The sequence below is a fragment of the Anopheles cruzii genome, chromosome 2 (assembly GCF_943734635.1).
Source record: "Anopheles cruzii chromosome 2, idAnoCruzAS_RS32_06, whole genome shotgun sequence".
Lineage (NCBI taxonomy): Eukaryota > Metazoa > Arthropoda > Insecta > Diptera > Culicidae > Anopheles > Anopheles cruzii.
The window spans coordinates 37936685-37997632 of NC_069144.1; the positions used below are offsets into that span (position 1 = coordinate 37936685).

A 60948-nucleotide genomic window follows, 5' to 3' on the forward strand; every position below is an offset into this window, starting at 1 on the left:
TTCGACGCTATTTCCACAAATGAAGGGTAATATGTACGATACTACAATAATAATAATATAATATGTACGATACTACACACACACATCTTTAAAATGAGAGGTGTGCAGGATTTTTTGATGCACTATGAAAAACAATGCGTCAGGTTGAAGTTGACCAATTTTTGACAGGCCCACCCTTTAGATCAGCCGAAAACCAATCAAATGTATTCAGTTAGAAGTGTATCTGTTCAAAATTCGTTCGCGTGAAAGCACTTTTCTTCGAAAGACTCTCAAAATGCAACATTCCGTCGGCGGAACCGTCTCGATTGTGAGGCGACGGCTTTTTTATGGCCAAGTTATCTCGCCGGGGATAACCTTTTACTGCGATACCAGTAACCCTCGTTTACTACACTCAACGCATCAAGCGCTCTATGAAATGTCACCTTCCGTTGTCCTTCGTCCGTTGAGAGAATTCCGATTTCTTAAGTTTTCAGTTCTACGTTGCGGTCCGACCGGTTCTGTTCTTTGTTTTTGTTTTGCCAAACCTTCCAGCAAAGTCCGACTCACAAGTGGTTGTTTCTCCGGGTGTTGGGGTTGCCCGAGGCACGTTGACGGAAGACTTCCGACCCGTGCCATTGTTTCAGCTGCTGACATCGCCGCACCGCACTAACCTGTGTTGCTTACCCGCGCGTTACCCGTTGTTGTTGTGTTGTGTTGCTTTATTGTTCCTGTTCTAGTTCTTGTTGCCGTTGTTGTTGTTGTTGTTGTTTTTACTATTGGTTTCCTTTTTTTATTCCTTCCTCCCGGCCCCAAAAACACCATCACCACCACAACCACCACCACCGCTTCATTCTGTGTCCGTCTGTGGCGCAGTGATCGGAGCTTAGTGACGACGCAATCAACACGCTTCGGAAGAGAGAGCGCGCCCTCAGACGCTGTGTGGAGCGACATCAAAGTTTCGTGCCCCGGCGGTAGTACCAGAGCGCCCTTCCCAGCGGAACCGGAAACGAGAGGACGAAACGGTGCACTCTTGGCAGCGTTGAAACAAAGCCCACGGGGGAACCCACACGGACGACGACAGCGCAAAGAGAGAGGACGACTTCCGATGGCAACTGTTCTGTGAGGGCGAGAAAAGGAACCGTAAACCCAAGGAGCCGTTTGTTGGTGGTGACTGTGTTACTTTTTACTGTTGTTATTGTTGTTTGCTTCCTCCGCAAAACTGTCCTCCACCATCGGCGGAAGCAGCCACCCACTGAGGAAGCTGCCAGTGTGTGTGTGTGTGCGCGCCCGTTTGTGTGCCTGTTGTAGGTTGTAAGCGCAAAAGTTTACCATTTTAGAGGAGAGAGCACGAAAGACTCCGACACACCGACCCACGCATTGCAGGCTCCCACGTCCATGACCCCCACTGGATAGACACAGGACCTTGCCTCTCGTCAGCCTCGCGCCGCCACCCTACGAATGACCTAACCGTAACCGCCGCGTGCGCAACAACAACGATCTGGTGTAGCAAAGTTCCCCAGGACTTTTCTACCCCGGGACACGCCAACGGAAGGATACCGGTCGGTTTCCCCCCGACACACTTTTTGCACACCGCGAAGGAAGCCCAAAGGGCCTACAGCCTCACCACGGATCCGTATCCGGCAGCACTGCACAAAATGTCCATCCCGAATCCGGCTGGACAGCTTGACGGGGCCCTGGCGGCGGCGGCCCCCAAGTACGGGACGCTGATACCGAACCGCGTCTTCGTCGGTGGCATCAGGTAAGTGCCCTGCCCGCGCCCTCTTCTCCCCGTACCCCCGACACCCCGACACCCCGTACCTTCGGTTCGTTCGGGCGCGGCCGCCGTTCCGTGCTTTTAATCCGTTGCGCGCGTTGCGTTCAAGTTCCAGTTGGCAGCTTTCCACACCACACCACACCACCACCATCCCACCGCCGCCGCCAAATTTGGTTGTTGTTTTGTTGTTGGTTGTGTCACACACGTTGGTTTTACACGTTGGTTCAAGTTGGTTTCAAGTTGGCGGAATCGCGTCTGCGTGGGCTCCCAAGCGGCCCCTCGACGCGCACGTCCGCGTTTTTGTTGTGTTTGTAAATTTGCGTTTCCGTTCCATTGTTTCTGTTTTCGTCCCATACGACACACTTTTCTTTCGATGCCTTTTTAACACCAACGATCGGTTTCGTGAGAGAGGATCGGTTTCTTTGTTTCTGTGGGTTCTAACCGTTCTGTGTAGAAGAAAAAATCAGCATTTACTGTATTATAAATACCGCCCCCCACAACACCCGTGTAATGGTTGGTAGCCTGCGTGGTCTGTACAATATTGGACAAAGTAAAAGAGTAGACTCCAGAGTTAGTAAACTACACCCATTCGAACTGATCATCTGACAAAATGAAACAGAAACAACGCCGAAAACAAGTAAAAAAGAAAATGTGTAGTGCAGCACGCCACAAACTATCGCTGCGCCCCAAAAAAGGAGAGTCAACGGTAGGACAGGGCACCCGGGAACGAATACGAACGAATCAAAAGCTGTGAAACGGCGGCAGCACACGCGAATGGAATTCGCCATCCCAAACTGTCACATTCGCCACCCCAAACATTTCCTTATTCGTGCCCGTTCACCGGGCCGCGTTTCTCCGTTGTAGCGGTGACACAACGGAAGCGGAACTGTGCCGCCTCTTTTCGTCGTACGGCAACGTGAAATCGACGAAGATCATCGTCGACCGGGCGGGCGTCAGCAAAGGCTACGGGTTCGTGACGTTCGAGACGGAGCACGAGGCACAGAAGCTACAGAATGACGTAAGTACGCCCTGGAAGTCGTGGAATACGACCGTGTGCTCATGTTTTCTTCGTCTATTTGTCTCGTCCTTCCCCCCTAAAGTGCGATTGCATCGTGCTGCGGGATCGTAAGCTCAACATAGCGCCGGCCATCAAGAAGCAGACGATCTGCGCCACGAACGGGGCCGTCTACTACGCGGCGACACCGCCCACTCCCGCGATCAACAACATCCCGATCGAGCAGTTCGCGGCCGTCTACCCGCCCGGTGTGCCAACCATGTACCCGCCAACGTTGCCGTACCAACCGTTCTACCAGTACTACAGTGTGCCAATGGTGAGTTCCTACGCCAACGTGCGCACGCTCCGCGATCCTTCCGAGGGCGCCCCGAGTCGAACGATGTTTTCTATTTGGTTTTCCTCTTCATTACTTCATTCCAAAATCCGTCTACAACTTTGCGCGCGCGCGTCTCCGTTCAACATGCTGGTTCCGAATGCTTTCCCGCCACAGAACGTGCCCACCATCTGGCCTCAAAACTATCAAGGTGAGTAGCCCGGATCATGACGCGAGGGAAAGGGCACTAACTAGCGGTTTTCGCGAAAACGGAGTTTAACAGTCTGTTGGTATGAAGATTTTGCTACTAAAAGCTTGGGTCAATACGCTAACCCCTAAGGCTGATCGATTTGATCAACGAAGAGATCAACATTTTCATGACCTTGTTAGGTATCTGAAGTAATACGTTGGTAGCTATTAGCTAAGAGGCTGCTAACCTTCCTTGCTTCCTAGTGCGTATTGAATCGATTAAGAAGCGATGACAAAAAATAGATTACAACTAGCAATAAGAAGCTCACTTCGAATTATTTTTATCTTTCTTACAAATGTGATGTATTAGGTCTAAAACTTGAAAATGGAAATTGAATTGAAACGAAAAATTCTACTTCATTCAAAGTATGTGCCATTGCTAGATGCACATTTCTTCTATCTTTCTGCTAAATCGTGGATTCGCAGATGAAATAATTTTTAATTTTTTGAAACAAACCAATTAATCATCCAATTCTGACCTCCTCATAGGAAACGAAGGGCTGCTCAGTAAATGCGTTTCCCATCGATGAAAAAGAATGATATTCAGAAAGTGACAAGTCTGATGAACACAGCGGGAGTGATAGCAGCTCCCATCTAAGTGATTTGATTGTATCCTGAACCAGTTTTGCTTTACAGGCGCCAGGTGAAGTGTCATTGAGCCACACCTGGCGCCTCCATGGCGGTACAGAAGACACGACATTCTGGTCATTTTTCGATCAATGCATGGACAAATTGATCATTGGTTGTAGGGTGGCGATCTGAATTAACGGTTTCACCACGTTCTAGGAGCTTATGATGCGTCACACCTTTCTGTCCCATCAGAAAGTCCTTTTCTTGGAGTCCTCCGACGCCATTTGCTTGTTAAGTCAAAATCGCTATTTTTTAGTTTTTAAACCAGTCAAAGCACTGCAATCTTCCAAAAACAAGCTCCGACAATCATTTTATGTGATTTTGTAGCAGTTTTTTAATCAACAGGTAGCATAAAAATAAAAATTCCCGCAAAACGTCATTTTCAGGCACAAAAGTTGACATGGTCTATGGCTTTCAATTATGCAATGGTATTCGGATGGCTGACATAAACCTTACTCTTCAAATAGGCCCACAGAAAAAAGTCAGAAGAAATTCGGCATTAATAAGCACGCACAGTTTTCACAGTTGAACAATTATTTTCAACGTGCAGTGCTACAATTTCAGCCCACTGTTTTACCTTAAAATGATCCATGACTAAAACGGCATAGATTAACGTTTCCGAATTTGACTGATTTGTCAAAACCGACTAAAAAATGGCGGAGGTATTTAACATTTCAATAGTATGGGTCGTGATGGAACACTCTGTATGTTTTTGAGGAAAAATCCACCCAGCCTACTTGTGCACCTGGCGTGCACGGTTTACCGCTTTTCGGTGGAAATCAAACTTACAATGCTCACTGCGTTTTGTGGCGTTGGGGTGTTTGTCGCTAACATTGTCTTTTACAGGAAACTTTCACTATCTTCGCTTCTATTGGCTTCGTTAATCTAACGTCACTTTTCATTTCCCCAGGAATCTACCCGTGCTAAGCCAGCGGAGAGACCGGAGAGAGATGGTGCTGCAGCATACAGAGCGACGTGTTCCAATCATAATAGATGAAGAGAAAGAGAGAAGAAAAACAGTTCGAACGAGGGATGGAGTGAACATGTAAGAACAGAGTAGGTGATGCAGCAGAGTAGATGCTTCTGGCGCCACATCGCGCGATATGAACCAGTTCCGGGACAGACGGAACTCAAAAAAAAAAAAAAAAACTTATTTATTATCATGAGTAATATTTATACAAACCGGATGTATAGTAGAGAGAAAACGTAAAGGAAAAACGAGATAACAATCTGTGTACAAGATTACGAAAGCGGCGTGTGTGGAAAAGAAAAAAAAGTCGAAACGACACAGCAGCGCGAGCGTTCGGCGCGATTCAAAAGCACACATAAATGGCAAGTCTATTTTCAGTTCTTGCCCAGCGGCGTCTTGTTTTGGAAGCAACAAACTTCGGCCTCATCCAATGGCCACTACCAACGGAACGAAACGAAAAGTGAGTTGCATGCCCCAGCGTACTAGTCGGCAGGAAGCAGGACTAGCCCACGCGCTTTCGACGATCTCCGGGGCACGTTAATGCTAATGGCCGACAATGGCTGAGCCAGCGTCTTCTAACGCGAGACGGGACGTCGGTGCGGTGCTGCGCTCCACGCAAAAACATAAAAACCGACGATGATGTGAAGAAAAATGTCTTTCGTTCTTTCACCTAATCATTTTTTTTAGCCTTGGCCAACGAAAGGGAAGCGAATCCTTTCGCTGCTACGATCGGAGGCAAATGAACTGCATTGGTTTGTGACGTTATAATCACGCGCCGACCAACCGTGAGTAAGCGCAAATACAGACACCATCGGGGGGGACACAGCGGGATGCTGGAAATCTCGCCCCTTGGACGAGAGGGTGGTTTTTTTTTCGGGGAGCTTCCTGAGAACAGCTCCCCACCGCCTTTTGGTTGCCGTTTGCCGCGAAACACACAAAAAATAGTGGGGAAGACTCATCAAGCAAGAAGCGTCGGAACACGCGGGGGGGGGGAGTACGTTGTAGGTTACAGTGTAAAAGATGATGTTTCATTAACGGTGCAGATGGTAAAATGTAACAAAAGTATACACCATAAACACAGAACTGCGCGCGCGCACACACAAGCACATCATCATTTGCATTGCACACACTACACTAACAATAGTGGAAAGTCATGATAGCAACAATGGAAGAACGCAATAAGTGGGATGAGTTCTCCCCGTTCGGTGAGGAGCAGAATGTTGTAGCGCTTCGACAAAGGTGTAGAGGCCCAAGACGCGTGGGCTATATCTCCGCACATGATGAGCGAAACTGTGCTACGCGTTCGCTATGCTACAGGCCAGCACACTGCAAAAGCGCAAAACATTGTCGGCGCGCACAGTGGCGTTCGTTCCGAAAGTGGAACAAAAAGTGTTCGAACAAAAAGAGAAATGTTTAATGAAACTCCTCCATCACACCGCCGCGCGCGTGTGTGTGTGTTGGTGTGGGATGCTGTGTGATCCTTTGTGCTAATGATGAATGTCGCCAGCGCACATGGCAGGCCCATAAAAAGGGGGGCCCGACTAGAAACTCTTTACGTTCCCTTGGAACGAATGGATAATTCAAAAAGGCGAAAGTTTTGCTCGTTGCCGTTTTGAGTAGGAGCGAAAGAGCGAAAAGAGCGCAAGTGACGCAAGTTATTATTCTAAATTACCGGCGAAACCAAATGTAAACCGTACGCAATTGAAGGCAGTCAAATTTCAACTTTTTCAGCATCGAAAGCAATGGCCCACGAGGAGGCGGCGACATTGTAGTGGAGCCCGAGCTAATAGAGCGGCGGACTTATAGAGTTGGTAGAGTAGCGTGACAGCGCACGGCGCACAGCCATTGATCGGCGTGCTGTTGTGTTGCGGTACTACATTAAGATTTACAAGAGTGAGAGTAGCACGTGATCGTGAACGAAAAAAACAAAAGCAAATAATGTTATCTATTGGTTTTACCCATTATTCCGGGTGGTGATACCCCCGAGCAATATTAGCAAAGCAGAGTAGGAAAATAATCAAATCACAAGATATTATAGGCATCGGATAGTAGCGGCAGGCGGTATACACACTATTTTGGCGGTTCCAACTCAAAGTTCTTAGCGGATCACAAACAAAAAGAAATGAACTCGTTTTAATTAGCGTGCGAGAGATGATGATGATGATGCCTACGCCGCATTAGAGACACAGTGTCGGTTTTCATGGCGCAATTTTGAGCGATTCACCGTTCGTAGACGTGTTCGTTCTAGGGCAACGCGCAATTTGCAAATTTCTTTCCACTTCCTCTACTTCTTCTACTTCTTCGTCACTATAAGAGCAATAGATAAAATACACCACACAGTAGTAGTGATAGCGAACGGCAGCATGCTGTTGTAATGCCACACAAGTGCATCATAAATGCAAAATGGAAAGCACAGAACAATGTACTACAAAGTAGATGAACCACTAAACACCTAAATTACAGAGACGCCACCCGTTCACACGACTCTTTAAAGACACGACAACGAATGCATGAAAGATGTGCCACGATCGAAGCCTCCTAGCACGTCTCATTAATTGCCTTTCGCAGCGCGCAGCGATCGCATCAGAAGAGTATCGGTCTTAGTAGGCTGCCTGTCTAACGATAACGCTTCTGTTTTCTTTATTTGCATTTCTGTTCGTTCACCTAATTCACGCACCTTTGAATGTGTAGCTTTTGCGCCATGCGTTGGAAAGGAACCGCCTTCCGTTGCTGGGCGAAGACATGCTGGGTTGGGTGTTGAGTTGACTGATTTGTCTGCAATTAAACGTGGAGCGCGTTTTAAAATAAACTAAACTCTTGCCATTGTTTACACATCCAATCGCAATAACGTCACCCAGTCCGTGTGTGTAATGTAGAAGTCAGAGCGCTCGTGTGTGTGTTTCTGCAACCGAAAAAGAACTTGTGTATCGCGACAAAGCGAAGCTTTTGTCGCGGTTTAGTAGGCCTGTGCTTCTGTTTCGTTCACACAACACCGACATCGAAAGCTGTCTAATCTGTTTTGTTGCGAGCGGTTCGTTTCCAGTAACGGGCTTTGATTTGGTGCTTTTTTTGATGTGACATTACTCCGTAGCACCACAGTGTCTATGGGAGAGAAAGCAGTTGATAGCTGAACTAGAACTTAGAAGCCTCGGCGTAGAGCACGTCTATAGGAAGAGTGCAAGAAGCGTAGCTATGCGTGAAACCGAGCATCGATCATGCCTTTGACTGGGAGAAGGAACTCAGTATTTTAGTTTCACGAAACACATAGAAAACCGTAAATGCAAAATGTAATGGTGCGCCACGCGACTCTGCTCTGCGAAGCAACGCCTCTTCTTTGGTAAATGAGCAAAACCACGTACCGTTTGGGTAGACAAAGGTGCGTAGTGTATCACACCGCCTAATGTGAATTAATTCTCGCTGCCATGCCATACCGATAGGCACACCCTATCATCATCAGTTCACCTTCGCTTGTTTCTGTCCGCTCAATTTCCTCAAGGCAACCCCTCCCAAACATAGGCAACCTAAAGTTGTTACGAAAGGAACGTTTGAAGTATTTCTAGTGACCACCTCCATGCTATAAGGTATCGGTGCAAAATGTTGTTTGTTGGCATGTTTATTATTGACCCCATTCTCCAAAGACATCGTTGTTGATTTGTTTACCTTTCTTCCTTGCCGACATTTGTTCAGTACGTGAGTAGTGCGCGGTCTGTGGATCGTCTAGAGACGCTACTTGTCGCATACCCCCGTTTTTGTTGTCTGTCAATCGTGTTAAGTTTTTCAGATAGTTTTGTTTTTTCGTTTGTTATCTTGTTTTTATGCATCCAACCCGGCAATGCAGCGGCTTGCGTTGGATTACAACCCTACGTTTAGGGAGAAAAGTGAAACTCCAACCAGAGGCAGCAGAAGAGATTCCTCACACAAACCAAGCGTCTCTCTTTTTTCGATGTACTTATGAAGGTTATCAAATGTTGTTCAAGAAAATAAATATGTGTATAGAAGATGGAAGAGGCGAACATTAAATGGCACGAAGCAACGGAAACCAATGAAAGCGTGACGAACTGAAGAGACAGAGGCAGATCACACCAGAAGAAGCTGAAGAAGTATGTTATTATGGTTTGGGCGGTGTAATGGCCAAACCGTACATAAATAACTCTTTATTATTTTAAGAGAAACCGTAAACAAACGAATAAAACCCTAATAAAATAAGCTAAATAATAAAGAAGGAAAAAAACACAATAATAAAATAGCAAATAAAATACTGTAGTAAATCATTAAAAGTAAACTAAGCCGAAGCTGTAGAGCTGTAGCGTAGAAAGAAGGCCATTGAAACAAAAAGTAAAACACGAGAGACTATCAAACGATAGCGGCGAACGATGGAAGAATATGCACAGATTCTTGGGTCAAACTTATACGTGGTCAACGAGAAACGCATCTGTCGTTACACGTTTCGCGACTGATTGAAGTTCGCTGGCCCGCGCACGCCAAGCTCCTCTCCTACACAAGCGTCTGTAAATCTAACCATCATCACAAACCACAGTCTCGAACACACATCACCAATAATTTTAAAACGTTAAGGAAGAGCAGCCAACATCCTAGCAGAGAGAGCATACGCTAGGGGCACATGATCGGTATTTCGAACATCGAACGAAAGAGAGGGAAAACCTGCTTCAAACCCAGCTCCATCAACCACCGTCGTCGGTGTGGTCGGAAAGCAATCCTCCGGATGGCACCGACATTGATATGCAGTGTCGACCGCATCCATTTACACTTTTGACAACATAACACAACGTCATCATACATAAATGTTCATACACGTGGGTTCAAGAATGAGAAGAGAAGAACAGAGAGAGAGGCAAACGGGAGATAGAAAGCGAATGCGAGAGGAAAAGAGAGAGAGAGAGGACGAGAAAAAGGAAGGGAGGGAGCGAGAGAAATTAAAGGTTTCAAAACATGCAAGAAGCAAATAATGTTTTGATATGAAATTTATTGTTATTGTTGAATATGAAGATGAGCGAACGGAGCAGCGAAATGTGGGTACGCGCGTAGGAGGTTTAACGAAATTTTGAACCTTGGTTATGGACAACATCGGACGGCGAAACGAATGCTAGATAAAAGAATATCTACACTCTTGAAGGTTGTTGAAAATACGTTGCTAACGACGCCTATACATCGTTTCAGTTGCCGTTCTATGGGCCAAACTACTTGCGTAAGCTCCTTCGCATTTTCAGTGATTACTAGATCCAACGATTCGCGTGGAAGAGAAAGCAAAAGCAAATCTAACTAGAAACCAGTGAGGTAAGAAAACGAACGAAAGTTGTGTGATATTTTTGCCAAAATAAGAAGCACCATTTGCTTCGGTGAACGAATGATCAATGTTTGCACCATACGAGCGCGAACTGTGCGTTTTTTCATGTTTCGCTTCCGCTGTGAAAACTGCTTGTGCTCTGATTTCCTTTTTTCGCCTCCTGTGTTTCTGCGCCCTCTGCTCAGAAAAGTCTCGTCAGTTGATACGCTCCGTTCGATGTACCACGTATGGCTGGTATGGCGGCCGTTTTTGTCCTCTGTATTTAATGTCTTAAAAACCCCAGATAGGAGCCGACATGTTTTTATTTACATTGCAGAAGAGAACACAAAATGTTGAAACTCCAAACGAACATGTCATTCGGGTGGACGCTGAGTGAGAATCGAGCGATCATTTTTAATCGATCATTAGCATTTTAGCACCTCATGGGAAATAGTAATAAAAAGTGCATCGGAGGTAGTAATGTAACTATAATTTACTAGCTTTGAATGGTCGAATGGAATTTATAGAAGTGGCAAGCACTGTTGACGATATCAGGCGGGCAACAGTTGGGCTAGCAATTAATTCACCTCCTTCACGCCAACATCTTCTCAACTGTGTAAGGATTTGCCTGTAATGGCGTATGTTCTAAACATTGATTGCAAACTTTGATTCAATCGCGGTATCTTTCGATTCTGCTGCAAACCTTTCAAGAAATTTGGTCGGCTTTTTAATAGAGTGCAGAAAATTAGCAGTACGGTTAGAAAAGCTCTAAACTTTGCTTATGTCAAAAATGATAAACCTTTACAAAAACTCAAACCAATCACCAATGCCTACTACAGATCGCGCAAAGTCGAAAGCATAAACGTCATTTTTGGGTGGGACGATAAGTCGTTCCTATTTGTCTAGTGTTTCGTTGCCGACCGATAGCGAGCTGCGCTCTTGCCACGGGGCCCTTAGACACGCAGTCCAACGCGGCAGCCCTCGTGTCGCATTTGAAACGGTTTTTTTGTAACTAAGGTACGCGATGTGTTTGTCTATGGCGAAAGGTGGATTACTTCAAGGATTGATAAAGATCACAGCACTAGTTGCTACTGACGCAGAAGCTTCTTCTCTTTCTCCTATCGTATCGCTCTTTAACGGAATGGGACATGTGTGAATAGGTGTCGGAAGGTGAACGAGAACTCGCTGTGTGTATTTAGAGAAAGCACGTACCATCTCATTCACAACCTGCCACGACAGGCAAAACGAAAGGATATTGATAAGCAGTTGTAGTTCGTTGCGGCCACTGGAATGATAAGCAGCGCGCGCGTGGATTGGTGGCACCCGCACCCGAGTGGAGTGGAATGTCTCTGGGTTTGCCGGCAAAAAAAATCATTGTAGAGAGAGGTTATTGAGAATAGCGAGAGAAGGTTTTAAAATTGATTATATAATGTGCTCTATTATGAATGAAAATAAAATAAGATACATAAGCAAACAAAAAACATTAATAATATTATCTCTATTGAGATATAAAAATATATTATTTATTTAAAACAAGAAAAAAACGGTGAGAACTAGCAATGAAAGTAAACAATGAACGAGAATGTGCAGCATGTAACAAAATAGAAGAAATTCTAGCCAGAAGCAAAATAAAAGAATGAACTAAAGTCTAATTTATTTATATGATATATTATATACAGATAAAAAGTAAGCAATAACACAAAGCATACGCGAAAGGCGGCCGGTGAGAGTAAAAATCATAACAAACGGAAAACCATAAGAAAACATGCAGCAAGCAACAGATGCATTGCGAAAAAACGGTAGCATAATCATTATATACCAACACTTATATATTATATATATATACAAGTAAACGAAACTAGCCAATAAGCATCAAGAAAAGATGGATACAAAAATACAGACCCCCACAGACACACACACACACGTACATTTAGTCGTCATATGCAAAAGAAAACCCTACAATACAGTCACTAAGGTCATGCACGACACCCGTCAGGTCAGAGAGAGAGAGAGAGAAAGTGGACACACGGCGGTCGAAAATATACAGTAAATACTACACATCATACCCCCGAGAACACACGTGAACGAACACTAACTATACTAGATGGTACACACTAAGTAACGTAAGCCAGAACAAAAGTAAAACAGTGCATAAAACTCAACCTTACTAGAAACATCTGCAAAAGAAACGAAGACACGAGACGCACGACGGCCCGGGCCCAGTGTGGGAAAGGAGGATATTTTTGAAACTATATCTATATACAATACCAGAATGTGGCATGAATTGATCATGGCGACGCGGTGGATTGGCATGTGCATACAAGAGGACAGACAGTGCAGCTCCGGAGAGGGGTTTACGAGGGGAGAGGAGATACGATGAGCAACATCATCCGCCATTGACGAAGATGTGTGAAAATTAGTTTATTAGCTGAATTGAAGCAGATTGAACGGATTGGGGATGGGTTGAATTGTGTGGAACAGAGTTGGCAGAGTGGCTCGGAAAAGTGTAAACTTACTACTCTCCTCACTTCAGAAACATCGTCGCACCAACGCACCGATCCCACGCTTGCCAGTGGGGATGTGAATCTTTCAAAACTAATGTGTGCTACGTACGGTAAAGATATGGTATCGACAAACTCAAACAAAATAAAGATCAAAGGTGTTTAGGGGATGGTTATATATGATCATTAGCTGGAGAAAATATATTCAAACTGTCGGTGATATTTTAGATTATAAAAGCATGGGTAAAAATATGTTGAGCGATACGTGGTGAGCGAAAACGGAAGAGAACCGAATATTAAAACGAGTACTAGTAGTAAAACGAAAAACAAAACCAGAAAAGAAAGCGAACACTTGATATTATGAAAAATGGAATATACTTATACAGACAGACACAGAAACAGCACATGCAACAAACATAAACAAACAAACTGACATTTGTTACTAAAAAAGAATGAGACTCGAACCAAATGGAAACGGAAATTTTTTCGATAAGAGCAACGGAACCGACCGGCTTCCGGGGATGCTGCAAAAACAGAACGGGTTCAGAACGCGCACGCTAGCCCTCGGAAACTGTCCGCCAGGATTAGTTTAAACCAGCGGGTTTGGGGCTTTGGTTCGCTGCATGGCCATTGTTATGCATTCAGTTGTTTTGTTTTTTTATTAGCGTTCCACAATTGGTCCATTTTAATGTTCAAGTTGCCGCGATTGCAATTGTGTTTGGCTACTGCTTATTCGATGTATTTTTTCCGTCACTGCTTTCGTTCGCGTTCCTTTTTATGCCGAAGCACCCGAACTCACTTTAGTTGAATTGTAACTCTTCCCTACGCTCTCGGTCGGCGTTCCGGACGCTCTTTTATTTCCGGTTTCCCCCTTTCGATGCCTGCTTAGTGCAGAGACAGTGTGTCAGTAAAATAATCTTAGCAATGTGGACAATAAGATCGCAAAACAGCGAAAATTATGCGAACGCGGAAAGCGGTGTAAAAATTAGACAAAACAAAACCTTCCCCGTTTCTAACTAACTTGCGGGCGGGCTTTCCGTTGGTTTCGTTCCGCCCGGCGAAGGACGAACTATCGTTTCTGGCGTGGGGCGTGCGTTGGCCAAAAACCGTTTCGCCGGAAACTGACGGACACGTGGAATAGTAATATACATTCATACGAGTATATACAGCAGCGAGTAGCATTATACTTTAGAAGGTAAAAACACACTAAACACACACACAGAGACAGACGAACACAAACGTGCAAAACACTTATACAGGTTTATCAGGATCGGAGGACAGGTGGGGTGTATGTTTTTAAAAGGAAAGTTCGAAGCGACGACCACGGGATGGATGGTCCACAATTCGGTGATGCTGATTTCGATCGGATTTCCTTTTTGTTTATCATCTTTACGTAATCCTGTAGCAACGAAAGGGAGCATAGTGCTGAAGGGCTGAATGCAATGGCGTGCGTGGTGGACAGAAAGAACGCGGGTTTTGCGGGATTTTGCGTAAAGGATACATATATATATATAAATATAAATATATTTTTCAAGTGACCTCTTGCCAAATCGTGAACCCATCACGAGCAACCGAAAGTTATCTTAGGGTATATAGCAGTTGTTAGAAGATGTTGACGGATGCGTTGATAATGATGACTGGACAAGACGCGGAAAGAGCGGAGGGGAGTGCAAAGGAGGGAAGTAGTAAAATTTTACTGACAATTTCAACGCAAAGTGTAATTTAGTAGTAAAATTTTCTGTACTGTGTGCGCGCCTGTGGAGAAAAATTTGCCCGTTGATTTCTAGTGAATAATATTATTTATTTCTTACTACTTTCCTATCCATTAGTTACAACCCAGTACACGCGAGCTTACGATCAAGACGAGAACACGTTGTAGACTCTATCGAACTTGTACGCAAAATGGACGATCAAATGAAATAATGAATGCTACTATACAAGGATACTTACCTCTTGAGTTTGTTTTGTTTCATTTCTATTCCCCCTTCATTTCATACAACCGAATATCACAGCAAAGCATCATCAGGCAGCCAGAGAGAGGGTACGGTTTTGTGTTTAATATTTTATTGGTCCCCATTTTCTACCGTAGGGGCCCCTTGTCGTTAGTTTCCAGTTTTCGCCGCGGTTTGTTGGGGCCGTACTTTGCCCTGCCGTAATGGTTTTATAACTGAAACTCTTTTAAAGGTACGCTAAAGCCTTCCATCGAGCGAACACTCTAAGTCAATCGAAAAGCAATCCAAACTTCCTTGTCTCAATTATTATCAATTATTAGTCTGTAGTTCCCCCTCGATTAATGTCCTCCGAAATTGCCGTGGAGTGGGTGTGTTGGGTGCGAGATTCAGAAACTGAACTATTCCAAATCGGCGGGGTCGAAAAAGAAGCGGTACGTGACAAAAGCCGTGTTGTGCGTCGCCGGGCAATAGGATTGAATGTGGTGTGTACAGTGTCCAAAAAAAAGCAAAACCGAAAGAGAAGAATGAAAACTCGGACGATTGTTTGGAATATTTAAACACTTAAGTACATATGGTTGTGTCAAAATATTATAATATATAATGATAATGCCTCCGCAGCCGTAGCAAACCCAGTGATCGGAGGCAGAGAAAGAAGTAACAAATAAACGAAAACGGAGAAAAAAATGTGTAGAAATATAACAAAAACAGACTTCTCTCTATACCTAGCAATAAGAAAGGAGGCAGATTCGAGAGGCGTGCGAAGACATGGAACACACCGCCATAGGACACAAAATATGCGCACGATGGTTAAACCGTCGCCATCATGATCACGACTCACACTCACTCACTCACTCTCACTCACGATTGTATAGGTAATAATGAACGGGGTCTTTTAAAACCAAAAAAGTAAAAGAAAACTAAATATATCAAACAAATAAATCCGTACACTAATGCTCCATCCCACAGTCGAGTCCCATCACATCATAAAACATCCAAACACACACACATAAACACACTCAAAGGCAAAAATCAAAAGAAGAAAAGATCGCCGCAAGCCGTGTGGCCCATATTTTGGGTTTTCCTAACTTTCCCTTTTTCCTCGAATTTGAGTACCATTTCGTTTAGGAAGCAATTTATGTAATCCGTTCACCAATGGGAATCGCGGTTCCCGGTAGTTTCATTGCCGAAGCAGCTTCCGAAGCAATAGTTTAAAATTTTACGTACACTATTCCCGTAGCTTAAAAATTGTAGTTTAGTGTAGCACGGCAGCGGGGAGGCCGGGGTCTTTGGTTTGCTTTCAAAAGAATAAGCCTTTTGGACACCGCGACGGCCACGGTCTACTGATCTGTGAGCAGAATTTCGCCGAATGAATAGCGCCGGAAATAGAGAAACAAAAATCCATAGCAAGCCGACATGCACTTCTCATCTCCGCACATCGCACTCGAACCCGTTTTGCCGAGGGGGAGGTCTTCTTATTCGAGGCCACGCGCGGCGATCTAGGGGCAGCAAGCGGCCTGGCCTTTTCTTCGTTTTACCGTGTCTTCGTAGAGCATATAATAATGTGAATGGTAAGCAAAAAAAAAATGGGACGAACGAAGCAGTTATTATTATGACTATTACTAATAAAGTAAAACAGAAAAAGAATAATGTGATAGATTTAAAATATATATATATATATACATACCTATTGAAATGTACACTATAAGTATAACACGTATGGAAAAAACGAAGCACTAAAAAATGGGTGAAATACAAACAAAAACCTAAAACTGGTATATATACACAAACAAAAAAAACTATATATTATTAAACCATGGAATATAAGAATGTGTAGTGAATGTGAGGCGGCCGGCGGAAGCACCCCGAGATACCGGCGAAGGAACAGATCGGAGGAAGCAAAATACTTCAAACTAGCTATTTGTCAAATCGACAAAAAAATTTTACCTTTCTAATATGAAACATATGCGAACACACAGAGAACAGCAACACGCGCAACACTCTTAACAGATATAAACTAAATGCTCTTTATACTTAATAAATATATCGATAGATACACACACAAGCAGCAGCACGCACAGACACAGACACGCAAACGCTGGATAAAGCCCGGCTGACACTTTCTCTCAAGCAGCATGACCGAGTGCGCGCCATTGAATCATCCGTCTTCCGACGGGGAAGTTCGGTCGCGGCCAAGCGAAAAGCCTCTCGGCACCAAAGGCCACACGATACACATTATCCTCCGGTGCAAGGATAGGTTAGAAACCTTAGACGCTCATCGTACACCAGCAGAGGACCCTAGTCCCAAGTGCGGAGAGGGATTAAACACACAGAAAATTCAACAAAGACAACGCATACTACGTGATATTGTGTTCCCCGTGAGAGCAACGGAGAGAGAGAGCAGCATGCTGGAGTAGTTCCTTTTTTGCAGTAAATTCTTAGATTGCTCCGCCGGGGACGAAAGTTTGCGGTCAGAAGCCTCGTTTCGGAAATGAGTCAGTCAATTTTACCACGTCAGTTGCGCTGAGACGTAAATATGGAAGTACCTTTTACGGTCTGGTTACGAACATCTTTCACGCGCCTCTCTTTACATACAAACAAACCTGCTTCGGACTGCTTTCGGGAAGGGTTGCGTTTTGAGATGGCGGTATCAACCGACCGAGAACTCCCGCCGCCTGGCACAGGTTCCCGAAGCGACGCGCGCGTGATATCATCAATTATTAGCGAAAGAAACCGAGTACTGCGAAACGCAATTATAGCACAACCGGCGGCAACGAATGTGTTGGGTTGGGCAGACCGATTTTAACACGAGCAATTGATCCGATGCAATTATTATTCGCTGGCCCACCAGCTATTTGCCTCGTTCTCTAACTCTAACGACGCCTGCATTTAAATAAAACTAACGTAAACGCAAAAACACTTAACAGAAAACAGAAGTTGGATTAGCGCAAATGGAAACCTCTTTTCTTACACTCACTACTCTTACACTATCTGAGGCATACTACTACTCGAATCAATAAATTAGTAACACTTCTATTCTAGCAGGAAAGCATGGCGGAAACGTTTAGGTGGCTATTCTTAGCGATTTTTTGATGAAACAATAGTGGCAAAGGTATCACACAGGTCACCGACTGTGTCATAAAATCAATAAGCTAAACTGAAGATTCTGAGTAGATCCAATTCTAGTTTTGCTTTTTTTGATAATTGAAAAGAAATAACCATAAAAAACGCTCCAGATGTTGAGCCTTTCTTTGCATCACAATGATTGGCTTTTCGGTTCCCGCTGTGGGCCGCTTTCAAACCCGGCTTTCTGCTTTGAAATGGTAACCGATGTTTCGATGAACCATTCCCCGAAGGAGAAATAAACAATAGTATACATGGCAGCTGCTGCCTGACACCTTATCTCAACACTTACACACACGTACATAGCAAAATAGCAAAATCTCTTCTCAATCTGCACTGTCGGGCTATTTTAATCTAAACTTTTTAAAAGAAAGCTAAACATATAGCAATACGCGTAAAGAGAGAGAGACAGACAGACAACTAAAGAGTATAATGCAACAAGCAACAAAATCACACACAAACAGAATACACAACAAACCGTAAAATGAGAGCAGTACGAAGAGAGGAAAACCTTACTAATTACCAGACACAAAAAATCAAAACAGTGGCAAACTTTTAATGTTGGGCGTGTGACTGTGAAGCCACAAAGCAAAACAATGGATCAGCGCAGTACAGGAGACATTTTCACTTTTAACTCCCCATTGTTTCCGGTTCAGTTCTGCGGTACACGGTGCCGGTTGTCGACACAGCTCAACAGTAAACACTTTCAACTAAACGGCCCAAATCCAATCTATGTTTGCGTTGCACATGCCATAATTTCAATCCCAATCGCCGTGGCAGCACAAAACCAGAGACACACAGCCAATGGTAACTGCAAGCAATAAATGACATCAAATCGGCCCTTCCTGCTGCCAGGTGGATGGACACCAGCATCTATCTTTTAATCCACCATTCCTACCTTTCCCTGGTGGGTGGGAACTAACAAGCAAAAAAAGTTCGAAGGACATGCTGGGGAGAAGAAAGAAAAAAGTACACATACACACACACAAAAACACAGACACACATAAAAAGGCTGTAATTTTAAGAAAACTAAACAAAATAAAATAATGAGAAGCGAAACACAGCAGTGAAGCAAAAGAGCGAGGCTGAAAACGAATGGAAGAAAAATACAATAAATGAAAACATATACATACTTAAATGTAGGGTAAGGAGTAATCAGTAAAAGGCAACTAAAAGAAAAACAAAACTCAATAAGAAATATATTGAATAGGAAAACCTGATCAATATACATATATATATATATATAGAGAGAGAGAGAGCGAGAGCGAGGGTACACTCTCTCATGTACGTGCGTAACGAAATGATCAGTGACGAGTGCGGTAAGCAAGGTAATGGCAAGAAATGTAAACTAAACACTGGGTGCTCTCAAACCGGCACCGAATACTCTACCCCTGAGTAACTCACCTTAAGTCTTAACAAAGAAAAAGAAGAAGCAAAAAAACAATGCTAAACACTGTGAAAAGCGATTGACAAGCGTTACGCAAAGCCAAATCTCTTCGTACGACGACGACTTCAGAACTTCCGAGATCGAAAGCATACATAACATGTGTACGGTAGCCTGAGAGGGACGCGACAGGGACGGGGCGGGTTGTGGGATGTGTGCAAGTGAGCGAAAAATCGAGAACAAAAAAAAACAGCGAAAATTATGTCAAATGTATTTAAATGTAAGAGAAAACTGGAAAGAAAGTCAAAATAAAGTCTATACATGAAACAAAAAACTAAACCCAACAACCAGAACACTCCACGCGATCAGGTAATGGGTGCTAAAGTGCGGATTGCGTTTGGGCATCGGCTTGGTTCGTCAATGTAGTGATTCGTTCCACAGGATTTCATGGCCTGAAATATCACGTTCGTTCACGATTACCTTCTTGAACTTTATTTCGACCAGGCGTCTCCATTCTTTCGACCAGGCGTCCACTCCAATACATGCTAGGCGTCTCCATTGGGTTTCCTTTCTGTTTCGTTCATAAAATCAACCAAGCTAAGGGACCGTGATGGCACTTTTGTGGGCAGTTTACATACTTAAAAAAACCACTGCTCAATGGCTACTTTTTACTGATTTTACTTAGTTCGTTGTGCGTTTGAATTACGGTACCATGGGAAACACTTGCGACTGTATTGTCTGCTCCCACGGCACACACACGAAACCCAGTGCCCAAAAGCTCCACAGTCGCTGGGCAGCGGCGCGACAGAAAGCTTTAGACCGGAAACACACTACGAAACCCTCTAAATTGATAAGTTCCTCGTGCTTCGTAGTCGCGCTCTATAGGAAAAAACGGTAAAAAGGATCATCCAACCCGACGGGACGGAATGGCAAATGTTTTATGGGCCTCAAAGTACCAAAAATAAATTCACCATTACGAAAGACTTTGAATGCCGTTGGCTGTGGATGTGAAGAGCTCATTTTAGCATTCGCTTTGCGCGATGCGGTTCCGTAGCCTCCGTCGTGGTTAGCTTTTTCCATGAATCGAACCCCATTCATGAGGTTCGGCTGTCTCATTGATAGCAGCCGGAGCGACCGAATGGCCGAGATCTGACCCAAAGCGCCCTGGAAGTCGGAGTGTCGACTTTATAGTTCGTGCGTGCGAAAAGTCGAAAGGGCCTCTGGTGCTCTGGAAGGTGTTCACGTTCTGGCAGTTGGCCGCCTGTTCGGTTTCGGCCGCCAGACGCATGCGCTGGAAGCACGCCACGGGAAGAGCCTACTCTGGAGCAGTGGGCCACTCGGCCAAACGGCCATCGAACGGCAAGCCGACTGGTTGTGTGTCACGGTGCAAGCTGCGTGTCTCCTCACAGTGCGCTCTGTGCTTTTTTTCTTCGCTACATCTCTCCCTGTACACACTTCCCCCCAAAGGAAACCCACGAGTAAAGGGGTGGCCCAGTAAAGGTGTCAGTGGTCAGCTACGCGCGTGTGTGTCCTCGAGTGTGAGTAGGAAAAGGGGTTCTTCAGGGGTTTTTGCTCCGTTCTCGTCGGTTGCGTGTCAAGCCAAGCCTAACAGCAGGCGATGGCGAAAACGAACGGTGGAACACGTCTAGCAGGCCATGGAAAAGTGTGATGTGTGAAGATCGACGGCCTTGGTGATACCCGCGGAAGAGAAAATCTATAGTGTCCTGCGACGAAAAAGGAACGACAAGGAACTGAGGTTGTGCAAAGATTTTCTCAGCACTCGCTGCCCCATCAGAAGTCATCGTGTTTCGGAGGAGATTTTTATTCTGGAGCTGGAAAACCTTTAATCATTTCCCGATACACACACACACACACCCACGTATGGTGGCAACCGTCAGGCAGTTCAGGGCAGCTTTTCATCACATTTGTTCACGTGGCTTGTGGGCAAACCAAGTTTTCTTTTCTGCTACGCTCCGTTCCCAGAGCGAAAGTGTGTGTGTGCGTGGCTCTGTGTACGTGTGTGAAAGAGCAAGAAACTCAACGCTTCCCTCTCTTTATCACACCACTGTCACCACAGTGCGAAAGGGACGAATAGTTTAACCTGTGGCACTCTTCTAGCGCCAAAAGGTTTCTTTAGAGGATTCGAAAAAGTATTCTCTCGCTTTCTCTTTTACATGCCCCCCAGTGTATCGGTGTCCTTCTTGCACGCACACACACACACACAGATACACAAATGCGCTCGCACACAGGATACAAGTCGCGGTACATTTATCTGCATTGTCTGCGCCCACCTGCGAATTTGATATCATCCGATAACAGCACGGTTGATGATGATGCGTGTGCGGCATTCACCAAGATGAAACGCCTTTTCGAAGGACACCTCGTTACGCGTTCGTCGTCGCAAAGCACAGTAGCAAGCAAAAGAAAAGCCGAAGCTGCAGTGCATTGCTCACTTGGATTCAGTTTTGCGTAACACTTCTTTCGCCAATCTCATTCTAGTGTGAGAATCGCGAAAAGGAGTTCTCGCTCATCTCGGGGCGCCCGTGGCCCGTCTCATTCTGCTTCCCGCGAGAGCCGTAGAATTATCCTTCCACGTAGATGGCAGATCGATTGGCAGAATAATTTAACAGTTGATGTTAACAATGAAAACGTTGACAAAACCGAGGAAAGGAAAATTATCTTTGAACCCGACCGAAGATGTGACCTTTAGTCGCCAGTTTAGTAGGACCGCCCGGGGGGGCGCTGAGCTTAACCCCGCTCTCGTGAGCCACCCATCACTGTTTGTCTCCTTCTTTCCCTCACATTTCACGCTTTTTTTGCTCTCTCTCGCTCCATACTTTTATCTTCTTGTATGAAATTTTACTCGTATTCTTCTCTCTTTTATTCTCAATCTCGATAACTTTTCTACTTGGTAAGTCCTGAACAGGCTGAGTACTTCTCCGCGAGCCGTTGTCTCTCGCCTTCTTTTTCTTCATCTCTCTCTCTCTCAGTCAGGATGCCGTTGTTTTCGACTTTTTCTTTCTTTCCCTTGTTTCCTTTCGCCTGGCCACACTGACGCATTCTCGTCCTGCTGTTTGGTAGCGCAAACATCGAGTGAACGAAATTTGTTCTCATTTTTGACCTCTGCCTCTGAATGCATTATTTGTAGCTCCTCGCGCGCACAGTGGAACAGTGATCGTGGGCAGCGTGATCAACCGAAAGCCGCACAGAGCCAGCCATATGCCAGCAGCTTGCCTCGTCTGTGAAGTACAGTGAAGTTTAATTTCTACCCATCCGTCGGTGTTGCGTCGTCCGGAAGGACCCGCAATAAGTGTTCCCGTTACCGAGTGAATAGGTTAAGAAAGTACCGCACCTACCGCAGCGTGGTGCAGCGTGGTGCAGAGTCGTGAATAGGCGAGGAATCGAGTTTTGAAAGCGTGAGGCCGAGTGGTTTGAAGCCGAGGCAGGTGGTGTAACCCGAAGCCCAAAGTTGCCCCAAGGATCACCGACGACGACGTTTGCCGTCGATTGCTCGTGGGATAAGTGGAGGAATCAGCAACCAACGCAAACGCCAACGCAAAAGGCCGACACGAGAGCGAAGAATTTGTCGCAACCCTCGAGGTGGAGCTCAGTGTGCGGATGTTTGTGTGCTAGTGTGCTCCTGCAACACCAAAACTCCCCACCAGTGGAAGCTTGGAAGGGAAAACTGCTTCAGTAAGCCTGAGTAACACCAGCCAACAGCTGAAAGAGAGCCGCGTTCCGTTGTCGTCGTCGTCGTCGAACTAGCGAGTAAACGAAAATGTAAGTATAGCCGGCCGCCACGGGCCCTTAAAGCCTTACGATTCGTAGCAACACGAATCGATCGTCATCTTTGCGTCATCTGTGTGATCAAACGTACCATCCCAAAAGGGGGTCCGGGGGTCCAGTGGGTTTCCGAGTCCGAGCATATCCTTTTTTTGTTGGTGAATCTGTATCGCAGTCCTGTCCTATCTGTGTGTGTGTGTGTGCTTTAGCAACAACTAGACGTGTTGGTGTGGTTACTTTGTTCTAAAAATACGACAACCCGCAAGATAACGCTTATCTTTGAATGGCCCCTAATGTATCGGATTTTCCATCAGCACCACCCAGGGGGAGGGGCGAGGGAAGTGAGAAAATGAGCTCCTTCGATGCCCACTCAGCACGCTAGTGTGCGTGAGCGCAACACTCACTGTATCCTGTGCAAGTTGTACGCAAGGCTCGCTGCAAGCTGTTCGCCTTCACATCGATTTCACTCGGTGGTGGTGTGTGTGTGGCGGGTGAAAGCTCGCTTCTGCAATGCAAGGGAAAATTTTCCATTGCCTACTTCTATCTCGCTCAGATCGAAACGCGTGTGTGAGAAACATTAGTCACACGACGGACGGACGGACGATTGTGAATCGATAAAAGACTAGCGGATGGGATGCAAATGGAGTTTCCTTGTTGCCCGGTGTGTTTAATGACGAACTGAAAACTCCGCGCTCGGTGGCTCGGTACGAAGAGAAAAGAACGGTGCAACGAAATTGCAACGATGCACTGGAGCAGAATTGGAGGCGATATGCGGTGGAAGTTACTATCTCCTGCGCACACGCACGCACGCACACACACAAGCAGCCAGCGCCTTGTAACGTGGAGACGACGGCATCGATATGCGTTTTGCAGCACACACACACACACTTTGCCTACTTTGTGGTGCAACGACGATGCACCATTTCTGTGACGACGACTGCACCGCGCGTCAGTATGAGCAAGAAGGCTCATACAGAAATCGTTCGTCTTTTTGGGTGTTTTGAATGCCGATTTTATCGTGGCGCATTCCCCAAACGTCATCCTGCTCGATGTGGGCACAATGTTCTATTTTCGACTAATCACATTTATGTTTATTGTGCCTGGCCGCCGCTCTTATGAGTCGGGATCGGTGGCGATTGTTCTGGAACGCCACGGCGCGTGCATCTAAAAAAAGACGACCCCAAAATAGCTGCCCCCTAAACCTAAGTCTGATATCGATGCGAAGGCCTACGTGCTTCATTTACGACCTCAAAACGCTCAATCAGCGTTGTGTGGCGCCGTGTCGCAACTGGGAAGGGCTCAGATTTCGATGCAAAACTACACCGGACACATGTCACACCGTCGGAATGCACCGTGGGAAGTGAGAAATCCTAAACCGTCCATGCGCCTAAAAGGGGTAAAAATTGAATTGCTTGAAGAAATGCAACATACCTTTTGCCTCGGTCTCGGGTGATCTGCGGCCCACCGCCTGCTACTACTCACCTTGTGCGATCGATCACCGGGGCAACCGAAAGCTTTCGCGGAGCTTTTTACCCCGCAGTCAGTTGTTCCCGCAAATAGGACGTGATGTTGTTGAAATCATTATCAGCGAATCGGAAAAGAACCCGGGAGTGCCCTACTCTCGCGGTGCCTCTATAAAATGCAGCTGATAAAGGGCAAAATAGGGAAACACAAAGTATTGTGTAATAAAATAGGCCACCGTAATGCGATACCCGTTATCAGCCGAATTGTGTAGCCTTTTCGGCTTCGAAGACTTAGTACCTTGTTTCGGGCGACGGAGCGAACGTAAAATATGCTGACGGACGATGCAATTCTTGCGCGCGAAGCGATTCGATTTTTATTTTCGTTACCGTGCGCACCACACACACACGAACCATTCGCGCATTTCGAAATGTTTGCCGGCGCCGAAGAAAAGTAACAAGCTGCGTGTGGAAGCTAGAAAACAAGGTGACTCGCGCCACCCATCGCCGTCGTGTGTGATAGGCCTTGCTGTTGTTGTTGCGGCGCAGTATCGCAGTTGGTAAACAACGGCAAAACGAGCATAAAGAGCATAGACGAAGAGGAAGAAGAAGACACAAAGAACAGCGAAGAAAGGTTTCGGTAACAAGATCCTCACAGAGACTGTGGTGTGGTGGTGGGGATGGTGGGGCTTGGTTGATAAGAGACCTTTATTATTATCATTATTACTTTTTAAAAACCGTTACAACTTATAGTTAATCACACAAATCGCATAATCATACACTCAGAAAATGATACGCATCGCTTCGCACGACGGACGGACGACGACGGGGGGCGACTGCCTAAGGAGGAGGCCGGGCGGAGAACCAGTGCAGTGGAGGGGCGCGGGGCAATCGATATCGCCCATCACATTCTAAATTCCCACTGCAGACAGACCACCAGGATCCATCAGCTTGTTTTCCCAGCCGACCAGCTCTAGGCAGTGGGTCTTAGGCCAGCTGTTCTAACTGACCCCTGCGCCTGCTCCTTTGCCTACCCCCCCACAATCCAATCCCCGGACACCACCTGAGCGCGTGACGTGCGGAGCCGTCGTCCGTGGGGCCGATGGGAGGCGAAAAAGGGGGATTGGATTCTGGTCGCGCTCGCGTTTACTTCGCGGCTGGCTGCTTCTTCTTCGCTTCCGTGTTTTTCAGCTTGTCCACTATCTTGCGCGAATGGCCGCTCGGGTCGTGGTGGTTCGTGTGGTCGCTCGCTTCCTTCTTGCTGCGCTGCTTGCCGCTGTGCCCCGAGTGGACGTGCTTCTCCATCTCGAGATCGTACTTGTCGTAATCGTCCGACATTTTACGGCAGTTTTTCTAGAACGCGCTGTGTTGTTGGCACTTTCGCACTTTTTTCTGGTCACACTTTCCGGTGTTGTGATGGCTTATCGCGCTGCCTGCTGTGTCGCAGTTGCAATGGAAAACACAAAGAGACGACAGGGATAACGAAGGAGAACGAATCGATGTGCTCGCGGTTCCGTTGATTTTGAACTAGTAATTTGTTTTGTCTGCTGCGACTCACTTTTGCTCTGCTCCATCCAATGCCAAACATGGGGAACTTTTGTCATGGCCGCGCGCACGGTCGGTTGGTATTGGTGGGGAACGGCTGTCCGTGCGAGAGGGTATGTGTGTGACAGCAGCTAGTAAGGCCACACGCTACGATTTAATTACGATTTGTATCGCAAACCCGATACGTTGTGCTCACTTATCGGTCACAGTGGTCGAGGAAATGGCTTTTAAAGCGAAGTAATGATTAAATTTCGATAAATTCCGCGAAAAAACTCACGCATTAACATGTCAAACCATTCGCCATTAATTAATTAATACTCGCCTGCTTTAATTTTCTAAAACTGTGGCGATGGCCAACAACGACAAAAGTCGATGCAATTTCGCTGTTCACACATTGCGATTGGTCTGTGGCAGTGGGATTGCACTTGCACTAAAGTAGCAGTGAAATCGTAGCGTGTGGACCGGGTTTAACAAAGCAAACTGCGGGCGACATAGCGCGCGCTCTTTCGCACGCATTGGCCGCCATTACGTCAGTGTTTTCGCTCATCACCACCAGAGGTCACTAGGTGGGTGTTGGGTCGGATTCAAAATTCAGTTAGGATACGGTATTACGAAGAAGAAAAATTACTTTATTCAATCAAAAATCAATCTACAAACAACACAACTGTTAAAAATTAACACAAAAACCAACTATTATTCAATAGCAGTTCAGTAGTTAAACTGCATTTGCTTATTATGATGATTATCAATTTCTTTTATTGAATTAAATTAAAATTTGATTACATTTAACAGTTTCTTTCGTTGTTTCTTTATTTCTTCCGTTTCATTTGACGTGAAGTAATGTACTTATTGCATATTGAAACTCTTCTCACATTAATCAGAAATCGTAACAGTATGCGATTCACAGTGTGTCAATGCTCAATAATGTGCTGTTCTTTGTTCTTACAAATACCCGAAACACCGATAACCACAACAACAACAAAAAACAATAAAACATGAACCACACCGCTTACACAACAACACTGTACAGATGAGCGGAGAACAGCAGGCCACAGAGTAAGTGAAACAGTTCGTCCGTTTGTTAAAGCATGGCGCGAGGCGTTAGCGGAGAGGCTAAATAATGGCGTCGATACGCAAAAGTGTCATTTTACAGCCCCGGAAAACAATATTCATCCTTGTTGTAGGCCGTTTAAGTTTCTCGCTTTTCATTTCGCTTCTTTGAAGCTTACAAACGCTCGCCCGAAGCAGTAGAATAATACACTATTGTTCATCGATATGTTACAATGTTTCTTCGTTTATTTCGTTTCCTTTTCCTTTGGTTTTCAATAACGTTTTCGTTGTCGTTGGGTTAACGAATTTACGTTCTCGCATAGAATAGCTCGCATTGTTGTTGAGCCCTTTTTGGCCAAGTGCATGTGTTTCAGCTTCGACCATTAGACGGCTTTCCTTTGGCCCACCACAACATGCAGAAGAAATGGCCGCGTACTCTCATTAACATGTTTACAAAACGATACACTCGAATACCTCGGTTGCGTATAAATCCTTTTCGATTGTCGTGACAACGAGAGGCGCTGCTCGCCACGTGTCACTACTTCCGGTAGGCGCCTTCTTTTGGTCCATTTTCGATCACTGGTCACCGTTGGGCGGTCGGATGGACGGTCGGAAGCCCGACGCATGCGCGCTCCAGCCCCGTTCGCTGTGATCTATTGATTTCTTTGCATTTTGTGACGGCCTCGCGGCACACAATGCTTGTTGTTAACCGGGACGGCCGTACTGGTGCAATCCGGAAACACCGAGGCCAGCGAACCATTATTAAATGCCTCCAAGGAATGGCGCTGGTGCTCTGTGGGTCCTTCATTTGGGACTCGTCTGTTTCGCTCCTTTTTATATCCAGCTAGTGGCCGTGCCACTACCTTTATCATCACCTAATTCGTGGAATTCAACTCGGTGACTCGTGTTCACTCGTGATTAACATACAAAATACACACCCTACACAGACCACCACACAACATCAGCAGGTAACGTACAGCTACAGAGCCGTCACACGCTTCTTTCTTCACTAACTCGAGGGTTGTTCAATGGAAGGCAACAAATCGCTCGACTTGTGCTGCCGTTTGACCTAAAAACAGGACCTCGAAACGGCGCTGAAGCGATTACTTCCTTGCTGCTCAAATTCGAAACCAAAATCACACCATTGGGCATCATTCGTCATTGAACAACCCCCTTCGCGCAACAGCTTCGTCGGTTTTGTTTCCAGTTTTTTTGCTGTCCATACTTACACCTGTTCTAGTTACCTCTTGTTATATTACGTTCTTCGATCTACACTAATCAGTTCCAGTTGGCCTCCGCTAATTGAGGGGCCACATTTTAGAACTACATGATATGGGCCTGGTGGCCCGCACCGATGACGCAGGTCGGACAACCGCAGGTTTTCGGACCTTCATCAGGAAGTATTCGACAGGGTTTTGCTCTATTGGTTTACTGTTTACTTTACCTTGTTACCGCTTCCGGAGCGATGCACTGACCCGCAAATGGTCAGAATGGAGGTTTGCGTTTGCGAGACACTAATTTTCTTGTCCACTCTTTTTCGACACTCTCTGTCTTCCATCATGATCACCAACTCCGCAGGTCGGCCCCAGATGGACTTGCGCCGGGAGCGGCAGCGGGAGGCGAAGCGGGAGCAGATGGGATCGTCGGCGGACCCAGAACTCCGCAGCAGATTGCGGCACAGAAGCGGCTCCAGCAGACGCAGGCACAGGTCGATGAGGTTAGTGACAAATCGCACAGCCACAGCGATTACTGGCAAAGTGTGGACCGGACGTCCTTAACACACTCGCACCCCCCTTCCGCAGGTTGTGGATATCATGAAGACGAACGTCGAGAAGGTGCTGGAAAGAGATCAGAAGCTGTCGGAGCTGGACGACCGAGCCGATGCGCTGCAGCAAGGGGCGTCACAGTTCGAACAGCAGGCGGGCAAGTTGAAGAGGAAATTCTGGCTACAGAACCTAAAAGTAAGTCCCTTTTTGGGAGGCCCACTCCTGACCGAATGCCCACTTACTAACACGCCAACTTGTCCACTTCTAGATGATGATAATAATGGGCGTCATTGGTCTCGTTATAGTCGCAATTATCGTAGGTAAGTGAAGAACTGCAGATCGAACGTGCAGACTCGACGGACGCGACGACCACGATGTGGGTTGTGTGCGCCTTCTAGCCAATTACGAATGCGATATGTTTAATCAATCAACGCAGTGGGTCTCCCCGGGGGCTATCTGGGTGGATGTTGACCAGCCCAGCCCATTAACAGTTTCATTCATCTCAACTCCCTAGCGAACTACATGTAGAACCGCACGGGTCCCAGGCGCCCGGGGGGGCACGATGTTGCCTCGATTATAAAGAGCCACGAATGGTCATAAGATTAAAAATGCTACACACAGTCACACGATAGTACTCCGGAGATGAACCATAGATTGGCACTTTTGCGTTTAAGCCACCTTTTTCACAGTGCCACCTCCTTGGTTCTCGGGAACACATTCTTAGTTTAGGTTAGAAGAAAAGCACCGCAACCCCTGCACTTTGGAACCGGATAAAGGTAGAGTTACAAACCACAGGGCCGCACAGGTCCTTTTGCCGTGCCGTGCCGTGAGCTTTTGCTTCTCTGTAGTCCATGTTTGTCGAGGCCTTCGGACTCCACCGAACTCTATCGAGCTCTACCGAGCGGACTAGCCATTCGCGGCGCTGCTTTTGAGTGAGCTGAATGATCTGTCGTTCAAGTCGGTGTCGATGTCGTATTTCCGTGTGCCGCCAAAAGTGTGGTCTGTAGTCCCTTTCTTTGTGTCTATTCAGCCCTGCTATGGAGTTCCGTAGTTTTATACAAAACACCAGACGTCAAATTATCGACGACGCCCCGCCGATGGCTCTGGGCCCCTCTGGAGTGTGCCAACTTTGATATGATGTACCGTGCCGCGCGTGTGTGTGTATTTCATAAGCTTTCTCTTTTTGTTTTTTTCTTCTTTTTTCTCTTTTTCATTCTCGTGTTTTTCGCCCCCCTCAAACTACATCCCATCAAATCTTGCAGCAAGAAATTAAGCTCGCGACCAGCATTCCAGCAGAAAGAGCCGAGAGCAGGATCCCCGCATAGCGCGCATTATCCCATAAAATCAAGCATAATCCCAACCAGATACAATCTAAAGCTAAAACAGAGAAGTAAAACGACACCAGAGCCGCAGTCGTCGTCGTCGTGGTCGTCATCGTCATCGTTATGATCGCCCATAAAGCCATCACATCCTGCGCTCGATCACCCAGGGGGGTTGCAAAAGGTCCTTCGAATTCCGTTTCTTCAGCTCCTTGCCATTTTCGGGAACCAGCTTTTGAGGAGGCCGTGGCCGTGGGAAGATTATTATTCGTTACCGCCCTTCCCTGCGCCACGTTCAAGGACGGGTTCTCGTGGAGCAGAGTTGCGCACCCGCGAGGGTGATCTTCGTTTCAGTATCCGTAATCCGTAATCCTCATATCCGACGAAGCGGGTGAACCATAAAGCCCCAACAGCTAAAACCCTTACAAGTATTACAATCGGAGTGCGTTGTGTGAATTGAGAGAGAGAAACGGGGCGAAGCAAACATTAGTCACATCGAATGGCGTGCGCATCAAAATTGAAGATCCACCATCGAAACCGAACCACCCGGAGGAAACCGGAGCGAAATGGTGGCCATGTTTAGGCAAAAACAATCTCAAAAAAAAAATCAAAGAAAACAAATTCACACGCTCAACGACCACAACGTTCTTCGAGACCGCGCCCGTAACGAGATTCGATTTTGGAGGTGGCTTTCGGAAGAGGTCGGAACGGCGAGAGAAAACCCTTTGAACCGACCCGTCACGGTGCGACACGCCGCGGAACGGTGAGAGCAAACTGAACCTGTTAGCCTGAGTTTGACTTGATTTAGTTAAATCCCTCCCGCAAAAACATTGCGCCACCGCGCGCGTGAAGTCTTGCCATCTGTAGGAGTAACATCATTGTGTGTGTTGGCGCTGCTCTGTCTAACCGCACTGTGGCTGTGTACTGTGCCTAGCCTACTACACCTTCCCGTTCTTGGTAGCAGTAGCCAGAGAGCATGTAGAAATCGCTAGAGCACTACACGTTGTAGTAAAACCGTAGGACACTGCCGGACCACGACCAGCATCACCTTCTGCTTCCATCCTTTAATGTCCCTAGCCGCCATTGCACCACCAGAGAATGAATTTAGTCAGCGCACCCACGAGCTATTGTTCCCGATGCTGGTCTGTGATCTGGTTCCGGTGACTGTTTTGGGACGAATAGGACTAGTGTTGCTATGTTTAGTTAGTCTAGCAACTTTCCACCTTAACTATGCTTTACTATTGGTTCTCTATTCATCATTTGCATCTTTTCAGTTAAGCTACGTTTTGCTTCGTACCTATCGGTTGCTATCCTCTATCATAACTCTTACGATAGATGATCGAATGGTCGGTCCCAGCACAGCGTAATGTAGATAATTGTAGCTTACTAATCTGTTAGTCTGTTAGCATGACCGACTAGAATCTCCTCCACCAGGAGGAGCTACATGTTTGGCGTAACTAAAACCAACCTCTAAACTAAACCGAAACGCTCCTTCGGCTCCTTCTTTGCATGACGGTAACGGTTCTAGTAGATCAGTTTCGCTCGAAAAACAGTTGAAAAACGAACAAACAAACAACCGGCATTCATTCGCACGATTTCGCAGGAAACAAACAAACAGCCACACAAGCTGGAGTTGCTGGATCGAAATTGTTACAAGCAAACAATTGTTTGTTCGGCAATCACAAAATTCGAAACATTCAGCCTACACCCACCCAGACTAATACTACAGAACCACCGATAACAAAATGTTTTATGCCATTTTTCCCTCTTGTTCATCTCACTGTTTCCTTCGAAACGGCTATCGTTTCGTTCTTCTTTATCTACTAGGGGTGTGCATTGAGAATCGGAATGCCGGAATCACACAAAAATGTTTATAAAATTTGAATGCGATTTTCTACATTGTTCAAAGTATGTGCCATTGCTAGCTATACATTTCTCCTATCTCTCTGCTAAATCATGGATTCCCAGAGGAAATAATTCTTCGGTTTTTTAAGTAAACTAATTAGTCTTCCCATTTCGACTTCTTCGTAGAAAACGAAGAGCTGCTCAGCCAATACGTGTCCCATCGATGAAAATGAATGATATTCGGAAAGAGCCAAGTCTAGTGAATAACGCGGGGAGGGATAGCAGCTCCCATCCAAGTGATTTGATAGTATCCTGAAACTGTTTTGTTTTTTGGGGGGCCTGGTGCTTGATTCCACGGGCCACCAGGCGCCCCCATTGGAACCCAGTAGAATTGCATTTTGGTCGTTTTTCGATCAATGCATGGTTCGAATTGATCATTTGTTGTCAGTAGCGATCGGAATTAACGTTTCCATCAGGTTTTAGGAGCTTGTGAAACACCACACCTTTCTGCCCCATCAGAAAGTCCGTTTTTTGGAGTCCTTCGACGCTTTTTTTGTTAAGTCAAAATCGCCATTTTGAAGTTTTTTAAACCACTCAAAGCACAGCGATCTTCCAAAACCAAGTCCCGACAAGCATTTGGTGCAATTCCGAAGCAGTTTGCTTCAAGAGGAGCAGAAAAATAATAATCCCCGCAAACCGTCATTTTCGGGCACAAAAGTTGACATAGTTTAACCCCTTAAATGATGGGTTGCAAACCGAAATATATTTTTTTTCGACCTGGACTCATTTACCTGATGTCAAAACAAGGTAATGATGAATGAACAGCAAAACTGGGAAGTCCCAATCGGCAGGTACAGCCATCTTTTTAACATTCCGATTCTCAATGCACACCCCTAGTATATCTTTTAACTTTAACACTCTTTCTTTTTCGCTCTTCGTTTCCTACTCTCAAACTACTTTTTGTTTCAGTTTTCTTGTGTTTACGATGTAGCGTTGATTCTCCTCTCTGGTTTCTACTATCTTTTTCTCTTACAGTTTGTTTCTTCATTTCTTAAACGTTAACTACTACTTTTATCCATTTTTTATGCAAAAGACACAGCATATAGTCACAGTCCACGAAACATGTAACTGCCAGTGCGATTAGTTTGGAACGTTCACAAAACGAAAACAAAAACAAAAACATAATAAAATACGAAACAGAACAGAAACAATGACATGAAACGAGGCAAACTCAGCAGCAAAGTCAAGTAGGTAACAGACGACACCTTTCGAAGGCGGAATGATCCTTCTTGATCGTCCTCGGGAACACCACATTGTTCTCTCGCTCTCTCTTCCTCTCTCTGTCGCTCTCTCTCTATTTTTCTGTCTTGCCACTGTTCTCTGTCCTCTCTGGGTCTCTGCTGGGTCTGGGTGTTTGGTGTAGTATCATCTCTTTGGCCGTTGTGTATAGCGTTTCCATCCCCCCCCCCCGTAACGTCTCGTGGGTCGTACGATCGTTCTTCCGGGTTCCCGGATCGCGGACGCTCTGCCTCTGTCTCCCGTAACTATGCCTACAATGCTCTCTCTGCTTGACCGTTGGTAATGTGGGTGTTGCGCGGTGGGTTGTACATTCTTAGCGCACCAGTAGCCGTTTAGCCATTTGTTGGTCGGTTTGTAACGTGAGTGGACCCACACTGTGTACAGCAAACACTCGGCGTGTTCGACCCGGTTCGATGGAGCGACTGCCTGGAGATGAAACGTAGTAACCATAGCTAAAATACTAAGCCTTCTTTAATGCCGCCAAGCGGTGGCGCCCTCTGGCGGCACTCCCAATCGAACCGGGCCGGAATACCGATTTTCGTGTGTGGAGTTCCGAATGGTTTGTAATGTCCTCGATACAGTATATTGAGCTTGTGCGTGTGTGAGTGATCGATGAGTAGTATTCCTGTCGTATGTATGCGTATGGTGCGTGTGTGTGTTTGTGCTGAATGTTAGAATATCCCTACCGAATATCCTAACGCGTTCTGGTGACGTCAGTCGAGCCCATTCCCCACACCCTATCCCCCAGTTTCAATTCCAAACGTCACCAGGGGCGCTACTTCGACATCCATTACGTTTTTATTGACGGTGCGCGATGCGTTTTCCTCTTCCTTTCCGGCGAACAGCGAAATTCATGCCCGCAGACCAACCGCAGCAACCGATGATGATGATGGGAGGGCAGCCGATGCAGCAGATGCCGATGCAACAGATGCCGGCCGCACCACCGGCTCAACCGGCCGCTCCGGCGGCCCTAGTACAGGACGTCACCTCGCTACTGACCGGCGGTGGTGGTTTGCCGCTGATCAAGAACTAAACGGGCGGATCGCCGTGAACTCTACTACTCGACTAGTGAAGATCGATAGTCGCTAGGTGTGTGTCGTCGTCTCGGTCATCGCTGGTGCTGCTGCTGCTGCTGATGTTGCTGTTACAGTCGGAATATTTCTCACACATTCCGAAGAAAGAAATCTAAAAGAAATCATGCAGACTAAAATAGGGAGACACATTATTAGCAGAAGACGAAGAATCTTACGGGCTTCTCGGTTGGCGGGCAGACGAAACGAAAGAGTTGTCAGATGGTAACCACTAGCAACCACTAGATTGCACCTGGGAACAGTTGCAGCGAACATGGCGTCCTTTATTATTCTCTTGTGTACGAGGGCTGATCAATAATTTTCGCGACATTTGAATTTTCTCGGGCTACGTATATCCGATTTTCGATTTTTTTGTGGAGTTAGGTTACTACACATGTCAGTAACTTATGGTGAAAAGTTCGGCCATTTTGAGTAATCAGTCAATTTTTGACAGCTGTTTTGCTTGGACGTGTTTTGGCTCATCGTCGATTTTTGTCTCTTCCAAAAAATGGATGGCAAAGAATCTTTATCAAATTCGGTGTGAAAAACGAAATTAAGAGCTCGGACGCAATCGAAATGTTGGCTGTGACTCATGGTGAAGCTTTTAAGACCAAAAGCATTGCTTATCGGTAGTTCAAAATTTTGTCAGAGGTCCGAGAAGATGTGAACTTCCAAAAGCCAAGTTTGGACAAATGTGAACAGTTTTGCTTACAATTTTCTTCGATTGCATGGTCGTGGTGCATTATGAGTTGTTGCCAGAGGATAGAATGGTCAATAAAGAATATTTCCTGCAAGTTATGCGCAATTCGTCCGAAGCAATCCGTTAAGAATGCCCGAATTTTTGGGAAACCCGAAATTGGTTGTCGCGCCCCTCCTCACACATCGTGGTTTCTGCGCGAATTTTTAGCCAAAACAACACACTAATGATGCCAAAGCTACCGTATTCTCTAGATTTGGCCCCCTGTAACTTTTTCCTGTTTTTTCCTTTTTCCAAAACTCAAATTACAGCTTCGTGGTCAATTACTTTTGGAGTGCAAAAAAATCGACGATGAGCCAAAACACGTCCAAGCAAAACAGCTGTCAAAAACTGACTGATTACTCAAAATGGCCGAACATTTCACCATGAGTTACTGACATGTGTAGTAACCTAACTCCACAAAAAAATCGAAAATCGGATATACGTAGCCCAAGAAAATTCAAATGTCGCGAAAATTATTGATCACACCTCGTACTTCGAAGAAAATTGAAAAACAATTATTTTGCACTATTCAGACTCTTCAGTTCAGAAGTCCTTGTGGAGTGTTCTATGTTCATCGACCTACTAGAGGGTACCCCTCTGTGGGTTCAGGTTTGATGATTAACAGAATAACCTAACCTTCGAGTTCGCTCAGCTTCGCTAGTCATCGGCCATGAAGCAGCCACCGAGTGGCAATACAAATCCTCAGTAACAAACAACTCAAACGCGCGATCCGCGGTACGCGACAGTTCACCATTCTGAGCGCATGCAACGAAACTAGTAAACATTACCACTCTGAGTGTCTGAAAAGTTTGAAATCTATGCAAAAATAAATAGAATCATTTCAATGGCAAAAAACGAGACCAATGTTGTTGCTCGAAAACCACGTGGCGCACTGTTCGGGGTCGGCCCAGAGAAGCCCGTTGTTCGAAAGAAATGTAAACCCACGTTGTGACCGGTCGTTAATGCGCTTCCAACGTCCATCATTGGCGCACATGTTTCATTTTTCCCGACCTTTTTTTTCCTTTAATGGTCCGTTTAATCGGAAGTTTGCAAAAGTGAAACCGACAGCCTAATGAAGGGGAAGAGAAAACACAAACCAAAAGAAAAAGAGAAAAAGAAAACTTAACCATTCGCAGACATAAGAGTTAAACATAGAAATTGCTAGTTCAAATAAAATAGAAATAAAGAAATGAGATCCCACATCATGCACACCACCACACAGCAGCACATCACACTCGCGAACAGGACAGGTCATCTAAACTCAATTTCAACGGTGTGAAACAAAAGGGTAAAACAAGCGTAAAATTAGTTTTCATTTTCAAGTGCAGAGAAAAGCAGCGACAGCGAGCAAAAGCGTGCGAAGCAAACACTACTAGTATCCAAGTATAATATAGTTAAAAACGAAAACTAACACTTAAAATCATTGCGAATGTAGGGACGGCAGCCCGGGACAGAACGACGAACAGGAACGAGATAATACCCAAGAGATTATACACTTAAAGTTATACTTAATTGCAAACCAAACAGAAGAAACCAAACCATTGCATTGATGGACACGATTCACACCGACACATCACAATGGCTAATTCACACACTTCAATTCGTTCGTATTCACTGATCCGGGTCACTTCGCAGATCACACACTAGGAAAGCGACGGCGAACGGAAATGTGAACGACAAAGAAAAGGGAAAATCACGTCGTGCACGAAGAATCTCTCATAGCAAAAAAGGACAACCAGGTACATATAGTAATTACAATAAAGCAAAACAAAAAAATCGATAAAACACGCTACATGAGCGCATAAGCAGCGTATGAAGCGATCGTATGGTGATCGCGTAATCTGCAGATCTGAGTAATGGAAAAGGCGAAAAGAGCGCAGAAGAGCAAAACGAATTGTAACTCATCCAAACATAATCCTTCCCCCGTCTAGTCACAAACACAAAACAAAGAAAATTAAATGAATGGATTGAAAACGAAAACTTCACAAACACACACACATTGCATTGAATGGGAAGAAACAGGAAACGGAAACGGAAACGAAAACGAAACGGAACGGAACGGCTGCACGCAAAATCATTAACTGCAAAAAATGAACGAAGGAACGAAGGTGATGAAACTAATGGAACAGGAACAAATAAGGGCGGCAAGAAAAGCGGAAGCAACACACAAGTAAAAACAAACAACATATAAATACATATATATATACATAGCTTTGAAAATTGTAAAAACACAAACAAAGGAAAGAACTACAAAGAACAAAACGAGCAAAAAACCACAAAAACATGTACACGTGCTTCATTGTTATCTATACTTATAGCCCCTTGATATAGTGGCCGCTTGGTGGCTTGTTTGATGGCTCGTTTGCGCGGTTTGCTCGGACGAACGGGACGGGGTTTGGGGGGGCGGTCGGTAGAGCACCGAACTCATCCAGAGTAACACCAGACACACCGCGATCGCGCGCGTAACGTCACGTCAGCACCATTGGTCCACCAACCACCCTAAGAGGGGTCAAATGCGTCGCAGATGGGCAATCATAAAAGTTACCAAAAAAGACACAAAACTATATGTGGTAAAAGGAAGATGAGAAAGGGTAGAGAAACAGACAACAATCGAAAATTGAAAGAACGAAACGAAAGAACAGACGAGAAGACGCGTAAGAGAGACGGATTGGACGTAACCGGGGCCGCGACTAGTTGGTGGACAAAACGGCGGGATAAAGCGATTATAAAGTATAGATAATAATGAACAGAGAATATATAATTAATGATTAATAAAGACAATTAACTAGTGTATGTAACACGTGGCACTTTCGTTTTGCTTTCGTTCCGGAACACGTGGGTAAGATATTTCGGTCTGGTAGGCACTGGCGAAAGCTTCCGACGGGACGGAACGGGCGAAGCTTTGCGGGCCCTTCTATGGTAAAAGCTCTCGAGTTCTCGTTCGGAAAGATTAATGAAAAACCTATGCGGAGGTCGCGTTTGTTGATATTATGTTTTGTTTTTATTTCAGTGTACAATGATACAGTATTCGTTTGTTTTATTTTGCTTCGTTTACTTGATTTTCACGATCGAGTTTTGAATGACGTTGACGTTACTTCATAATAGTTTCAGATTACGCCCCACACGTCACCAGATTTTCTCCCATCATTGCGCGCGATAAGCGCGTAGCCGCTGTGTCCTTTTAGAGGGCATTTTTTCTGTCTACACCGCTTCTTACAGGGAGGGATGATAAAGTACAAGTTTTCGGGGGGATTATTATTACATCCCAAGCATGACGCGCGCTTCAGTGGTTCTTGCAGTTTGTCCGCTGCTCTTTCCGCTCCTAGTCCCCGATTCCCCGATTCATATTATGTGCTTCGCGTTTCAATGAACTTATACCATTGTGTAATGCTTTCATGTATAATATGTATATAGTGTATATATCTATAAGTAATGCGTTTTGCAGTTTGAATTCTCCGTTAGTTCTCCGCGCGCATTACAACGCAGCAGCGGCTAATCATTTTGCGATCGTCTGACCTCGTCCATCTCCACGGCAATAGCATATTCCTTCTACTCTATAACGGATTCAGATCACTAAATTGGCATAGCTTGCGTACAAAAATAATGTTTAGCCTGCCGGAATTGGCGTTTCGAGGGGCCGCCAGAACGGTTTCTTCTTCTCTCCTTCGAGCCTTCGTGCGTTTCATTAAAGTTAACCATCAAGATTCGAGCGTTTGCTGCAGTATTACGTTTACATGTTTAATTATTTTTCGCTTTCTGTTTGTTTGTTGGTTTGGTTAGTAGAGGTTTATACGGCTCCGGTTAGGTAAACTCTATAACTGTTTCGTCTTTAGTATTACTGACTCTTCATCACTTTGCTTAAATTAGCTTCCCCACAGCTAGATTCTAGTTATTGTTTTTTTGTTTTGTTTTTCGCACTAGTCCGAAAGGGTCTGAACCCAGCAGGTTGGCCCAGTTTCGATAGGCAACAAGAGACAAGTAACACAAACACACGAAACACACGAAAGAACTGGATCACCGTAGTTTTGCTTGAGGCGCGCTTTTACGTAAATCCCACGTCCTTTCCGTTTGTGGCTGATCCGATCTCTCTCTCTCGCTAGGACAGCGTTAAAGGATGTGGACACAGAAACGACGACTAATAACTAAACATCATCGAAAAAAAGAGCCAAAAGAGTGTCGCCCGCCATTCGCGGGTGCAGCAGACTATTTACAAGACACATTTTGATTAAAACCAAATAAAATCAAAGTACTTGGAGAAAGATGCAAATAGAAGACAGTACCATGCTGGAACATAGTGAATAAATATCAAAAGAATGAAAAAAATACTATACGAATAAAGAGAAAAAGATAAGCAGAAATGCTTGGCAACATGCAAATAGAGCAGTGAATAAATAAAACAAAACAAAAAAGTGTGGAAACAAATAAATTAGCAAATTTGTTTCGATCCAATGCGAGCCACCAGTGTAGAGCGCGGAATAAATCAAGCAATATCAATCAAACGGAAAATAACATTAAAAATAAATAATCAATAATTGGTCGTCCACAATAAACGTTGTGTTTTAGTTAGCCTCTCTGTCTACAGTTTGGTTTACGATGTGATTCTTTCGCTTCGTCCCCTTCTTTGCATGTGGGCGCGGCGCACTCCGGCGCGCCATCCTGTGGATGTGGTGGTGTATGCGGTGGAAGACTCTGGATCGCCGCGTCTTCCGCTTTTGTTTTCCGTTTCCCTGCCCAGGATTAGCATTTGTTTCGCTCTGTTGCATTTTATGTCACCACGCGCTACACGTGCTCTACACGCCATTTGCCTTCAACCCAATAGGGGGTTTTACACCTAGTAGTTATTGTGTGTGATTAATATTATTATGCTCATGGTACGAGACTCGAAAGATACCACAGCTCCGGGTGAGGCAACTTTCGATTCAAAATCCGGTGTGTTCCACTTCCGGAGGGCGGATTGGCGGTAAAAGTGTGTGATATTTGCTTTGTTTTGTAGCAGCTTCAGTCAGAGTTTGTGTTTCCTTTTTCACCATTGAACGAAAGTGCGCGCCCGAAAGATTTGCTTTGCGTGCGTTTTGATAGATATTTTTGAGTAAAATAATCTCGGCCTTTTGCGCCTGCGCCAGTAATAGCGACTACCGCCGGTGGTGAAGCCGGAATCCAGATAGAGGATGAAGATAAAATTTGTTTTTTAAAATCCAATTCGAAACATGTATTCCCCACCAATGGGCCTTCTTTGATTAGCCTGCAGTCAACGGCGGAATGATCAAAATGCAGAAGGCTTCTCACACGAATCATTCGTTTCTCGCATACTTGGATACGCTCTAGTTTCAAGTTTTCCTGCTCGTGTTGCACGTCCCATTCTACGATCGTCACCCGTGGTGATGATGATCCAAGAGGGGATTGGAACGTTTGATATTCTTCCCCTTCTGCAAGCATCGCGCGATAAAAGGTGTAAAAAGGTGATATTAATGTGTTTACGCAAAGCCATTTTGCGAGTGTATAGAGTGCTGTGTTTGGTGTAGTTAGTAATGGTGTACAACAAGGCGCTTGGCAATATAACTGGGTTAAGTCTTTTGTTGTGTTTACGTTCAGAGATATTTCGTTCCGCACTTCGCATTGGCCGCAGCCATTAGGTAAGAGATTCATCAACATAGTGAAAAAACGCGTCTGATAATTGATATAGGGATTATTGATTTGTTTTTTTTTTCTTTCACTACCAACGTTCGTGGCTTCTTGTTTCCGCTTATCTAACCCACGCTTCAGTTGATATCATTAACCGAATTCACTTTATTCGCCTTATTAGCAAACATTGACAAGAGATCGTCCTTTCGACGAGGCTTCTTCGAACGGATAATAGTTTAATAAATTCATTTTTCAAATGATTCATACGACAAATGTACATGCCAAAACGATTCCTGCTTTTTACGAATCTCCTTCACACAGTTCTTACCTTTTATCTCGAAATAGTAATTGAACCACAGTAACCCAGATTGGTGGTTTTCCGTTTGCAAATCGTTCATCGTGCGTTCCCTCATTGGAAGCTATGTTAACGATCGACTCTGTGCGTTGCTATGCTACCTCAAGCGCTTACGAAGGGCGGTATGCGAAGGAAAACTATTACACAAATCAAAAATTGAGCCAATTTTGCGTTTTCAACATCTCTTTGCGCCACTGTTCTCTTGGTATACTTTCGCGATGTAAATGGACGATACCGTCTCTGGTTCCTCGTATTGCCCCACCGCGTTCGATATGCATCGTCTTCAGCCTTTAGTCGGTTTGCAAACATTGATAGCGTCGTGTGACGTTTAGTGACAACTTAACCTTTGAGTCACGACTCGAAAGTTCGATTTAAGAATCGAAACAGATGAGGCGAGCGTGACCCTAACTCCAACTGTGATACGGAACGGATTTCCGTAACTTGTAAGCCTAACCGGGCGTGAGTTATAGAAAGATGGGTACCGCGATGAGCGCCATCATTATCAACTCGCTATTGTGACGCGATAGCGTCCCTAAATGACATTCCCCATACCGCGTGTTTGTGTGTGTGTGGATTAGAAGACGGAAGTGGGACTTTAGTGGATTTTCGGTGCGCTACGATCGTTGATCGTACGGTTCCGTTTTAGCGTTGCACCACGTTTGATTTGATCCATCAGCGATTCGTGGCATACTCGGGGATCCGGCTGAAAAGACGAAGTGAGTTAAAAGGGAAGAAAAATGGATCAAAACAGAACATTAACAATTTTGTCATCAACTTATCGAAATATAGGTTGCGTGATCGCAGTTACGGCGCGCAGGGCGCTGGTACGCAGCATGGAAGCATTAGCCAAAAGTAGTTTGAAAAAGTAGTGAGCAGCAGTGAAACAGAAAACATGAGCACATTATCGTTCGGCGACAGGGATGTGTGTTGACGCGTGTGGGCAAAACGGGGGATCAATAATACCAAACAAAAAGAAAACGACGCGTAGGAATCGGAATAAGAAGAAACTTGCGAAAAGCACTTCGGCGGAAGCGTGTTTGTAAGTGAGCCTTATAAGATTATTTTAAGGTGAGTCTTATGGGTGACATAATATAAACGTGTCGACATGGAACCTTAACGTACTATTTGGAACTAGGTGCTGGCGGCTTTCATACTGCCTTTTTGATTATAAATAAATTGGAAACATTACAACAGGATAAATGTATACTCATTCGGCAGTGTCCCCCCATTACGAGGACCAGTAGAGGATGGGATAAATAATCACAGAATCGTTTCTCAGGCCAAATCTGCACTTCATTGAACCGAGAGTGCTCGTGATAATGATTAGACGTTTTGTGTTAATTTCAGGAGGTGTTATTCAAAATCAAGAATCTGGAACAATTGCAAGTCAGATGCCCGTCATGAAGGAGTTTACGGTGTGATGATGCTATGTGGTGTCGATCATTGACGGATTGTAGCATGAGTTAACAAAACCGCACACACGCATATCGGTTAGTGTATTTTGGTTTTCCGCATACACAAACCACTCGGTCCTTTCCACGTCATTTCGAAAAGCTCGGTGTGTCCCTCAAAACCCATCGTTTGTCGTATGGCCACCCCGTTACGTGTATATTAAGTAAGAGAAGCGTATTAACTCTAATTAATGGGGAGCATAACTGTGTAGAGAGATGGCAAAGGGGACGCAAAATAAAGAAACAAACGAACGGTTAGAAGAGGGAAAAAAACGTATACCAAACGGAATGAGAAAACAAGTTAAAAACATGTGTAAATTTGCGTGTACTGCAAAACGCAGGAACATTATTATTAGGGAAAGAAAACAATGTTCGACAACAAAACCTCTTTTCCACACTTCTCACCTTCACGGACCTTCTCTCTCATCATCTCTCTTCTCTCTGTGTGTGTGACACCCTCCTATTCCGGACAGTTTAAAAGTGAAACTGCTGACTATAGTAGCGCTGCTCACCAGCGTTGTCGTGCTATCGCGCGATCAATGGTGATCGCGAGTCACGAGTTCACGAAATAAAAACATAGGAAAAGAAAAGGGTGAATAAGAAAAAACATACGGCACACCATTCATTTTCTCATCTTCGCTGCCACCCGAATCGGATCGATAGGGTGATCCTTCTCACAACATCAATAGTGGTCTTTCTCACAACTTCCAAACTGTGCGGCGGCAGGGGTCAGTCGAGATACTTACAAGTGCCTTGCTGTTGATGAGATTCCTCACGGCAAACGCTTTCCCGGAAAGGCGTTGCTCCGCCAGTCGAGCGTTTAGGTTTTCCAAGAAGCCAGCGCTCGTTTTGGCCAGCACGTTGTGCGTTGTCACACTGCCACCGGCGGCCGCCGAACCACTGCCACCGGCGGATCCATTATTGTTGCCTGCACTGTTGCGCATGTGATGATCTACAATAGACGACAGACAAAAACAAATGTTAGATGTTCGATTCGATCGCGTTCGAAACCGCGCTCATGCTGCAAATAACAAAATATGTAGATAGAGAAGCGTAAAGATGCAATTCAAAATATTAGCACAAACACTACTGACAAACTCGAAGCCATATTCGGTGGAACTAAAACGATTTAAAAAGCAACTCCTCGTAACGTTCATTGCGGTACACACGTTGAAGCACACGGCATTGTATCGTCAACCGTTCCGATCGTTCCGATCGTAAGACAGCGGACACTAAACGAAAGTCGTCTATCGTCTATTGCAATATAAAGTGGTGAAAACGAATATTACAACGAAACAATCGTGATGGGGAAAAAACATGCCAAAATCAACCAACCAAAAGGTAACTTAGCCAAACGATAACAAACTCGGAAGCGCAACGCAACATAAAAAAACGAATGAAACTCATTACAGCAACTGAAACGGACAGGATAAAACTGAACTGGTTCGCTGGTTTGAACGATTCCAGAAACTAACTGCTGACAAAACAAACTGCAAACGAAACGAACGCTCGTACAACACAAAATTGGCCTTGTGGAAATTTACTTGTCCGGACGGGAGTACTTGTGGCGCTGCCACCAGCCGCACCGTCGTCGCCACCGTTACGGTGACCTTTGCCGAAGGACGATGGAGAGTAACTACTGCTGCTGCTACTAGCGGCGCTACCAGCACCACCACCACCAGCAGTGGCCACCGTTTGGACGGAACTGGCAAAGGGATTCGTCGACACGTAAATGTTTTGCGCCGCGTAGCCACCGCTGGGCACGTACTGTAACGTCGGCGCCGCTGTCGTGTGCTGTGGCGGCGTATGGTGTTGCTTCGGAGGAGCCTGCTGTTGATGGTAATAGTACTGCTGCGAGGTTGGTGGCTGTTGTTGGTACTGTAGCTGTTGCTGCTGCTGCGGGTGCTGCTGATACTGATTCTGGTAGTACTGTTGCTGCTGCTGATGGGAAGAGGATTGGCTAGAGGCGGAATAGATGGAATTTTTACCCTCTCGTGGCGGTGGTTGCACGGGAGCTTGTTGCTGCTGTGAGTGATAGTATTGCTGCTGCTGCTGTTGGTGGTGTTGCTGCTGTTGCTGCTGCTGTTGGTGTTGCTGATTGTTGTTGTACGACATTCGCGGATCGACGGGTGTGGATCGCTGATAGATTAGCTCATTTCCGGACGGTGCCGTCGTGTAAACGTAATTGCTCGAGGGTTGCTGCAGCTGCGGCTGTTGATGATAGACTCCTCCTGCGGACGGCGGTGGCTGCGAAGGGGGCGCCTTACTGGGTGGCGCAATTTTGGCGTTTAGCTGCGCCAGGAAGCTACTGTTCGGTTTTGCTGGTCCTAAATACATGAAACATAAAACATTAGAAAGTAAGTCTCGAAGTCTTGGAAGTCTGTTGACTCCCTTCACGATCGATCGATCACACTTACCTTGCTTATTTGGACTCGAGATACGGAAACTAGACATGTTCGAGATCTGTTTCGGTTGTGCGTATATTCCTCCTCCTGGCTGATGAAGGTTCGTTTTCGGAGATCGGTTCGACAGCTAGATGTGGGAATGATTGTTTGGGAAGACGGCAAAGAATAGCAGTAAGTAAGACGTTCCGTTGGCAGAGTTTCTTCCGGCAACGACAAGAAACGGTGGTTAAAAGAAGAAGTGTACCGATTTGTTACTGTCACTAGCGTGGAATGAGTTTGGCGGTGGTGTACTGGGATGGTGGTGGTGGTGTTGCGATGATGCTGACGCAGCCGACACCGTGCTATGGTCATGCTTTGTGGGTAATGTGGCGTACAGGTTGGTGGTAGTGTATTGCTAAAGTGAAGGAGGATGGCGAAGAGAACCGTTTATAGTGGAATCGACATGATGAATGAAGATGATTGACACGCGATAGGAATACTCCACCGAGAACGCAACGTGAACGAACGAAATAGAACTGACGATTACCGTAGGTGATCCTTGGTTCGAGGAGGGAGCATTGGACTGCTGGGCCCGTCTTAGCACTCCCGGGCTGGCCGGTGTGTGTCTTATTTCATTCAGTGCCTTCACCGTACCCGCGACGTTGCCTGAAACTGGTACCAGGCGTATGACCGCACGACAGGGAAAATGAAGAAATGTAACCAATTTAATATTTATACCGACATCAATCCGTTTCCTTAGCAGTTTAACTAATATCGACCACAAAACGGAGCGTGAGACGGAAGCGTGAAGCACAACACTGGAGAGAATTGATTTTACTCTTTGAAAATTTTCTATCTGGTGCACCGTCATGCAAATGAATTCTAATATCGACTCGTAATGATGCAACGTAAAAGATTAAATTGGCAAAGAAACGAACCCAATCTATGGTTCTTAAGCGGATGGCTTCTGATTGTCCTTCTAAAACACACATTCAACACACTTTCTCTCTCTCGCTCTCTCTTAAATATATACTTAAACAAATGAGTAAAAATATATAAAATGAAACGCACTACTAGGTGAGCTTCCGGCGGTGGAATCTAAGAGATAAGCAGGTGGTGGAGGTAAACTTTCTGATGAGGTGTAAGCTACGCTTTGCTGGGCAAGATTGGTGGAGTTCTGTGGAGTAGAAATGTGAATAGTAAAAACGGAAAAAGAAGAAAAGAAAAACAGAAAACAAACGGAAATGGAAAAAAGAAGGAGAAGAAGAAAGAAATCCGGTGAGACACTTCTGGGACGGTTCGTTCGCTGGTACTGTACCTACAGTTCCTACGCTAGGACTAGGTGTGACGCTCGAGCTGCGCCGGACAGGCGGTGGCGGTTTGACGGTATTTACAGACGCACGTCGCGTTACACGGGTCGGGCCTGGTGGGGGGGAGAAACGAGGACGTGGGTGAGTCGTGGGGAACAGGACGGGGCCAAAGTGAGCCAAGGAAGATACAGAAAGAAAAGGTAGAGAGAGAGAGCGAGAGATAAAGAGAAGAAATAGAGAACAGCATTAAGTATTGGCCATAAAAGTAGGAAATTAATAGTTTTATATATAAGGGAGAGATTTGCAAAGACAGTGCGGTATCACAAAATACCTATCCAAACGTCTGCCTATCGGGGCAAAGGTGAGTTCGGTTTGGACAATGGAATCGGATGGAATACCAATTTAACAGAGCGATGGATAGTGTATTTGATGGTACCACACAACGCCGTGATGATTAATAACTGCATTCTGGTTTAAAGGATGTGCTTCTTGCCGAGCACTGCATCAGGCTTATGAGTATGCTTGCGCTGTATGCAGGGTGATTGACGATGTTTGATGACTATGTTATGATAAACGCGCACACCATACTAAAAGGACGGCATATTTGCAGCATTCGATGGCGCAACGACAAACGATTGATAGTAATAAAACAAGGATTAAACATGAACGATAGTACTACGATACGAGAACCGATTGGGAAACAGGGTTCGATCGAACCAAAACGATCTAACGCTCTTCTGAAGATCCATGAGCACACAGCAAATCAATTGATAAGTAAACATAAAAAATAAATATTATTCAAAGACCAGCTCTAATCAAACAAACAGGGACGGTGCTCATCTAGCAAACAAAGGAACGCACGAATGTTACAGCATTTTTAAGAACTCTAGTCGCATCTAGCAACCCGTGTCTGCAACCAATAATAAATCGCACTCCACGGAATGTCTAAATATCACATCAACACTGAACAAGGTTGAACGAAGAATAGCGAATGGAATCTAAGTTTTTTTTATTGATCTTCGTCATTTCTGTACGTCTTTACGATAACAATACAAAATGGCGACTGGAGATGCTGTCACAATTTGAACACTCACTGTTATGCTTAAGCCATCGTGAAAAGAAATCGCCATCGTGCTGTGTCGTTGTCTTTGCGAAGAGAGCGAATCCTGGCTCTATTTGCCATTCTTAGTTCAACCTTCTGTTATCTGGTATTAATCTGCTTAATTTGGTTCAAATGATTGCTAGATGAGCGCCCCATACGCTACCGAGGCACGTGGACACATGTACAAACTATAAAAACGGACAAACAACCAACATCGACCACACAACAACGACTATTCACAGTTGGTCCCTGCTGACACAATATTATTAAGGAATGCAAGCGCCAGCGAAGGTGTTTGTACTCGAAAACGAAAGAATATAAAAAGAAAGATGATTGAATGTCGATGCATCCGAGAAATGGTCAAATGGGATGAACGGAAGATGAAGTGGCGAGGGTGCGAGTGTGAGGTTAGAGGTGAAATGAACAAACAAACAAACAAACAAACCAGATAACGATGCAGGTCTCGGGGTGATGGCGGGTTTATTGCGATTGATGCGATCGTCGTACGGGGTGGCCGCGATCGCGCCGGACCTGGAATCGTGAGCGCTCGCGATGATTTCATTGCTCTCATTGAGCTGCTGCCGCTGGGGCGAACAGTGAGCCGTCGCGGGCAACGATAGGGACGGGGTGGGAGAACGGGACGTGACACCGAAAAAGGACGACATCGAGGCGGGCGAGGCCGGCCGGGAGGTAACCCGGAACGAGCTCAGTCGCTGGTGTGGCGGATTAGCACTGTCCGAGCCACCACCACCGTTCAGCTGCATTAACCCACTGCCCGTCAGCAGATCGTCCGGTGCCGTATTGAGACTGTTGCGGCTCGTGTCCTTGCAGCGCAGCACCACCACCTCGCTGCGGTTCTGACTGTAGTAGGTTTCCATCATGAACGAAGGATTCTCGAAACCCGTCCCGAGACCGTCCAGGGCTTGGGTGGAACCACTCCCAGATACTCCGAGCGCGCCACGGTGGTGGTGGTGGTGATGGGCTTGATACGGTGGCGTACCGTAATCCCCTCCCCGTTCGGTGCCATCCATGGCCGGCTTGCCGCCTCCGCCGTAGTTGCTGTACTGTGCGGCAAGGTTCGTCATCGAACCACCGTTCGTTTCGTCGTCGAGCGACGACAGATGGTTGCTCAGGTACTCGTCCAGGTTGCTGTTGCTGGACGAGATCGACGAAGGCAGCCGGCTCGTCGGTGCCGGCTGTGGCGGCGGTGGTGTGGACCCATCCGAACCACCCAGCCGCCCCCCGGATTGTGCGGTATCGTCACCGTAATTGTTATTCACGCCGTTCGCACGGTGATGGTGATGGGTCGTTTCGCGGAATGCGCCACTTTCGTGCTCTTTTTGAAAGAGATCTAGTTCACCAATCAGATTGTTTAGTTCCTCGATCGTTTGCTTGTCGATGCAATCTGCGGTTGAGGTTGCGGTTGCGGTTGCGGACCAAGAATTACGTTCGTGCACGCGTGCGTGTGTTTGTGTTGGTGCAGTTTCGGGGTGTTTCATTTTTTTTTTGTAAGTATTCCCGACAGCAACATCAACAAGGTGGTGTGTGCCGCGAAACAATTTGTGCAGCAGAATAACATTGCAGTTTAGTAGCAGCAGCGGCAGGAGCAATAGGTGAGGCACATCAAATGGCGGCAGTGTGTGTTGGTGTTGGCACCGCAGCAGCAGCATTATATGCGATAGTTTCCGAGTATTCGCGGTGCCGGCAGCATTATTAAATTTATTTCGGGTTGCACAAACATAGCACAGCGATTGTTGGTTTTTTTACATTCATGGTGCAGTTGCAATTTGGCGCGTGAATATTTTTACGATATGAGCAGGAGAGCGGCACATGAAACATAGCGTTTGTGTGTGTGTATGTGTGTGTGTGAGGGCACAGAGAGGAAAGTAACAAAATTAAAAAATTAAAAACCAAAACATTTACACATAAAACACAAAAAAAACCAAATAAATGGAGAAACAATTATTAAAATTAGGAAAATGAACAACGGCAGACAAATGGAAGAGAATGACGAAAAAATGGGAAATACAACGAGCAATACACGGCTTGCTTAGCAGAAAACTGAAAGCATACATTTTGAGGCACGACTTTGTAACTGTGACAGATACCTAGTAGGCCTACCTATAATATGCAGCCTTTTTCGAAGCTAAGTTTCTATATACAACTTTTGTTTGTGATTTGTAAGGCAAACTAAATATACAGTGCGGTCAGCAAGAAGGCAATAGGTGCTACTGGCTTAATCGGTGGTTCCACCCGAAGCAGTTACTGTTCTGTTCTCATACATTTACGGGTTTTTGTAGATAAGAAAAAACGGAAATGCAAGCGGGCATGCAAAACATTCCCCGAAAGGGCAGAAAACCCATCAATAACATCGAATCGGTTGTGTCTGCGGACTCAGCAGACACTGCTTGCTGTGTTAGTTATACGCGCGCGTTTGCAGAGATACAGAAGGCAGGGAACGAAGTCGAAGGAGGCCACACGAAACGGAACATCAGCAGCACGGGTGCGTGCATTGCTTACCTGCATCGCGATCCAGTAGCAATTGGCCGGCGGACTTGTAGATTTCTTCGTTCGTTCGCCGCCCACCGTACAGGGCCGTATTGGGATCGGTGCGTACCGCCGTCACCGTCGGGACGCTGAGCTGCTGCTGCTGCGGCGGCGGTAGTTGCGGCTGCGGTTGCGGTTGCTGCAGATGCAGCTGGTTGTTGTTGATCTGCTGCTCGAACATGGACGTTTTCTCTAAAACTGAACCGGTACGTTTGAGTAAATCTTTGTCGATCGCCTTCGACGTGGCGGAAGAGGAGGAGCAGGTGGATGAGGACAAGGAGGTGGTGACGTTGGTCGCCGTTGCCGTACCAGCGCCGGCAGCTGAGGCGGCGCTACTACTACTGATGCTACTGTCGGTGGCAGTAGTGGTGCCCGGGTGGCAGTGGTGAGCCGAGGATGGTTTGTTAGTGATGGAACTAGTAGTAGAAGTAGTAGCAGTGGTGGTGATGTTGGTGGTAGTAGAAATGGTGGTCGCAGAAGCGGCGCACGTGCTGGTGTTAGAATGCTCATCGATCGGGTCGTCAATCGTGATGGTGTGATTGGAAGAGGTATCGTTATTACTTTCACACGGCGTGCTGGGCGGATCGAAGTGGCCGCTACTGCCGCCGCCTCCGCCGCCGATGCCACCACAGATTCCGCCGGTCGCCGACGACGGAGTGGTGCTGCGGTAACCCTGGTTGATCATCGCACCAGCGCCACTGTAGTTGGGCGTACCGGGCGAACCCGTCTGGGGAGTGTTTTGTGGCGTTTGCGTGCTGCAAGCCGACGCATCCGGCGAGCTGATCGGGTTCGTGGCGTTCGTCGAGTCGGGCGAAATCAGGGACGATGCCGAGGACAGGACGGGTGAGTTCGGTTGCTGTAGCTGCTGCTGCTGATACACCGGCGCAATCGGTTGCTGCTGCACGTGCTGATGCTGATTGGCGGTCACCGTGGCGCCGTTGTTGTTATTAATGCCGTTGTTAGTGGTTTTAGATGCAGCCATCGACGCTAGTTCCGTCATGTTAACGTAAGTGGGCTGCAGTTGTGGGTGTTCTGTAACGGGGACGTTGTTTTATGGAAAGTGTTTCGATTAGTTTACACACACACACACACAGACGGCGGTTGGATGGAAGCAGAGCGCAAAGGGTGTCCTTAGTTTAGTTGGTCACACTCAAACACAAATCACGCCGTCGGCTTACCTTTGGTAATGTGCGCCGGAATCGGGGACGGACACTGCCGTGGGACGTTTGGGTTGGCATTTTTTACCGACGTGGTCGACAGGGGTCGCTCGAGGGATGAGCAGCGCTAAAATATAAAACCAGAAACGTTACAACCCGAATGGGAACCCGGTTTAGCTGGCGACGTACGACTGGCAGCGGTGGCCGGCAGGCGATGTTGGCGGGCGATTTCTGCGTCTCGACGATCGGTTCCGGGCTCTGGAAGGTGTAGACGGTGAGCGCGGGCCGCTGGTGGCCCTTCTCGTAGGCGGACGAAATCGTGTGCGGACGGTCGACGGTCGACGTTGCGTCCTGCGTGTGCGGTGGCCACGTTGACACGGCGTGCGATTGACTAGCTAGTGTGGATGCCTGCCGGAAATGGGGTGAAACAAAAGGATTTAATTATGTTTTTTCTTTTGCTTTATTCCCTTCAATTCCCCGCCCGTGTCTCGCGAAAGAGCAAATACAGATTACTAATTTACAAAATTATTACGAAGAAAAAGGGAACCTTTTATAATCTCAAAAATTAGTGCACACTTTCGGTAAGCCACTGACGGCGCGCGCTGATATGGCAGGTACTTCAATGCAAACATTTCGAAAGCACAAACAGAGAGCAATCTTAACTAAATAACTATAAATGCGCACAAAAATGAACGGAAACGGATAGAGAAAAATAAAAGTAATGCGTGTTGGCGCGCGGGTGCGAGCATAAGAGCGTTGGAGAGAGAGAGCATTATTATTGTGTGTAACCTGTGACGTTAAAGCTGGTGAAGAGCAAAAGCCGCTATCGCTCGATTCGCCTGGTTTCAAACGTATCGCCGGGGAGTACTAAAACGGGAGACGGGAACGGAAAAGAGACAAAAACACATAAAGAAAAACAAAAAGTAAGTTAAAATCAAACAACGGAATAAAAATTAAGGAAACAAAACGTTGAAAAACATCAAAAATACTGCCAAAAACACAATTAAAAAGGGAGCTCCGCAGGGAGAAGCTCCACGTGTGAAGAAACACCGAACTACACGACTACAAAGAAGGCAAAGAACGAAAGCATGCATCCGTGGTGAGCGGTGCAACAGTAAAAGCAAACGGTCAGCAAGCCCCTCTGTGGCGCACGGGGGACGTAGGTACCTGCGACAGGGATCGCTGGAACTGATGGTGGTGGTGGCCAGGAGAGCCACTGCTGCTGCTGTTGATCGAGCTGATCGAGCAGACGGAGCTTTTGCGCGAGCCGAGCGAGTTGGAGCAGCCGCCCTGCGAGTTGGAGCCACCGGGTGAGTCCGGGTACAGGCCGATGTTGGCTTTCGACTCGAGAATCAGTTCCTCCGACGCCTGCGGTAACTGGGCCGGATCCTTCGTGACGGCTGCGATCAGCTGCATCGCTTCCTGCAAGAGAATCAACCGGGGAGAGTGGTTAGAATCAACGCCAGAAGTAGCAGCCGCGAAAGCGCGTCCCGGGTGTAATTACCTGCAGGTGGCCAAGCTCGGACATAACCTCGCACTCTTCGTGCACGACCGGTTGGAGCAGGCTGACGAAGGTGCAGTACCGCGATCGCTCCTCAACCATGATCGCCCGCAGCGACTTCCGTTCCACGTCCTCAAGCTCGCAGCGCCGCAGCGTGACGTCCTGCATCGAGGACTCGACCAGCACGTGCAGGTTGTCGGCCGCCCCCTTCTTGGCCTTCTTCTGCAGCCGCAGCGTGTCGCTTGAGCGCTTCTTCAGCTCCGCTCGGCACCGCTTGTACTCTTTGGCGTGATCCTTGTCGATGACGGTCACCTGCTTGCGCCAGTCCTCCAGCTTCTCCTGCAGCGGCACGATCAAGCAGTCCATGATCGCGCTGGTGAACGTTTTCATGCGGCTCTCGACAGCCTTATGCCGCAGGCAGACACGCGTTAGTGCCGTGCCAATTTCTTTGGTTGCTCCTGTGGTGGAAGAGGGAATCAAAGTAGAAGTAAACGGAGTTAGGCAACGAATAACGAACCGCGATTCATTAACGCTTAGAACTCCAGCGACGGAGGGGGCCTTTGGTTTACGACTCCCAGGCGGCGTCCCCGAAAAAGGGCACAAACTAATCAAAATGCGATAATTAGCGGTCGACAGAGGATGCAATAAAGGAAGAACCCCCCCTGTGGTCCCGTGGCGTGGCAGGCGCGAGATGCGTCGAGCGGATATCCTATGGCCAAACGAATACTTCGGTTCGACGATCACGCGGTCGGGTCCGTAGATGGCAACACAATCAGTTCCCCCCAATCTGCCCCCGAGGAACGTGCACCGTATGTTTACGTTGGCCACACAGTGTGTCTGGGAAGCACGGACACCACAGACAGTAGTGTGCATCGGATGTGGTTGCATTTCTTTCTCGCACTGCTGGCGACAAATATTAACGGAACTTATGCTGCGATGCTCCACGGCAGCTCCACAATCGCATTCACGGTGCCGATAAGCGACCGATTTATTGACAAATTTTAATGTCTCTCTCTCCACTTCAATAATCGGCCGTCCATCCGGGAGCCGACGGGAAAGCATTGTGCGTGCGTGCGTGCGGATGATACTCCGGCTATCCGGCCCGAACTCCGGATGGAGCATAACTGCGTGAGGAGCTGCCCAACCTCTTTCACTCATTTGCACATGAATCGAGAACAGGTTCGAGCTTTCATTGGTCCAAGAGGAGCGGCCCCATTCAGTGTAACTCGTTTTATGCCTGCGTTTTACACAGCAGAAACGAGTTTCCGTTCCTAGGGGACACATGGAACTGCTCGAAATTGCGCTCGACTATTGTTATTTAGGAGACAAGGATTAGTTTTTCAATCTGGGAGCAATTCGAATGCGATTAGTGATGTGACCATCTGACAAAATTTTCTTAATAGTGCCAAAAAACAACAGACTCTAACGAGTTAATGAGTCTGTTTCTTAAATGACCCTAATGGCAAAGCTATTGAAGAGTTAATACAAACGGAAAAAAGAAATTTGGGAAGCAATCAAGAAACAAATTATACGCAAATGTGCTTCGGTTGGAAAGCAAATAAATTAAATCAATAAGCAATGATGATGATTGGCAAAGCGATTTTCAGCGAGTCTTCGATCGGTCAATGTTTTAACATTAACAGTTCCTGGTCACTACTAGAGTTTCATGCTTCTTACGAATTTTAACTAGATAGGCTCGAAGTTTAACCTTTAGTTAACGATCCGTGTTCCAATGTCATGATAGTGGGATGCTAATTAATCACCTTCATTAATTTTATTCTGCTTGCATTAACGCAAACTGCATTAACACAAACTTAATTCGAGTCAACGAGTAAAGGAAGAAAAAACCTTTTTCGTAATTTCCATCTTTTTTTTTGTTGAGAAATATCCCCCAAAAAACTGTACGCGCTTGACCGCATTCTCCACGCAGCGAACGATTGTAACATAAACAACCCACCCGAATTTTTGGCGTGAGCTGGTTCGCCAACAATGAAGGAAATGAACCGAAACTGAACAGTCGCGACTCACGCGCTGCCGCCTGTTGCTGCTGCGTGAAGGCAGTTCTCGTTCGGATTTCGCCTTTTCCTCATTTCATTAACTTCAAACATACTCCTCGTTGGCGCCATCGTTGTCGGGCGCGCGTATAAAATTGAACTTTTCATATACACAGTCCGAAATGGCCGACGGTCAGCCAGTGCCGTTGGGCGATCGTTGGGCGGTTGGTCAAGCTCTCTTCACCGTCAATCACTTAACTGACCGGCACACACAGCAGTCAGTCAGTCGGTCAATCCGGCCACTCCGAAACCGCCGGGCCAAGCACACACTGTAACGGAGGACCGGACCGTTGGAATCACAGCAAGGCGCAATAATCAGTCAATTGGTCAAGCAGCGGCGGTTCGGTAGCCGCCAGCCCCCGCGGTCATCTAGGTTGCTGCTAGGTTTGTTTTTCATGCTTCAAAAATTAACTTAAATGCCCTAACACCAGCGGAGAGTCTATCGCTCACGGACGGTACCACGTATGTAGATCTTATTACTGACCGCCCGCCCGCGGGTGCGTGTTTAGAGGACCGCACGAGAGTGGTACACATTTTTTAACGGTGTCTCTCGGCAGAAGCTGCTTACAGACTTCCGCGCAAACAACTTCACCGCCAACGAGAGCGTGGCCAAGTGCGTGCCGTTCAAAAATATCGATAACCCATCATTAGTAGCGTGCGTGCTGTGCTGTGTGCGGACTTAGCCGGCCAGAAAGTACCCATTACGTTCTTATCCAATCGTTCCTTAGAGTGGTCGCTCCGTTTGCACGCATAACCCCACGGGGGGCCGACGATCACCACCTGCATGTTGTCTTTGCACGAGAAGCACTTGATCAATTGGTACCTCGTCGAAACGGGAGAGATCGGAAATGGTTTACAATTTGCATTTGAATGAGTGAGAATTTGCTTTAATTATGCTCCGTCCGTCAAGCAAAGCATGTGTTCTGCATGATATCTACACAATAATGGCTTATGATTGATTATAATTTATAATTTTGGCCGTTTTTGTGAAGCATAACGATTCAATAAACATCGTTTTAGAATAGTAACATGAACGTTTACAACGGTTAATTTCTTACACAAATTTCTAAACCAATTCTATCCCAAATCGTTTCACATGTTCAAAAAGTTCAAGAGGTGTGTTAAAAAGTTCTGACTTTTTTGTAATTACAGGGGTTACGTGTATTCGATTTTCGATTTTTTTGTGGCGTTGTGTTGCTATTCATGTCACTCATTTATGGTGACAAGTTCGGCCATTTTGAGTGACCAGTAAATTTTTGACAGCCTTTTTAGCTTGGGCTAGATTTGGCTCATCGTCGATGCCGTCTTATCTCCTAAATCATCCTTTCTTGGCCTCCTTCAGTTTCCGGAACAAGGGGAAGTCATAGGAGCCAGATCTGGGGAATACGGTGACGTTGGCATCACTAAAGTATTGTTTTGGACAAAATTTCGCGCAGAAACCACGATGCCAATTTTGGTTTTCCCACAAACATGGGCGTTTGTTTCGGATTGCTTAGGACAAATTGCGCATAGCTTGTAGGTAATATTCCTTTTTGACTGCTCTACCCTGTGGCAACAACTCATAATGCACCACGACCCTGCAACCGAAGAAAACTGTAAGCTAAACTGTTCACATTTGACCAAACTTGGTTCTCCGTGAGTTCACATCTTCTCGGCTCTCTGAAAACACCTGAAAACAACAATAAATGCTGCTTTAGGTTATAATTTTTTTGTAGCTTTACGTACGCCACAGTCAACATTTCGAATGCGTCATCAAACTTAATTTCATTTTTCAAACAAAATTTGATACAGATTCTTTGCCATCCATTTGCCAGCAACATAACGGCACACAAAAAAAAGACGGTCGAATATACGTAGCCCAAAAATACGTAAATACAAAATTGTCATTACTTTCTGAACAAAATTTGGTTTGTTTGTAGCAAAGTAAATTGGATTGAACAAACAAATCAATATGGGCTAAAAAATAAACATTTTGCTCCATTCTGAAAAACCTTTTCTCTCAGGCTAATGTTGTAGCTCGACACCTAATCAAATTGCAAATCAGACACCGATCGTTGTTTAACCTAGATCTCTGTCATTTTAGACATGCACAGACGTCGTTTGAGACAATGTGTTTGCATCGCCGGGGAATTAACGTACGCGTTGTTTGTATCGCGCGAGTGGTGGTCTTAGACCGCAAGACGTTCAGAACGGCGGACCCGGACGCTGGCGGTTGGTAGAGTTTGGCGCACGAGACACACCGTGTGCCAGCGTTGGTGGCGTTGGACATAACATATGCTGTTGACCCTCTCTCTGGCTTCTTCAAGTCTAAAAATACAAACACCGACCGTGGGTCCGCCAGTCGTCGTCCTGGCGTACCTTTTTTTTTGGGTAGCAGTATTATGTTCAACCACTGTTTTGGCCACCGAGTAGAGTCTGTGCGCGCGACGACCACCAGCAGAGACGTGCCGCGATCATCGCCGGTGCAAATTAGACCAAAACGAAGGGCGAACACCCCGCAAGCGATGGCTAGAAAAAGCTGACGAACGGACCGAACTCTGTGCCGGAAAATAAACACAGCACCCGAACCGAGAAGAGGTTAGGGAAGAAGGTTCTTTCGGGGTCCGTCAGCTGCCCATCACATGGGCTGATGTTGTGGATGTTTTGTTCTAGATTTTATGCTGCAAGTCCAACGCCAAAAAAACGCACACAAAAGAAACCGGTCGATGGTTTCTTGCCCCGTGAGTCGTGTTCGATGTTTTGAACCACCGTTCCCTCTTTCGTTTTGGATGAACTTTTAGAACGTAGAAACCCATCGGGAATGGGGTGTTTGCGCTAAGTTCGACAAACCATCCGTCCGGTGTGTTGTGGCCGACACCCTGTAGGGATTTTATGTATGCCAGGTTAAAGCAGCAGCAGCAGGAAGCGAGCGTGGATAAATAAACATTAGACGCAAAAGGGCGCAACAGCGCGCGCGGCGGGACACGAATTGATCTGCAATGCAGTCGCATCGGCCGCACGCACTTCAGAAGTCTGTGGTGTTGCTGCTCTGCGACGACACGGAGACGTTTTAAATTTTCTTATTAATTTTATTTCTTATCCAGATTGCGTAAGGAGCACCACATAACAAAGTTACGATTATTGCGCATTGGCGGAAGAGCACTTCCAGCACTTTCTCAACGGTTCAAATCGTGCTTGTGCAACTCTTGTTTGGAAGTAACACCCCGAAGGGCATTTCGTAAGGGCGGCCTCATTCGGTTATGGGCCTCCTCCTCCACACTTCACAGTCATTCACAAGTTCACAGCCAATTAAGCTTCGAATCCAATCCAATATCGAAACCAGCACCATAAAGTGACTCCCAACCCGGCCAGGCCAACGCCAACTCCAAAGTCAACGCAGTTCTGCATTGCGGGTTCGGCGGACGTCTCGTTCCGAAGGCGGAACGGAACTAGACCGGCGAAAGGATGCAACATGCACGCTGGGTGCACGGTGGTGCTCGCCGTGTTATTGGCCCGGCAAACGAGGTCAACCCACCGAGAGGTGGTCCGGTCCGTCCACGGGAGTCTTCTAATGTTATTCCGGTTCGGCAGCCGTGCTTGAGTGCAGTGTGCTCTATCCTAGTTTTGGGCCACATCGTTTTTCGCTAATATAGTGCAACACTAAAAAATTTAGAGGCCGATAACGATAGCGGTTCGTGCTGGGACGACGGTTGCCGTGTTGATGATGATACACACCCAGCGCGCAGCAGAATCCGGTGCAACTTACCTCTCGAGTTGGTGGCCGCATCGGCGATCTTTTGGAATGCATCCAAGTAGGCCGCCAACGCCTGAATTGCAGCCCTGAAATTGAAGCAAATCGGGGTTTTAATGTATGACAAAATTTGTCGGACGGAAAATTGGAACGTTGGGAAAATCGCGCTGTAAGTGATGTCAGGGCACAGGCGGATTTAAGAGGAAAGGAAGAATTTCGGTCAGAAAATATTGGAAAGTGGAATGAAAAAGTCAATAAATCTACGACGCCGGCGGCGTGTTGAACCATAAAGTATGAACGTCATTTATCAATACGATCCTTCGGACAAAGTTGTAATAAAGGTAACGAGTGCCTAGAGCTCTCGTTTCGACAGCTGTTTCAACTTTCAACTACTTGATTTTATTAATTTTAAAAAATAAGTTGAAATAAGTATCGTGAATATTTATCACACAAATGTTGGCCGACATTAGTGCTTATGATCGCAGCAAACTGTGAACCGTAGTCCAAAACGTAACGGCATTCAGCGTTGCTGTGTTTGTGGCGACCGAAGCCTACTTCGCTAAACAAAACCTATTTCAAAATGAAGCAACACTCCATGCCTACTCAGAGTTGTCAAGTTAATGTCAGGAACGATCATCTTGAAGTTTCTCGCCAAAAATAATTTCCAATTTTTAACTCGAGTGTCACGAAACGGTACCAGCCAAAGGTCAGAGTGACGTGCGGTGGTGCCGTGAAATTTGCGTAATGAATGGCGAGAGTTTAGTTTGTGAACTCTTTTGGTAATTATTACTGCGGGGTCCTTCCCGCTCGCTGTCGTACTCAGACCGCGCGACCCGCGTAGTTTATGACCACAAGCCAGTCATCCAACATTCGGTTCGGGTTAATGAGAAACGGTTCCAGAAAACGAAGCATAAGTCACAAACTGTCAACCCGAAGAACCTCGAACGCGCGGGTTCCCGAGAACGGCTCAATTTGGACGGCCATAAAATACGGGTTTTTATGACCGCAACAACCCAAACCATTGTCACCAAACTTGGGGACAAGGGTCTTAAAAGGAGTTAACAAAAGGGGTAAAGAATTTCGTCCCCACAAAACCGTTACAACGACACACCGCCTATCGATCAAACGGAAGCACAGAAAATATTGGTTCAATTACTCTCCTCGCGGTTACTGATCCGAATTTTCCTAAGGACCCCAGGCGGTACAACAATATGCAAAATGGTACTCGGCGGGCGCCGTCGTCGTGACCTACCTTAAACAAGCGTGCAGCTTTGTAGCTTTGGCAATGAAATCCTCCCACAGGGGGCTCGAGTTCTGAAAGAAAGAGACGAAGAAAAGAACGGTTTTCATTAGCGAAAAGTGATGCTTTCATTTACAGCACACAATGTTGTGCTGTAAAAATACGCTGCGCCGCCGTGGTGCTCTTTTTATGCTGCGTGCTGTTTAATGTTTTGCGAATTGTTGAAACAGCCGGTTTTGAACAGCAACAACAGTACCAGACACACAACATAAGACAGACCTTCGTTGCTTGCGTTTGTTTCTTTTCGGGAATGTTCTTATGAACTTCTGGCTTTTTGGTATGACGAGATCGGCTGAATCGGAAACGAGGAACAAAACAGACAAATGGGCATTGTTGGGCGGAGGATGATTACAAAATGTGCCCAGTGAAACCAGGAGGAGACGGGAATTCGAAGGAGAACTCGTCTGCCGAGACATTGTGTGGCTTTGTAGTGAGTGAAAAATCTGCCCACCGCCTAAAGGAGAGTCGCATAAATCCTCGTGACTTAAAGTTAACATTCCCCTTGTCAGCGGGAGCTACGAGTACACAAAGAAGCGGCCTGTCTTTTTTATTTCGGAGTCAACAGTCAATGTTACGTCGTCGCCAACCAGCATCGGGCCTTCTAATGGACCGGCCGCGACCAACAACGGGATGCTATTGATGCTACATTTCGCTGGCCTGTGGGGTAGGTGATGACGTGAGATTCATCGCTCGGTTTAAAGCGGGCCCCATTCAATCCCCCAACAAACGGTCAGCCCCCGATTACTGACGATCGTGAGCAGATGCATCTCATTAAAAGGCCGTTTCCGCGTATGTACGCCGCTGATGATTATCAAACGTTTTTAAACGGCCCCCCGCTCCGCCGTGGGACCGACAGACCGCGCGGCAACATGACCGTTTCCCATCAGCACACCAAAGAAACAATGTGCCAGCGATCGTTTGTTGTGCGGCGGGCGTTTAATTTAATGTGTTTTTATGTTGCTCTCGCCGAACCACGACGTAGATCACGACGACGACGACGACGTGCCAATCGAATGAGTGATAAAGCCGAAAACGATCTCGCCCCGCACACACGGGGTGAAAGTGTTTCCGCGACCGGCAAAACAATAGAGCCCCAGCGGGTGAAGGAGTAAAAAAGTAATCATCATCCCTCGCCAACACAAAACGGGCGTTTTGCTGAAAATTTCGAACCAACCCATGGCGCGGCATGGCGTAAGACGCGCCAACGCGGGTCTCTCTGTTTTGTTGCATCGAAAGGGTGACGGGGGGAAAAAAAACACAAAATCCTGCATTATGTTGGCGGGGCCATCTTTACTTCGGGGCCACCCACTGAAACGGAGCCACGGCGCAGCGGATAGAGGGTTGTGTGATTTGTTTTATTATGGTTTTTTTGGTTCAACCGAAGACTT

At 46.3% G+C, this 60948-nt stretch overlaps 4 protein-coding genes and 1 long non-coding RNA gene across 7 annotated transcripts; 2 read left to right on the forward strand and 3 right to left on the reverse strand.

Annotated features, from left to right (window-relative positions):
- The first annotated feature begins 1442 nt into the window (after positions 1-1442).
- LOC128278041 (protein boule) lies at positions 1443-5788 on the forward strand. Its single transcript, XM_053016677.1, has 5 exons — positions 1443-1738; positions 2618-2771; positions 2854-3082; positions 3233-3292; positions 4871-5788. Exons 1-5 carry the CDS (start codon positions 1635-1637, stop codon positions 4885-4887), a joined length of 564 nt encoding a protein of 187 aa, XP_052872637.1. The 5' UTR covers positions 1443-1634; the 3' UTR covers positions 4888-5788.
- A 14742-nt stretch (positions 5789-20530) lies between these two features.
- Positions 20531-37828, forward strand: LOC128268505 (neuronal synaptobrevin). Of its 3 annotated transcripts, none has more exons than XM_053005622.1 (7): positions 20531-20709; positions 22320-22951; positions 26990-27015; positions 28588-28726; positions 28812-28970; positions 29044-29095; positions 34084-37828. In XM_053005622.1, the coding sequence occupies exons 3-7, from the start codon at positions 26990-26992 to the stop codon at positions 34269-34271; spliced, it is 564 nt and encodes a 187-aa protein (XP_052861582.1). In that variant the 5' UTR covers positions 20531-20709; positions 22320-22951; the 3' UTR covers positions 34272-37828. The 3 variants fall into 3 exon arrangements, with proteins under 3 accessions (XP_052861582.1, XP_052861584.1, XP_052861583.1); XM_053005624.1 differs by lacking the exon at positions 34084-37828 and adding an exon at positions 30038-30751; XM_053005623.1 differs by lacking the exon at positions 26990-27015.
- On the reverse strand, positions 24080-24818 carry LOC128268507 (uncharacterized). The gene is made up of 3 exons (XR_008269148.1): positions 24716-24818; positions 24437-24599; positions 24080-24341 (listed from the first exon to the last, which is right to left on the reverse strand). It is a non-coding gene; the product is annotated as an uncharacterized LOC128268507 (long non-coding RNA).
- LOC128268506 (nuclear protein 1) lies at positions 25103-25989 on the reverse strand. Its single transcript, XM_053005625.1, has one exon. The coding sequence runs from the start codon at positions 25750-25752 to the stop codon at positions 25561-25563; it is 192 nt and encodes a 63-aa protein (XP_052861585.1). The 5' UTR covers positions 25753-25989; the 3' UTR covers positions 25103-25560.
- Positions 37829-41619: 3791 nt separating the features above from the next.
- Positions 41620-60327, reverse strand: LOC128279014 (mucin-19). The gene is made up of 18 exons (XM_053017735.1): positions 60289-60327; positions 59513-59574; positions 58276-58349; positions 52480-52934; positions 52143-52397; positions 51765-51842; positions 51165-51383; positions 50997-51102; positions 49792-50850; positions 47717-48676; positions 46173-46282; positions 45931-46036; positions 45407-45531; positions 45125-45274; positions 44893-45007; positions 44020-44802; positions 43222-43427; positions 41620-41727 (listed from the first exon to the last, which is right to left on the reverse strand). Exons 1-18 carry the CDS (start codon positions 60325-60327, stop codon positions 41620-41622), a joined length of 5010 nt encoding a protein of 1669 aa, XP_052873695.1.
- Positions 60328-60948: the final 621 nt, after the last annotated feature.

Bases quoted from the DNA above. Each gene is read 5' to 3' on its own strand.
- LOC128278041 (XM_053016677.1), top strand. From the start codon at position 1,635: ATGTCCATCCCGAATCCGGCTGGACAGCTTGACGGGGCCCTGGCGGCG. The intron at 1,739-2,617 runs GTAAGTGCCCTG...TCTCCGTTGTAG, and splicing joins GTCTTCGTCGGTGGCATCAG to CGGTGACACAACGGAAGCGG. The intron at 2,772-2,853 runs GTAAGTACGCCC...TCCCCCCTAAAG, and splicing joins CACAGAAGCTACAGAATGAC to TGCGATTGCATCGTGCTGCG.
- LOC128268506 (XM_053005625.1), bottom strand. From the start codon at position 25,752: ATGTCGGACGATTACGACAAGTACGATCTCGAGATGGAGAAGCACGTC.
- LOC128268505 (XM_053005622.1), top strand. From the start codon at position 26,990: ATGAGCGGAGAACAGCAGGCCACAGA. The intron at 27,016-28,587 runs GTAAGTGAAACA...CCAACTCCGCAG, and splicing joins GGAGAACAGCAGGCCACAGA to GTCGGCCCCAGATGGACTTG. The intron at 28,971-29,043 runs GTAAGTCCCTTT...GTCCACTTCTAG, and splicing joins TCTGGCTACAGAACCTAAAA to ATGATGATAATAATGGGCGT.
- LOC128279014 (XM_053017735.1), bottom strand. From the start codon at position 60,327: ATGCATCTGCTCACGATCGTCAGTAATCGGGGGCTGACC. The intron at 59,575-60,288 runs GTTTGTTGGGGG...TCTTTCTTTCAG, and splicing joins TCAGTAATCGGGGGCTGACC to AACTCGAGCCCCCTGTGGGA. The intron at 51,843-52,142 runs GTACCTACGTCC...CTCCCGTTTTAG, and splicing joins TCCAGCGATCCCTGTCGCAG to TACTCCCCGGCGATACGTTT.